The 72,089-nt window shown below is 44.2% G+C and overlaps 1 protein-coding gene across 1 annotated transcript; it reads right to left on the bottom strand.

Moving 5' to 3' along the window:
- Nucleotides 1-9,223: 9,223 nt before the first annotated feature.
- Nucleotides 9,224-57,593, bottom strand: LOC126152780 (uncharacterized). The gene is made up of 4 exons (XM_049916028.1): nt 56,692-57,593; nt 19,655-19,781; nt 9,482-10,099; nt 9,224-9,247 (listed from the first exon to the last, which is right to left on the bottom strand). Exons 1-4 carry the CDS (start codon nt 57,591-57,593, stop codon nt 9,224-9,226), a joined length of 1,671 nt encoding a protein of 556 aa, XP_049771985.1.
- Nucleotides 57,594-72,089: the final 14,496 nt, after the last annotated feature.

Below are 72,089 nucleotides of genomic sequence, written 5' to 3' on the forward strand. Positions count from 1 at the left end.
CTTAAACTAACAAGAAATGGAGATCTTGAGAAACTAGAGAAGGTCGAAAGAAGATTTTTAAGGAAAATACTAGGAGCTAAAAGAAACGATAATGCTGAATACAGGTTAAGACCAAACAGGCAGCTATACTTGAAAACTCAAAAACTAATTGATGTAATGAGGAAGAGGAGACTACAGTTTTCTGGACATATATTGAGAATGGATAACAACAGTCGAACGAAGCGGATATTCGCGTTACTCAATAGCTAAAAATCCAAACCCGCATGGTTCATGGAGACTGCAAAGGACATGGAAAACGCTTGAACTGCAGTAGCCACGATAGAAAACAGAACACATTTCAGAAAGGCAGTTCAAGAGGAATAATTTCAGTAGAGAAAGAAAACAACTAGACGAGAGTGGACTCAAGAACAAAGGGAACAACACTCTGTAAGGATGAAGGACATTTGGAAACTAAGAAAATCTAATGCAACGAAGAGTAGCCATAGTTGATTCATAGTACCCTCCAAATGGGTTACTTGAAAGCAGAAGAAGAATATTGTATCCTGTACCAAATCTGAGTATATTTAAAATACACTTCCTGACAAAAAAGTGAAGCACCAAGCAGGCATGGTCGGATTTCAATGTAACTTCATACATTTACACACCACTAACCGATATGAAAATGATTAGAGTTACAATTCTGTGTCACAGGTAGAGCGCCCACCAGAATGCGTTAGTGTTGCTAGTGTGTAGTGCTGTTATCTGGCTTGGTAGGTTGTGTTACAGGCGTGATCAGAATCTAACACTGAGTGATCACTGTGAGGGACAGGGAGGTGCTACGGACTTGTTTCACAGCGTTATCTGCATTTGAGGAAGTTTGAAATGGGGTTCCCACTTGGCTAGCTGGTCGAATCACGCAATATCGACATTTGTGGGGCATTTAATGTTCAAACCGGATCGATGCTGGAGTCCATGGAAAAGTGAGGGCAGGCATACTTGTCGTCAAGGTTCGAAGACCACGTCTGACCATCGCAAGGAATGATCGCCGTATTGTGCAGCAAGCATATCATAACTTCGCACCTGTGCGATCTATCCGAGAACAAGTGACGGACTCCAAAACTGGCTCTAAGCACTATGGGACATAACATCTGAGGTCATGAGTCCCCTAGACTTAGAACTACTTAAACATAACTAACCTAAGGACATCACACATCTATGCCCGAGGCAGGATTCGAACCGGCGATCGTAGCAGCAGCGCGGTTCCGGACTGAAGCTCCTAGCACCGCTCGGCCACATTGGCCGGCTAATGGACTCTCTGCAAGTTTCAGTGTCAACCCAAACTACTATACATAGACTTACGTCCCTGTTGCTGCTTCACATTTGATGTTGAAATCGTGTGTGCAGAGAAAGAAACCTTGGACAACATTCATAAAATTTGTGTGCAGTGTAAGGAAATGCTGAAGTTGATATGAGTACAGTTGGGCGATGGGTAAAGAAAGCTACAGCCTCAGGAAATGCAGAAACAGAGCTCCATGATCAGCCACTCTCGGGACGTCCTGACACAGCCACTTGCTCTAGACATGCTGAATCATGCGGATGACATTATTCGTGGCGACCGGAACAATTGCCTTTACAGTTTTCGGTCAGCACTGGAAGTACGTCTGCAATGATACTCACGGATATTCAAAGAGGTGCTCACGATTGGTTCCACGATTGCTCATAGATGAAAACAAGATTCAATGAATGGACGTTTCATCTAAATTCTTGGAGCGTTTTGAAACCGACGGAGAGGCCTTTCAGTCACGGATCGTTACGGGGGACGAAAGCTGGGTGCACCACTTTCCGCAAGAAACTGTAAAAAACGCCCATGGAGTGGCATCATCCTCATTCGCCACAAAAAAGACATTCAAAACAACACCTTCTGCCGGAAAAGTCATGATGGCAGTCTTCTGGGTTTGTGATGGCGTCGCTCTCGTGGACGTGATGCCAAGAGGGTCCACCATCAATTCGGAGGTGTACGTGAAGACTCTGAATAAACTCATAAACCGTTTCCGACGTGTTCGATCGGACAAGAATCCAGCAGAAATCTTGCTCCAACACGATAATGCACGCCCACGTAAAAGTCTGAGAACCCAAGAGCTTATCGACAAATTGGGTTGCACATCATTGCCTGATCCACCCTATAGTCAAGACCTGGTACCCTCGAACTTCCATCTCTTTGGGACGCTGAGAGATTATGCACAGGGAACACACTTTGAAGATGACGAGAGTGTCAGTCATGCAGTGAAAACATGGCAGCGCCTACAGGACAGGAGCTTTTAGCAGCGGGGAATACATGCTCCTCCATAACGTTGGCGTACGGCCATAAAAAGTGATGGAGACAACGTAGAAAAGTAGTACATGGACAATACCTGCAGATGTATATTGTCACCAAATTCTGACTCTTTACAATAATTATGTTCTGAGGAAAAAAATGTGCAGCATTACTTACCGAACGACCCTCGTATTAGTCGAAACCTTGCAGCCACCGTACTACGAAGATCACATGAGTAGGCCTCAGTGAACAATAAAAGATAATCGGCTGCGTTTGGGATGGTTTCCAGACCGACAAACGTGGTTTACTGGTAACACAGAGGAACAAAATTCCACTTGGTGTCTAGCTCCGAGATGAAAGTATGTGTTCTTTACTAAATGACATACGGTGATTGCAAAATTAAATGAGAAGTATCCATCACGTACCAATTCTTCTGGAAAAGATGCGCCACACACACCACAATACGGGACTAATCTGTTGTTGATTAATGTACAGATCATGTAACAATATCTATTGTTTGCATTACAGAATATAAAATAAGATGTAAATAGTCCGAGATAGCTGAATAAAACTTGAAATTTACGTACAAGTTAAAAAATTTTCCTGGAAACTTTCAGCTATTGGGTGGATGGTGAAACTTTTTATAGGAGTGTGCGACTGTAATCCGGCAAATGGTCTGGTGACCATCTTCCCTTATATTATATTGTCTGTCCATTACAGCGATATCTTGGTGAAATCGCTGACCATATTTTTCACCCACACGTCTAAGGTTAAGTGGGAAGAAATCCAAATTGGAGTGAAGGAAATTTAATTTCAAAGACGTGTCGCACCCCATAGCCTTGTAACAGTGTAGCATGAGTTCCGTGAGTTCCCGTTCGTCAGTTCCCTTAATTCTCAGACATCACGTTTCCCAAGAAATTGTAGCATCAATCTTTTAAAGAAACCCAAGCTGACTTCTGGGTATCTGTCAGAAAATGTTCAAAGGTACTATCTTCCATCAAGACGCAGATCTGACGCCCAGAGAAAATTCCTTCTTTAAGTTTTGCAGTATTAATCGCCTGAAATTTAGAGAGTAAAAACCGAAAACCCTGGCCATCTTTGTCCACTGCTCTCACAAAATTCTTCATAAAGCCCAATTTCATATGAAGTGGTGGTAACAGTCCACTGTCTTTGGCAACTAGGGGTTCAAGCGATATCTTTTTTTCACCAGAATTGAAAATTTCTCTAAGGCCGCTGTTCGACTACATAAGGTCTTTACATGCCCTACCCTCCCAGTGACAAGGAGCAGTCTGCATTCCCAGAAGAAGTCCCAGGACATTGGGTTCCCTACAGATTTCGAACAGCGGGTTACTTCATGACTACCCTCGTGTTCTCGTAGTTTTCTTTTAACTGAACGGAATGGGCCATTGGTATCGAAGTTTTCTCGTTCCAGTTATGTAACAGAATAGCTTTGAGACGATTCTTTGAGAAATCTATAATCAGGCGCCGTTCTTCTGGAATGCGGATCATCTCAAATTTTTAAGCAGGTCATTTATGTCATTGCAATATACCAAACCCTCTGTCATTGAGAAGAAAGTGGAAAGACCAAGTTGTCGTTTACGGAATACAACACTAGTGTTCATGTAGTAACAGTTCTTTTCGAAGACGAGATAAAAATATTTCTGCTTGCTTCAATGAAAGATTTAGATCTCTTACAAGCTCGTTCAGTTCCGTCTGTGAGAATGGCTGTGACTGAAGCCGTGCTGCAGATGGCGTGTACTCAATATCTTCATGGTCTTCGTGATCTGTTGGTTTGTTCTATCTCCCAGTGCCCAATCCGTTGGTGGTTTTGGAACTGGGAGAGAAACAGAATCTGAACCGGAAGAATCGCAGACTCCAAATCTGGATAAGAAACTTAGTGTTTTGATACTTGAGATTCCTTTTACATTCGTTACACAAAAGTAGCAGTCTGTAATGTGGTCTCTAGGTTCACTCCACAACTGTGGTACGGCAAATGGCATAGAAGGGTGGGTTCCACGCATCCCGCCTCTTAAATAGCAGGAACAACACGAGGAAAAGTTCTATAGTGGTACACTTACCCTCATTCGCCTTTGGTTTACAATACAACTTGTATGCTATTTTATCTTTGAGTCTTAGTCATAAAATCGCCACACACGTAACATAAAAGATCTGGAAAAATGTATGCACTACATAGACATCGCAGGGTATAGGAAACACGAACACGCACAAAAAACAGTCTTCATGTTAGCGGATGTACACACATCAAGAATTGATACCGTGTGATCTCATTATCAACAGTTGATAGTGTGTGATCTCATAATGAGATACTCGATAGCCCTGCATCTTTGCTTCATCTACCCCTTATCTCCCTTTTTCTACTACTAGTCAGTAATTTTCCTAAAATAACAGAATATGATAAGCGCCGCGACAACATAAATAACGCAGCTGGGCGCAGATAAAATTCCGTTTCCAGATAGCCGCCAATGGTTTTCACCATAGCCATCAGGCCACTGAACTACATAACAACCACACATTTTTGTTCTGGGCACAAATTTCGCTGTCGCACTGTGTAAATCGCATTGCACTGTATTGGCAGTGAATGGCTGTTCTGAGCTACCCAGCATTACTATCGTCGGCGAGTATAGCGTCGACCTGGAGACGTCCTATTCTTCTAATGCTTTAGAAACGCACAGCGATGTTACTCCTGACGTCATGATATGAGTAGCCATCAGGTATGACTTCTGCATATGGCTGACAGTGACTGAGAGAACTCTGACGGCACAATGGAACGTCACAGACATTCCGCGTCCTTATGTGGTACCCCCCATGTGTCAGCAACGTGGTGCCATTTTTCAAGAGGACAATGCTCGTCCAAACGTTACGCGTGTCTCCATGAGTTGGATGGGTTGTTTTGAGGTAATCCTATGGCCAGTTACATTCTCCGATTTGTTCCCGATTAAACATTGTGGTACTAGCCTGAAGGCCAACTGTAAGTAGGCTGTTTAGGTTTTTATGTTGGTAACGCCACGTAGCGCTCTATATGAAAATCACTGACTGTGCTATGTGAAGTCTGTGGCTGGTTTGCATTGTTGGAATATTTGCTATTGTAGTGTTGGGCAGTTGAAGGTGAGCCGCAAGCAGTGGTGCACGTGGAGGGAGAGATGTCAGAATTTTGAGAGCGGACATCTGGACGTGGGTCCATCAGAAAGAGTAAATTAGTAATATTGGATATCATGAACTTATATATATATATATATATATATATATATATATATATATATATATATATATATTTGATGACTTTTGAACATTATTAAGGTAAATACATTGTTTGTTCTCTATCAAAATCTTTCAGTTGCTATCTGTGCCTATCAGTAGTTAGTACCTTCAGTAGTTAGAATCTTTTATTCAGCTGGCAGTATTGGCGCACGCTGTATTCCATTAATTTGAATAACGAAGAGTTTTGTGAGGTAAGTGACTCATGAAAGGTATAGGTTATTGTTAGTCATGGCCATTCTTTTGTAGGGATTGTTGAAAGTCAGATTGCGTTGCGCTAAAAATATTGTGTGTCAGTTTAGTGTTGATCAGAATAAGCAAAGAGAGAAAAGTCTGAGTACGTTCAGTTCTGATCAGCTGTTTGAAAATCAAATGACGTTAGAGATTTATCAGCACTGTAATTCATTAATTTTTCTAAGAGGATGTTTCACAACTTCATGCCACTGGTAGTACCCAGGATATCCAGGATTGCGACCAATGAACCCGCAGGATAGTCTTGAGCAGTGTGCATTGAGGTCAGGCGTTTCTTTGTCTGCTACTTATCGGTATCATTCGCGGAGAACAAAGGTCGCATGGATATTATGGAGTAACGGGAAGCGGAGGCAGGTTGATGGTCTGTCATTACAAGGATGCCGTCTACCGAGTTCGGGTCTCGGATGGACGCTGTGGATGTTCAAGCGACGCGTGTGAGCTGTCGGCTTGCCATATTCTCGCTGCCGTGTGTGTCTTGAGTGCTGCGCCTCGAGAACATTAGCGTGGTCCTCGCTGAGGTTGACCATGTGTGAGAACTACGTTGCTCCGTCGCTCATTATGCTTCTTACAGCGCTATGCTTTTTTGGGATTTAGCTGTCCTGTTTGTCACGCTCCAATTGTTCATGGAGTTGCGTTGTGTTGCCTACCGCAATTCAGTTAGTGTCTTGTTAACTACATATGTCACTTCTTTGGTCTCTCGTATGAACCAGGAGACTGTTCAAGTTTCGTTCTCATTCCCCCTGTTTGTTAAAATTAGTTTTAAGTTTGGTTTCTAGTGTAGTCATATCTGTAACCATGTGCTTAAAAGCTGCAAAGAACTGTCGTGCTTTACTGAGGTGTAAAGATTTTAATGTGTCTCAAGTTAACTGTGTGCCTGTCATGCGTCTTCTTTTGTAGAGTTTTCCGTGAATCTGTAAGGTTTAGTGCACGAGCTGCTCTAAAGTATGCAAGAATTAACATGTGTTCTAAGTGAACTGAAGTACACTGGTGTCCAAAATTAAAGCAACAAACCGCAACTTCCCCGTCTTGTGTTTAATTCACGAAATAGTCATACAAACTGTCAACCAGATGTCGGTAGAATCGTGTTCTGCTCGGACGATGGCATTCCGGTCAACTGACAACAATGCCAACGATGACGTACGTGCAGGTAAGAAACGAGGTAGTGTTTACCGAGTAGCCCCACACCCACAATCGCTGTGTACACAGTCAGTGACGGTGCAGTATGTCGCAGAAGATGCCTGCCAGAGTCTCTGCGGTGGGAGCCACAGAAAGACAGGAAGCAGGCCAGTCGGAAATTGATGTGTGCCGATGGCTTATTCACCTGTTATTTCTCGGAAGTGGCCACAGTTTATAGAGACCGAAACGGTCTCCTACAGTCCAGGGCAGAGCCAACCATGTGTTACTTCAGAAAAGAGGACCTTTAATTGGCTGTAAGGGAGCGAGCGTTACCGCCTTAGTCCTGCACGGCAACTGGCATGTGAGCACGCAGCATCCACTGGACGTGATGTATCGAAGCAAACGGTGACCAGAAGGCTCCGGCAGAGTTACCATTACTGTCAGGGACCTGCTGTATGTCTACCTCTGACGCGTCTTCACAGAAGGGAACGTCTTGAGTGCCACCTGGACAGTCGAACACCGGGCCACTGTTGTTTCCACAGATGAGTCCTGATTTAGTCTGGAGAGTGTCTCTCGACGGATTCGCATCTGGATGGAACGTGGAACACATTTTCGGGACCCAAACATTTTGGAAAGACACCATCGAGGAAGGTCCCTAATGCTGTGGGCAGGGATTATGTTTACCACTCGAAACCTCTTAGTGAATTTGTATGGGTGAATCAGCAAGATATAACTGCTGTCATGCATCGTGACGAGATCATCCGCGTTTGTCCGAGGTGCTGTTGGCCCAGACTTTGTATTGATGGACGATAATGCTCGACCTCATAGAGCACGGGTGTTTGATGTTTTCTCGGAAACAGAAGATATTGCACGCATGGAATGACCTGGCCGCTCTCCTGATTTGAATCCCACGAGTCTGTCTAGGATGCGCAAGGGAGACGGTTTGCATCACGGCAGCATCTACCAACCTCTCTCCAAGATTTCGAACAGCTCTGCAGGAGGAATGGGCATTATTCCTTCAACATGAGACTGATGACACCATTCAAACCTTGCCCCATCATTGTCAGGCCTGTGTTGCTGTCAGAGGTGGTCACACGCCATGCTGAGCACATTAACCGGTTGTCGGAATTTGTGTGCAAAACCGTTAATTTGGGAAAACGAAGAACATTTTTGTCTTAAAAATGATTGAAAATTCACGATCGCTTCAATATCGTTTTCTAGATGACCGGTTTCAGCACTCTGAAGGTGCCATCATCGGATCTGAAACGTGGATTAACATTTATAAAACCATATGGACATGTTAATCTACGTTTCAGATCCGATGATGGCACCTTCAGAGTGCTGAAACTGATCATCTGGTAAACGATATTGAAGCGATAGTGGCTTTTCTATTGTTTTAAAAACATAGTGATCGCCCCACGACACGCCATGTGTTCACTGCACAACATTTTTGCCTACCGTTATTCATGGTGTAGTTGTTTACGTTCTGTATTCTTTACATTGTTTCTACGTTACTATCACCTGTTTATACTGTTTTGTGGTAAAATAAACTTAACCTTGCAAAATTTCCTATTGTTGCTTTAATTTGGGACACCAGTGAATGTTCCTATCTAAAGCTTTGCGCGGATATTTAATTTAAGGAATTTATTATCTTTTAAAATTTGAGTTTTCGTATTGGCTCTGAGCACTATGGGACTTAACATCTGGGGTCATCAGTCCCGTAGAACTTTCAACTACTTAAACCTAACTAACCTAAGGACGTCACACACATCCACGCCCGAGGCAGGATTCGAACCTGCGACCGTAGCAATCGCGCGGTTCCGGACTGAAGCGCCTAGAACCGGTTGGCCACCGCGGCCAGCTTTTCATATTGGCCATTATCACTCAGTTTATCACCTTTTGTGTATCACTGTGTTTTGTTAACACGTGTGTGCCTGAGTATGTTGTTAGTTTTAACATAATGCACATGAGGGATTAATTTCATAGATTCTATTATCGTTATAAGATTAAAGATATGTTTTCTTACTGCCAGATCAAATAAATATATATTTGTGTACGTAACTTTCGTGATCAGCCAGCGTGAACTTGCTCATACACTGATTTGTGAAGGTAATTTTTGATTTCCATTAATAAATGATTAAGTTGAATTTGTCCAGTAAAGCCACCAGCACCTTCGAATCCCCCACTGCCACGCTTCTAACGTTTTGTCTCTAATCACCCCACTAACGTCATATAAGCTCTCAATTCGTTACGTTTCACTTGGTTTCCTCTTCCGTTTTGTATGCTTCACTTTTTTGTAATGCAGTTTATCTGTGACACGTGAACAGACAGTAAAATACATAAAATGTCTTGTTAGATGCAAGAGGAGCCCTGATGTACCAACTTTCGCCAAGAATAATAAATAAATAAATACAGCACTGAGGTATATCAGGCTGAATCCTGACCGGCAATAAACGGAGCACTGTAAGACAGTCAGATATCTTTATGAAGCCGTGTCCCACTACCGTCATTCGCCTTACCGCGCTTCGTAAGGAACGCACTTACGACTTGTAAGAACTTTGGAATATTATTAAGGGATGATTTTCGTTCACTTTTCTCTGCCGGACACTCGAGAGGTGTTTCCGACTTGGACCCTCCTGTACAGGGCTCAGTGTTCCCAACAACAAACACAGCCTCGAGTTCCGGCGACAATTTGGCCCCCTGAGTGCCACTGTCGGCTGCTCGGCCACTGTGCTCACTCTTCGAACCTTCTCCGCCGTGACTGTCTTCCTGAATTGCCGTTTCATTGGCGGCGCCTCCACGGTCCCGAGCGTCCGGATTGGCTGGCAGCTCTACGCCGCTACTGGGGCCCGCCTCCTCGGCGGACACCCAGCCAGTCTTGCGCGTCCCAGACGTGCTGGAGTCGGAGTCCGCGCAGCGGGGACCCTGCCGGACAGAGGAGGGCGCGCGCGCCGCAGACAGCACGGCCTGGAAGACCCGCAGCAGCGCCCCGCAGAGGCCGGCGGCGGTGGCGGCGCGGCACGCGGGCCCCCGCACCGGCGTCTGCACGCCGGCCGCCCGCGACGCCGCCCCCAACAGGCCGGGCAGCCACAGCAGCAGCTCCAGCGTCGCAGCCGACAGCGGCCAGCGCCCGCACCCGCAGCGACCGGCCACCGACCACAGCTGACAACAAATGTCACCAAACATTGTAGTCTGTCTGTAAACTCAAGAGCGAGCCGCTGATTCACCCATATAACTTCACAATGAGGGTTCGAGTGGTGCCGGCTGCTGTGGCCGAGTGGTTCTACGGTCGCAGGTTCGAATCCTGCCTCAGGCACGAATGTGTGTGATGTCCTTGGGTTAGTTCGAAACCTTACTAAGTAGTTCTAAGTTCTAGAGGACTGATGACCTCAGATGTTAAGTCCCATAGTGCTCAGAGCCATTTGAACCTTTTTTTTTTTATTCGAGTGGTAAACATAATCCCTGCGCACACCATTAAGGGCCCTACTCGATAGTCTCTTTCCAAAATGTTTGAGTCCAGAAAATGTGTTCCACGTTCCATCCAGATGCGAATCCGTCGGGAATCACTCTCCAGACTAAATCAGGATTCATCTGTGAAAACAACAGTGGCCCGTTTTTGGTGGGGGAAGTGACCTTTCCCGGAAGAACGCTGCCACCGGCCTACAGGGGCATCCAAAATACCATTACCCGTCTAGCGGCGCAGATCGGCGTGCAGTGAAACACGTCGTTTCTGTTCGTGCGATTTTAGTTGCCAGTGTCAGTCGCTTAAAAATGGCTCTGAGCACTATGGGACTTAACATCTGAGGTCATCAGTCCCCCAGAACGTAGAACTACTTAAACCAACCTAAGGACATCACACACATCCGTGCCCGAGGCAGGATTCGAACCTGCGACCGTAGCTGTCGCGCGGTTCCGGACTGTATCGCCTAGAACCGCTCGACCACCGGGGCCGGCTCAATCAGTTAACTTTGTATACTTACTTCGATATCCGGAAGTTATGGAAAATCGTTTGGCACTGCAAGAAAATGTGCAGAATATGATGACGAGGAGGTATTTGCGGAGTAACGAGCATTCGATCGTCTCTAATGTTATTACAGAGTGTATTAAAGAGGCGACCCAAAAATAACTGTTGGCTAATATTACCAGTCCCGAAAACGTGCAGAATATGAAGACGAGGTGGTATTTGCGGAGTAACGAGCATTCGATCGTTTCTAATGTTATTACAGCGTGTATTAAAGAGGCGACCCAAAAAGAGCTGTTGGCTAATATTACCAGTCCCAATCAAAGGGCTGCAATGTATGCAAACGTCAGCCTCGCCTGATAGGATGCATAAGGAAGGAACGCGAAAATAAGCCGCATCGTTTACTGGAATCGCCACGAAGGAAAACTAATAATTTTGGGAGGGAACCCAACGTTACAGACAGTTTCAAAATCACGTAAAACCTTTGATGCTTATAGAACACTAAATCTCTTTCTCGATTGCTCTTCTCCTGATTCTAAGACATATTGCTTAAAACATGTGCGCAATAGCTATTCTAAACACTGCTGAAATTTCCTTAGAAACATGTACACCGATTCTGGGCTTCTAAGCAAAAATCTTCACATACGATGTGCATTCACACATTAATTTTTATTTTTGCCAAGAAGTTATTCTCATCAAAATATTCCCCATTACATACTATACACTTATGCCAGTGCTTTTTCCAATTCCCGTAACACGTTAGGAACTGTTTCTTCGGGTTAATTTATAGGTCTCTTAACTGTGCATTTTTAATCTCATCCATGCTTGTAAAACCGCTGTCCTTTAAGGCCTGCTTTGAAATGTTTATACCACTTGGTTTACTCATAACAGTCTCACCAAAAGCAATATTTAACATTTCAAAAAATTTCATACACTTTATTCCATTCTTATAACAAAATTTTATGCAGATTCTCAAAGCTATTTTTATACAAAACAAATAATCGTTGATGCTACCAAAACACATCTAACCTTTTTGACAGCTGACAACACAGTAAATACCCAATATACGTAACATTGTACACAATGTTGAGACATATTTACGAAGACAGTGACAAAAAAGTAGTGCAAATCGGACTGATACACCACACAAAATTATAAATTTCTGCTTACTTTTTAAACACTCTTTGTGTTGCAAGAATTGTTAGGTTTCAATGCAGTCCTTCGAAGAAATCTTTACCTTTTAGTAGAAACACATAAATAAGAACAAGCCTTAAATTCTACAGAGTGATTGGATTATATGGGGTTCGTTTTACGAATAGCAACAGAGGAACATACATTCACATGAACTGGCACTGGGTTCTATGTTTGTAGTAGAATCCTGACTTCCGTTCTTACGTTAATATTATTTACTCTATAATGTTGTGTTTCGGAAGAAGATATCAGTTTTTGTATTCCTTATGGTCTTAATGCATTTGTCTAAAGATAAACGCAGCCGAGACGTATCTGTACACGGCGTCGCCACAGATTTAAAGCGCGCGCCGCGACTGGGCCGATACTACGCTGTGAAACAGCCTGTAGAAACGCCTTGTGACGTAGCTGGGTTGGCAGATAGGGGACTCGCTCGCTCGCTCTTCAGTTTACCGACAGACTATACTACAACCTCGTATGTCTGCACCAGCTGGTGTACGTAGGGAAAGGCTGACCACAGTCCACAGCGTGCCAAACCGCAGGCGAACCTGATGTCCATGTGGAACAAAGCCCGTCCTTACTCGCCGTTGCTCGGTCCTCCTCGAAAGTATTCGGTAGAGCGCGACATTTCATTTAGTATAGCGGTGAGGCATTTTTCAGTCAGTATGGCTCTCTTCAGTTCGTCAGAACCGTGGCGTCAGCGCCGTTTACCATTCGCTATTTGTTTGGGGAATGAACAGCGGCTCACTGGACAAAGAGAGACTGTCTGACTGGCCAAAGAGAGACTGTCTAACTATCGATCGTTACCAGCCCTTAAAAAGAAATGGGAATGACACAATAGAGGGATCTGAATCTTCAGTGTTTATTATACAGTCGCATAATTAACAGGAACCGTAAAATTCTTATGAAATGACATCGCAACACTATGCAGAAAAAGCTTAAAAGTTTAGTTGACAGTTAAAAAACCAAAACGATCGACAGATGACGTTCATTGTTCGTACATCGACAAGCACGTTCTGCTACGTTTGCAAGCATGGACACATGAAGCAATCCGTGGTACAAGTAGTACAGTTTTTGAAGTCGCAGGCATTATTCCGCTGTCAGCTGCAACAGTTTTTGAGGGAGCTGAAAGAAGACTGATGGGTCTTTATATATTCTTGCAAAGTATTTTGGTTAAGTCAAGGGCTAATCCTGGAACGAATTTTCGCTATTAAATCCACTACTGCTGAATATCTTAAGGATGAAGGACTGCAGGGGCGAAGATTAGAACATCCAGAACGGCTTTTAAGTGGACGTGACTGCACACTGCCGACAGTAAGTCGTTGTGAGGCGAGAGAAACCGTTTGTTTCTGAATTTAAGGGGACGCATTTAAAAAGAAGATCGCACCGTAGATGGGAAAAATGGTAAAAAAACACAGTCCAGTTCCCAAAGCTTACTGGCGTTAATGAAAATTCGAGGTCTGAAGAGTGCCTATCAAAGAATTATAAGGTAGATTTCTAAGCATGTCTAAGACACTGTGTTACATTTGCTTCCGAGCTGTCTTCGAGACCGTTTCTCATTTGAGCTGAAAGCGCCACTGAGCATGTGCAGAAGGAACTGACTGACATGCAGTGTAATTCCTGTTGTAAAGATGAATCCCTTTAGGTTTAAAGCGCCCTGAATATCTGGATTGTTTTCCTCAGGTAGAGTTGCCACATCTCTAGAATGACGCTGCAAAATTCCTACAATATATCGATCAAAATACGCACGTCAAAGATATTTTCTCGATTATATAACTAAATACACTCCTGGAAATGGAAAAAAGAACACATTGACACCGGTGTGTCAGACCCACCATACTTGCTCCGGACACTGCGAGAGGGCTGTACAAGCAATGATCACACGCACGGCACAGCGGACACACCAGGAACCGCGGTGTTGGCCGTCGAATGCCGCTAGCTGCGCAGCATTTGTGCACCGCCGCAGTCAGTGTCAGCCAGTTTGCCGTGGCATACGGAGCTCCATCGCAGTCTTTAACACTGGTAGCATGCCGCGACAGCGTGGACGTGAACCGTATGTGCAGTTGACGGACTTTGAGCGAGGGCGTATAGTGGGCATGCGGGAGGCCGGGTGGACGTACCGCCGAATTGCTCAACACGTGGGGCGTGAGGTCTCCACAGTACATCGATGTTGTCGCCAGTGGTCGGCGGAAGGTGCACGTGCCCGTCGACCTGGGACCGGACCGCAGCGACGCACGGATGCACGCCAAGACCGTAGGATCCTACGCAGTGCCGTAGGGGACCGCACCGCCACTTCCCAGCAAATTAGGGACACTGTTGCTCCTGGGGTATCGGCGAGGACCATTCGCAACCGTCTCCATGAAGCTGGGCTACGGTCCCGCACACCGTTAGGCTGTCTTCCGCTCACGCCCCAACATCGTGCAGCCCGCCTCCAGTGGTGTAGCGACAGGCGTGAATGGAGGGACGAATGGAGACGTGTCGTCTTCAGCGATGAGAGTCGCTTCTGCCTTGGTGCCAATGATGGTCGTATGCGTGTCTGGCGCCGTGCAGGTGAGCGCCACAATCAGGACTGCATACGACCGAGGCACACAGGGCCAACACCCGGCATCATGGTGTGGGGAGCGATCTCCTACACTGGCCGTACACCACTGGTGATCGTCGAGGGTACACTGAATAGTGCACGGTACATCCAAACCGTCATCGAACCCTTCGTTCTACCATTCCTAGACCGGCAAGGGAACTTGCTGTTCCAACAGGACAATGCACGTCCGCATGTATCCCGTGCCACCCAACGTGCTCTAGAAGGTGTAAGTCAACTACCCTGGCCACCAAGATCTCCGGATCTGTCCCCCATTGAGCATGTTTGGGACTGGATGAAGCGTCGTCTCACGCGGTCTGCACGTCCAGCACGAACGCTGGTCCAACTGAGGCACCAGGTGGAAATGGCATGGCAAGTCGTTCCACAGGACCACATCCAGCATCTCTACGATCGTCTCCATGGGAGAATAGCAGCCTGCATTGCTGCGAAAGGTGGATATACACTGTACTAGTGCCGACATTGTGCATGCTCTGTTGCCTGTGTCTATGTGCCTGTGGTTCTGTCAGTGTGATCATGTGATGTATCTGACCCCAGGAATGTGTCAATAAAGTTTCCCCTTCCTGGGACAATGAATTCACGGTGTTCTTATTTCAATTTCCAGGAGTGTAAGTCACGATTACGTGGCAATCTGAGTGCAAAAATCTGTGAAGCTGCCTGCATCTGTTCGTAAGCTGACAGTTGTACCAAATGAACAATATTATTATGTCTTCAGTGCGCCAACATAATTAAATAATATTGGACATTTCTTTCTTTTGTGAACGGTTTTATTGAGAAATATGAAATAAGAATCGAAGTTATATGCAGGATGACTGCCTTGTCATCTAAGTATGGCTTCTTCACATATTCTCCCTCTTCGCCCTTCCCAAGCGTAGACAGTGAAGCTTGGTAGTGAGGGAAGTATGCAACTAGCCTGAGGGCTTCACCAAGCAAACCACGGCACTACTCACGAGAGGTACGTTTGGTTGTCTATGAACTAGGGTAACTTGACAGATTTCAACTTTGATATTACAGCATCTCACATAGTTTAGGCTCTATATTCGTTAATTGATATAACAAGACCAGATATTGTCTTGAATGCAGTTGTGTCTACTGCCTTTTTCATCCTCATGAAATTGATCATTGCCAAGCGTTTCGCCCATTAGGGGCATTTTCTTAACCCCAGGGCAAGAAGTTGCAATGGAACACTCTTTGCCCCGGCGCCCTCTTTGGTAGCGCCAACGGCACAGCAACGGTGATTCCGAATATCAGAGTCTTTCTCCGTCATTGCTGACGCTGCAGCGGCTGCTGTACCAACCTCTGAACATCTGAAAGATTTCCCACCTTAGTGCTCTCTCTCCAATTCAGTTCCTATTTCTTCTTCTTCTTCTTTTTCTTCTTCGTCTTCTTGTTCCTTCCCCTCCTACTTCGCCTTCCCTGCTTCCATTTTCCTTTGCCATTCCCAATTTCTTTCACCCGTCACTAAAACTCTCCCTCACGGGTACGGCGTCCAAGGAAAGCATACCGCCTGCCATATTCCAGTTACGACCGTGTATGAACCACATATATTTCACAAGACAATTCATTTTTTTACCATATGCTAACGAATAAAGATATGGAAAAATACCACCTAGTACCAAAGAACTCAGGAATGCGTTAAGAAAAGCTGAACAAGGGAGTGAGAGGAAGTGAATGTGGATAAACTATACATAGATATGGTGGGAGCACAGGCAGGCAACACTTGAACACTATGCTATATCTACACCAAGTATCCGTATTTAAATGCTGCTACGAGCACACTAGTTGTTGAAACAGCTAGCAATAGATGTACACAATCTATGTATAGGTGTTTACACGGATTAAACAGTTGCGGAACTCACGGAAACAGCCTGCGATTTAGGTTAAATGGGGAAATCTCTTGCTAAAGATGGTCATATGAACACAGTTTTATGTGCAGGAAACAGCTAAATGGCTCTGAGCACTATGGGAATAAAGATCTATGGTCATCAGTCCACTAGAACTTAGAACTACTTAAACCTAACTAACCTAAGGACATCACACAACACCCCGTCATCACGAGGCAGAGAAAATCCCTGACCCCGCCGGGAATCGAACCCGGGAACCCGGGCGTGGGAAGCGAGAACGCTACCGCACGACCACGAGCTGCGGACAGGAAACAGCTCGACAGCAGTTTCATAGTTGTGTGAGGATTACGTTACCCTTGACATGTACAGTATGATTTAAATTCTGTAAGTTCAGTCTGTCTGATATTGTTCATTATAATTTATACAAGCTGCGGAGATGGAGTTTAAACACTCTTCGAACGTGATCAGGAGTCATACGTCTGTACGCGACATTTCTACCCTCCTAAACATCCCTAGGTCTACTGTTTCCGATAGTGAAGTGGAAACAAAGGAACACGTACAGCACAAAAGCACACAGGTCGACCTCGTCTGTTGAATGACAGAGACCGCCGACAGTTGAAGAGGGTCGTAATGTGTAATAGGCAGACATCTGTCCAGACCATCAGACAGGAATTCCAAACTGCAACAGGATCCACTGCAAGTACTACGGTAATTAGGTGGGAGGTGAGAAAATTTGGAGTCCATGGTCGAGCGGCTACTCATAAGCCACACATCACGCCGTTAAATGCCAAACGACGCCTCGCTTGGTGTAAGGACCATAAACATTGGACGACTGAACAGTTGGAAAACGTTGTGTGGAGTGAAGAATCACGGTACACAACGTGGCTATCCGATGGCAGGGTGTGGGTATGGCGAATGCCCGCTGAACGTCATCTGCCAACGTCTGTAATGCCAACAGTAAAATGGTCTTAAAGTGTTGTGGTGTTTTTCATGGAGGGGGCTTGCACGCCTTTTGCGTGGCGCTATCACAGCAGAGACATACACTGTTGAAGAGCAATTCGGGGACGGCGACTGCATCTTTCAACACGGTCGAGCACCTGTTCATAATACACGGCCTGTGGCGGAATGATTACACGACAGTAACAACCCTATAATGGACTGGCATGCACAAAGTCCTGACCTGAGATGTTTTGGGACGCCGACTTCGTGCCAGGCCTCGCCGACCGATATCGATACCTCTCCTCAGTGCAGCGCTCTGCTGCTCACAGGTGTGAGCTGTTCTCTGTTCAGCTTTCACTGCCTGGCTACCGACACTTATTTGATGCAGTCTACTTCAATAATTATGAGTACAGTTTCACAAAATTAGGCGGACGTGTGTCCTTCAAAATGGTTCAAATGTCTCTGAGCACTATGGAACTTAACATCTGTGGTCATCAGTCCCCTAGAACTTAGAACTACTTAAACCTAACTAACCTAAGGACATCACACACATCCATGCCCGAGGCAGGATTCGAACCTGTGACCGTAGTGGTCACGCGGTTCCAGACTGAAGCGCCTAGAACCGCACGGCCAGGACGTGTGTCCCTAAACACACGCTACGCGTCAGAGAACGAGATGCGTGACGTAACTTTTACCTACTGGATTTTCTTCTCCTCTTCGATTATTTCACATTCTCTACTCCTAACCAGATTCTGTTGGGAGCAATTGGCGCACATGAATGGTTCAGTGTGTTTAATGCCTGGTCCGTCGTCAATTGAACCACATCTTTCGCACATAGCCTGACGTTCGCAAAACATAGTGGTGTGACCAAGGTTTTGACACTTAAATCAGTGCTTTGGATTAGGTACGTAGGGTTTAACTTCGACGTGGATAAAGCCTGCTACAATGCAATCAGGAAATTTCTGTTAACTGAACTTAAGAAAAAAGATGGATCCTTCCCGAGCTCATCATTTACTCTTATCACGAAAGTCCTAACCCTGATGATACCTTCGCTTTGCCATTCTTGTTGCAGATATTTTGCATCGATAACCATCATACTGTAACAAATTGCAAACCCCGTACAGCAGTTTAGTGCTTTGTACAGTTCACAATTTACCGCAGTGTGCAGTTCACTGTTGACTGCGTACAGTCAAAGAGACTGGTAACTGAAGACCTTGTTTACTTGGGACGATTTCTTATTCTTGACCAAGAGTGTACCGTTACATAGCTTTTTGATATATTTAACTAGTCCTTCACTTACCTCCTAATCTTTATTTCTGTAGAAAGAAGATAAGTTTTCCTTTGGACCTTCCACAAGTTTAATTACAATGAAAACATTATCTTTATTACTATTAGAGCTTCGTCTGGTAGTGATACACATCTCAGCTGGGTCAGGTACCCGAATTATCTTTGGCATTTTGGTGCTAATAGTGTCCATCAAACCACTTGAATCACTGGGAGTATTTGAATTAGATCTACGCTTCATGGAGACCCCACGAACTGCTAGGGAGAAAAAGATCCTCTTCCCACGATAAGCCTTATACAATTCAGGTGCGGCAGGTTCCCCAGAAGTTGCTCGCTAGCGATTCTTTCATCTTAACAACCATCTGCCCCACTGGTACAAAACACACTTAGAGGTTCAGTATCTCTTCATCGTATAAACGTTTGCACCACTCTTGCTATTCGAGCGGTTGAGCCATATCTTGCTTCCACTGACACACACCGCTTCACCACTGCACCCACATATGGACATTGAAGCATCCCTGTAACTTAAGGCTACAGAGGGCAGGCAACACTTACCACTTCTCGGCTCAGGAAACCCGAGTTTGCCATCAGTATGCCATCAAAGAAGTGCAATCTCTCTGAGATGACGGCTTTATCGAGAATACCACGGGTGCAGTGAGCTTCACGCCACTCCCATGTCCCCATCGACGTGTTAAATTGTAAATATGTAGAGAACTGAAGCCAACACCAAATTTCGTGGTCAGTGCTTGATATTTTCGTTGTAATAATAAAATCTTACGTTAATGATGGTTGCTCCGTCAGTTGCCATGTAGATCAGATATCGGACTCTTCTTTAATGGAATAAAACTGATAATGATGTACAGCAGATAATACCTGTTAGCAGCTAGGCAGGGCTACGCACTCACCAGAGGAGCTACGTGACCCAACAGCAGCAGCACAGCGGCAACCAGAGGGTCCGAAGGCGGCTCTTCGCAGTGGCAGGCGGTGTCGCCGGTGTTGTTCTCCGGTGTAACGCTCACCAGAGGTGGCCACCTGCAAATTAATAGTCACGGGAGCCGAGATGGAGAAATTTTGATACCTTCGATGAAAAAGAAACTACTTAAAACGTAAGTCTTAATTTAGGTAAAAAAGTTCTGAACAGGTACAAAATATTGCACAGAAGTGAACCGCGGACTGTGGAGAAAGCATAAAAGAAAAGAACAGAAGAGTCAGGTGTCGTATTACAGTGGTAGCCTGAAAATTAACTGGGCTCATAAGAGAACGTAAAACTGGGTATCTGTGTGAGTCTTTCAGCAGTAATTGTAACATAACGTTACAAACATTTGTACTGAGACACTTAATTTCGACATATATGGTATTTTATAATCTTTATCCTTTAATTTTGACAGCATTAAATTCTGATGTGCGGTGGGGTGTTAGGAATATTGATATTACACTGTGATCAAGCTCCCCCCCCCCCCAACCCCTCCACCCACGTCAGGGCCACATAATTATCTGTCACAAAGATGAACTGACATAGTGCTATAACTTTGTTCAAATTAGAGCTGTTTTATGAATTTTTTGTCTATACACGTAAAAAAATATGTCGCGAAGTTTGCCAATTTCGTGAGAGGTATTTTTAAAATTTTCTTGACATCCAAACATCTATTGATCCATCCTTCTTGAAATATGAGCCATGCACCGGCATATATAGATGATTTAAGAGACGTTGCTACTTCATCGCTTGGTGACGGATTTCTCTGCTTCGTGGTATGCGGCACGCAAAGAGGCGGCTCGGAAAATTTAGTGTCGGGCGCACCTGTGCGATCTCTGTCTTGTTCGGTAGTCTGTCTGATGGTGTTGTGGTCCCAGAGGTGAACGTGTGTGATACACGTCGAAAAGATAGCACCCAGTATCTATAACCTCATGTGGGATGGGGTTGGCGTACTGTGAAGAAGTATGGTTCTGCATGTGATGTGGTGTAATGGACAGACAGTTACCGCTAGGTGACTCCTGAGCTCTCGTCTCCACGTTACTGAGACAACACCCCTAACGAATCACTGGAACTTCGTCTGAGCGACCGGCCTATTTTGAATCCGGTGAGCTTTCAGTTGTTATAGCTGAGGTAATGGTTTTAATTCATTGGAGACACATTCTATTGTAATATCCCTGCCTCTTATTTGGTGAAATAAGTGTAGTAGGGGTAGAGGCTACCAACGTGTTTTATAAGGGCTTTTCATGTGGTGAGACAAACCAGTACTTGGATTGTTCGCTAGAAACATTTATCTCCAAGCCCATCTGCCATGTCATGTCTGTGGTGTTACCTGAACTTCTGGTGTACAGAAATACATATTATGATCTTCAGGCCCAGTACCGTGCCGAGTACTGCTTAGCCTGTAATTATTTTCGACACAGAAAAAAATGTTCAAATGTGTGTGAGTTTCTATGGGACCAAACTGCTGAGGTCATCGGTCCCTACACTTACACACTATTTAAACTAACTTATGCTAAGAACAACACACACATATGCCCGAGGGAGGACTCAAACCTCCGGCCGAAGGGTTCGACACACATCTCATTGATTGGGGGTATTGCTTTCATATAATCATACACACCGTGTGCTCAGAAACAGTCTGGTGAGCTTACTACGGTGTTGTAGGGTAGACTAAAATATTTGCTAAGAAAAAATGCGCTATGTTGCACCGTTTCCGAGTTATTTAACATTGAAGATAGAAAATCAGATCATCGGGTTCGGAAACTCGAGAAGCCTACCAGAGGTGGTGTCGCCAGACGTGTGCTTCGTTTTGTTTCCTCAAAACGAACAAACGTAACTTTTCCTCACGTACATTATATTTATCACTTCATAAATAGCAACATTTTAGCTGAAATTGAGGTTTTGAATAAATGGTAACTCACAGACCCACATAAATCTATGCAGTACTGCATTTTAGCGCTTGAATATGCGCGCACAACGACTTTATTGGCTAACTCCACTGCCAAATAGCTTGGAAAAGGTGTGGTGTACTGAATTTTTTTGTGAACATTTATTCATCAGCAAAATCTTCTCTGTAGCATCCTTACAAGCTCTTCAGTCTGTTCTTGCCCACCCTGCATACGGAATGTTTATAACTCTGCTTTCTTTACGATGCAGTAAAGTGGCCTACTAGCGCGAGTGACCGTAATTTGTAAATCAGATGCTCACCAATAGTAAGCTGACCTTGACCGACGTATTGAATCAGCCGGCCAGTGTGGCCGAGCGGTTCTAGGCGCTTCAGTCCGGAACCGCGCGACCGCTACGGTCGCAGCTTCGAATCCTGCTTCAGGCATGGATGCGGGTGATGTCCTTAGGTTAGTTAGGTTTAACTAGTTCTAAGTTCTAAGGGACTGATGACCTCAGAAGTTAAGTCCCAAAGTGCTCAGAGCCATTTGATGTATTGAATCATGAGAAATAAAAACATTCATAACTCATTTAACACAGTTTTCTCTAAGCCCGACAACTTCATTATACTCTTAGACACTTACTTACAAGCTCAACGGTATGACAGAAAATAAATTCATTAGATATAATGCAATATTACACGAATGGAATGTTACATTTAGGTACAAAATTATACTGTCAATTACAATGTTGTCGTTTTTATTAAACAACTCACAAATGTCCCAGATTTTGTTAGTGAAAGTTGACATGCTGTCGCTAAGTTACTCCTATAACCTATGGAAACACGTTCTTTTCGCTTTCCAAAGAATGAAGAAAATTTTACTAAAATTCAACTCTTATACAGAATGGTCCGCACATATCAATTATTAATGTCAATCTATCTTCAGCTGGTCAGGTCTTCAAAATTATCGACAGTAGAAGAAATTTTCCAACAATGCTACAAACACATTTTCCACCAACAGACAAATCGGCTTTAGGACCACCTCAAGTATAATGCACGAACTTCAAACATCCACTAGTAATGACAGCACTATGCAAGAACACACTGTAACAGAGCTGTCAGTTGAATGGTAACTCGGGTTACAGTATTTAAGATGAAAAAGTTAGAGCATGCCTTTGTCGGGCATAATAGCAAAAAAGGAACCCAAGTTTACGGTAATAAATCTGGAGGTCCTCCACGAAATTGGCGAGTGTAGAAATATCGGGAAAACACTGGCTGGAAGAAGATATAGGACAACATTACATGACTTAAGAGTATGAGGGAATATGTTCTACGGTGCCGAGAAGGACAGAGATTGGAATACATCCGACAAATGTTTGAGGATTCTGGGTGGTAGTGGCCACTGCGTGGCGACGTGTGCCATGGCAGCGCCACCTGGAAGAGCAATGACGGTGCACCTACGATCGGGGTGGCAGGGGACACACTATATGTACCACAGCTCGCATGGGGAGACAACTGCAGGTACGTCAAGAGGGTCCTCTGAGTTAAAAGCGTGAAAAACACTGTATTGTTTACTAATTTTTATGGATATACTCGTAATTGTCGACTTTACTGCCTGTGGACCGCGACAGCAATAGGAAACAGAAGGCATGAATACTGCTGTCCTCCTCAGACTTCCTGTCGTGTCAAGGTGTTATTTGGTACGTTCGTATGATAAAAGTATTTACCGTTTTGTTTAATTTGCAATGACAGCTAATGAAGGGAGTGACTTGGTCCTGTTAACTGTTTTTGACAAAACGTTCTGTTGCTTTTATTTGATCACTTCTTACTTGTTATTTCCAACTAGTATTTATTACAGGTTTATTACACTTTTGTATAGAATCACACTGTATTTCCTACTGTATGTTTTAAAAAAATAGTTCAAATGGCTCTGAGCACTAAGGGACTTAACGTCTGCGGTCATCAGTTCCCTAGCACTTAGAACTACTCAAACCTAACTAACCTAAGGACATCAAACACATCCATGCCCGAGGCAGAATTCGAACCTGCGACCGTAGCGATCACGCGGTTCCAGACTGAAGCGGCTAGAACCGCACGGCCACACCGGCCGGCTGTATGTTATAAGATCTGCGTTATTTTAAGTATTGTTTTTAGGTGATATCTCTTCTGTAGGATTTGTTTCATTGTTTTTCTTTGATAGGAAAGGTTTCAATGAGTTTAAGCAATCTTCCTGGGTGTATTTGAAATGTGTGACGAAGACGCTTTGTATTTTCTAAAACATTTTGAGAGAATTATTAACACTTACATCAATATGCTTATGCTGTTTTCTATAACCGAATCTGTTGTTTCGAAAGAAACTCTAGAGCTATCACAATGGCCTTAGTTCAATTTTTGTATCCTGTTAGTAAATTTATATTTCATTGTCAAATTAATGAACGTCATCGTAATACCTACACTCCACTAGCGTCCCAATAACAAACAATTACTTGAAAACGGCCATGGACCTGAAATTGCAATAGTTTTCCAAATGAATATTAAAAAGTGTTGTCTTTTTAATTTAGACAATTCAGCATGACCGTGTATCCCCGAGTTAGAAATATTCTATGGAGATGGATTGTAACTGAGATCAACACACGCGTAACTCGCTGGACAGAAGATCAGATGGGTTGTTCCAGAGAATTTCGAAAAGCCATTTTTTTTTTTTTGGATGGGAACACAGGACGAAGATAGAGGAAACAAAAGTGCCTGTCGACTCTTCTCTAAACTTTTCTATCGCACGGAACAGGTCACATACGGAGTGATGAAGTTAAACAGATCACATACGGAGTGATGAAGGTAAACAGACGAATGGACCTAATTGAACACTACTCTCCTTTATTTTCCCTCGGTTAGCGACAATGACAAACTCTTCCAGGGTCAAATGCAGTCCTACGTAAATATTACTCATCCGACGACATCTTCATCACCTACAAACAAGCTGGTATCGTGGTTCAGCAGCTTAGGCTGCTCTTGCGCACACCCTAAAATCTGCACCATGTGACATGAAACCGCGCGGGTGAATTGGTGGTGCAGTGGTACCTCTATCTCGTAGCTAGGAAATGTGTCACCAGCTGTAGGTGCTGCGTAGCACTGGAGCTGCGGGGCGATTTGCTGCACTGAGGCGACAGACAGCTGTTTCGGTTCTGCTATTCGTTGCCCATTAAGTTGACCATTCAGCGGCAGACCTTACCGAATAGAGGTATCAGTCATCAAAGCGCTGAAATCTACTTCCCCTAAATGTAAATCTGCAGCCAATGTAAGGTGTGTGGCAGAGAGTATTTTTTGTGCAAATGTTAAGTTCACCTTTTCCTTTTTCAGTCGCCAGTGTGGTGCGTGAAGGACGAGTGTTGCTAAGCCTCCAGTTGTTCACCTCTCTGATGGTATTTTCGCAAGATATATGTAGGAAGAAGCAATATGTTAGTGTTATGAAACACAGTGATGAATGTCATAGATTCACGGTTCAATAGCAGTAGAAGAAAGATTCTACAGAAGCGTAACCACGTACAAGATTCAAGCAAAGTCCAAGACATTCTTGCAAAAACGGAAAGAAGTAAAGGAAAGCATAAGAAAAATAATTCGAGAATAGTAGTATTATTTCCAGTACAAAGGCTTACTGCTGAATCATTAAAAATAAGAAAACAAAACAATTTTGTCCTTCGAGGAATCATTTAACGATATAAAGTCGCCTTTCCAAACACTCTTTGACCATCAAGGCTCCGAAACGGAAAAAACTAAAGCAAAGACCGGCATACTAAAATGTGTCCTTCGAAACTACTTCTTCGATGAAAAGCAGAACGTAGTTAATTCGTTCGATTGTTGCACGAATCCGGAAATTAAGGTAAGGAGATACGTGAATTTAGATTTGAAAAACACCTCGAATCCCTCTATACACGAAAGGCCACAGAACCTATGATTTAGTCTGACCCACGCCTGGTCACTCAGTCACTCTGGGTTTCTGTTTTTCTGGCTGGCACACACGTTTCGATGATAAGCTGACTATTCTATTCAGAAATAGCGTCTCCTCATTCGCCTTCCAACCTCCATCACTCGATTATGAAAAACAATAAAGGCAATAAGAATGTTCTTTAATTTATTAAAGTGGTTAACCTTCACATGCTGCAATTAGCTCCAGTGTTGTCGCTGCATATCCAGAATGTCGTGGGAGCTGTTGCACATATAGCCTAACCTCGTGGTCCGTAACAGCTTACTTAAATATTCAACCTCAATTTACTTGGCCCACGCGCCAAGCATATCATAAGTAAATTAGCATCTTAATTCACTGACCTGGTCCTGGCCCCTGCTGCTGTTTGTACTACATCATGCCCAGGCTACTGAATCGCGAGAGCTTAATTAATCGCAAGAGCAAGGTGGTAAATTAGTCTGTTATACAGAAGTATGTCGATTACCCGTCACTTTTGGGACCAGGGTTTGGTCGAAACGCTACAAAGGTTTGATAGTCAGAGGAGAATGAAAGAAGTCATTTACAGAGCTCAAAACGATGTAATAAATCCAAATTAATGAAAAATAGCGTTTGTCATAAACATAAAGGATAACAGAAGATTTTAGTACTGAAAATGTGTTCACAAAATTTTAAAATGTATTTTTTGTTACAGTTTCTTAAACGTTGACCTTGCGGTTGCATCACGCCACTTCTTTGCTCACTATATCCCTATAGCTGAACCGGTTGACGACTGTTCCAAATATCTGAGAACTGTTTCGAATGTATCCTCTGCTCCTGAGTGGCTGATAGTTTCGTCTTCTTCCTTTCATTCCTCATCTGACTCCTGTTGTTCAGCGCTGAACTGTTGCTAAATAGGATCGATGACCCGATCATCTTCAAGTTCTTCATTGGTAGCAGCTGCAACGCCACCTTCTGATAGGCATTCATCTACAGCAGCAAACAGGATATGGTTCTGAAGAGTCTGCAAATCAGTGATAAATCCATAGTGCCTGACACATTAGTTTCTGGATGTTATTGTTCTTGGTTTACTTTTGGAAAAACGTTCTCCTTGATTTTTGTGCAACGATTTTCTTAAGTTCTTACCGAACTGGAGCTACTATGTAAATAACATTTTTTATATAGAAACTTTTCATTGCTTCAAAACGAACACATTCCTCTTCATTTTACCGATAAAGCGCCTTTTTCAGCTCACAGGTTTTAGTGCAAATGGAATGCTTTTTCGTTTGTGATAGTGCCTGAAAGTGGGGTTCCCTTACGTCTTATCCGGCAATACCAAACCCACACAGCGTCATACAAGAGGTCACGGATCTGTTTGTTCAATGGTTTTGTAGTTTCATCATTTTCACCATCTACAGTTAATGAAACACCTTTCCTGATCATTTCCCAGTCTTTAACGGTTGTCACTCCAACATCTATTCCAGAGGCTAATTCTGTAACTGACTTTCCTTTATCAAGCCTTTGCAGAATTCCGCCGGCCGGTGTGGCCGTGCGGTTCTAGGCGCGTCAGTCTGGAACCGCGAGACCGCTACGGTCGCAGGTTCGAATCCTGCTTCGGACATGGATGTGGGTGATGTCGTTAGGTTAGTTAGGTTTAAGTAGTTCTAAGTTCTAGGGGCGAAGGGCGAGAGGTGCATCCGCCTCTCCGGAGTGCGGGGTGCAGTTGGCGGGGTGCGTCGCGTCAAATCGCCGATGACGGAGTCACCGAGGGGGAAGAGTGCGCTGGAAACGGTGCGCTGAACCCAGCGGCTCTGGAGTGCCCTTGAACTAGGGGCAAGGTTGGTGAGCGAGCTGCAGAAGTCCCCGCCCCCATGCCAGAGGAGCCGGTCCGGGGTAAGAGACGGGCTCCCACCCCATTTTTCACTCGTCAATCAATATGGCTACAACAGAGACGAGTGAATCGAGTGCGCTCAAGCGAGCATCTGCGATGCTTGATCCCTCTCCTCAGGACGAGACGGGACTGGCAGAAGACGTAACCGTCACGCAAAGACATGCACGTGTCACGCTGCTCTTGGAGCAGAATATTAAAAACGGGAAGATAAGTCAGGCGGCACTGTCTATTATTAAGAACGAGCTGGCTGCATGGGCCATCGCCCACGCCAAGCTCGAAGGCCGCGTAGAGGAGTTAGGAAAGGAGAATGAACGATTAAGAAGGCAACCAACAAAATCTTGGGCTGGGGTGGTCGCGCAAGCACCGCCAAAGCCACAAACCACGAAAGAAACGATCGCCAAGGTGACCAAGCGGTCAGACACGGCGGTCTTCCTCATAACTCTACCAGGCCAAGACACAAGCGTCAAAAAAATACAAGAATTGCTGACCAAAAGTATTGACCCTGCAAAAGATAAAATTAGAATAAATAAAGTTAAACCTAGTAGAAACTCAGTGATTGTGGAGGTGGCTACAGAAGAAGACAAAGAAAAATTGTTAAAGAATCCCAAGCATAACTCGGTGCTCAAGTGTGAACCGCCGAGAAAAAGGAACCCTCTGGTCATACTATTCGATGTACCAGCAACAATGACGAAGAACTGTACCAAAGCATAAAGGACCAGAATTTTGATCAAATAAATGAAAATGAGTTTAAGGATTCTTTTAAGCTGAGATTTAAAACGGTACCTCGGGATCGTGATGTCGTATATCACGTCGCCGAGGTCACAGCACAAATGTGGAAACAGATAATAATAATGGGTAGACTGTATGTTGGCTTTCATGCCATTAATATTAGGGATTACCTCGTGGTACCTCGTTGCCATAATTGTGGAGACCTGGAACACATTCTAAGGCACTGCACCAGGGGGTCGGCTTGCTCCAGGTGTGGCGAAGATGGTCACACACGAAAAGAATGTAAAGCCGCAAGTGTATGCATTCCCTGCAAGAGACGTGGGAAGAAAAGCTGCGAAGCCTCAGGACGAAATTGCCCTACGTACCGCATGCTGGAGCAGAGACTGATATCCAGAACGGACTATGGCTGAGTACGTCAAACAGAACAGGATGCCAAAGCGAAAATCCCCTAGCAAAAGGAGGAGGGATGCCATCAGGGCAAATAGATTCAAAGAATTCATAAAGTCTCTCTCCAGAGATCAGATACCTGAAACAGCTGACAAAAGTATCCAAACAGATCCGCCGAAAATCGATAAACGTATCCTGACGGAAACTATCCCTATGGCTACTGCCTCCTCTCTCAGCAGGGAAGTGAAGCCGATAAAACACCAGCAACGGCTAGGGCATCCTGTGCCTGAGGTCCCAATAGATGAAAGCAACCTGAAAGAACAAAAGCCTGTGCAAGAGAGCACAATAACAAGCTCTCTAGACATCCCAGTGGTAAGATTACCGTCAATAGATCCGGTTCGGATATGTCCAAATTTAGAATTTACCATGCAACTGGCGAGATTGGAGCAGCCGGCTACCCTGACCACTGCCTTACGACATGTGGTCCGCGTAGGACATGAATATGGAAGAAGAGTCACCTTCTCGGTAATGGAGGCTGTAGACAGAATACAGCTCAAGTCAGTGAATCACCCCACCGACTTCGGAGCCCTGCGAGACTTACTAAAGAAAGTGTTCGAAAGAAGAGGAGAAAAATTTGACCTAAACGACATTTACGAACAGTCAGTTCTGGCTAATGGACGTATTACGTATGACTGGAACAAGACATGGCCAGAAGACCATATACATACATACTTTCCGTAGATGACAAAAATTACCATTGGCCAACTCAACACACATAACAGTCGACTTGTAATGCAGGAGCTGCGAAAGGAAGTGGAGGAGAGGAGGCTGGATGTGCTCTGTCTACAAGAACCGTACTCCTTAGCTGGAAAAATTGCATTTGCAGCCGCGACGTGGCAGGTCATCAGCCAAGGAGATAATCCGAAAGCGGCAATAATAATCAAGAACAAAGCCCTAAAAGTAACTGCACTGTCACAGTTCACTAATAGTCACTGCAATGTCGTGGAGCTGCTATCTCCCGGTGGAACAATAACACTAATTAATATGTACTTTCAGTACGGGGATAACATTGAAACACATCTTGACCATCTAGCTACAGTAACAACGGCATTGCAAGGACGAAGGATGATAATCACTGCTGATATCAATGCAAAATCCCCCCTGTGGCACAGCGGCACAAGGGACACCAACGGAGAGAAAGTAGAGGATTTTATTATGGCATCACAACTAGTGATAGCTAACAGGCCTGGTAATCCTCCAACCTATGCCGGGGGAGGAGGACCAGGCACGAAGATTGATATAACTCTAGCTACCCCCAATACAATTAACACAATACAAGAGTGGAAAGTAGAAGAGAACGCCACCACAAGTGACCACAACCTACATTCATAGTAGGTAGAAGAGTGTCCCGCTGGGCCATGGGGTGGGAAACGCAGTTTAATTACAGAAGGGCTGATTAGGAACGACTAGCGAGGGAGTGCGTCATTCCTGCCTTGCCAGAAAGTGGCGCAGACTTTGACATAGATGTAAACGACCGAGCAGAGAGACTGACTTACGCAATAACTAACGCGGTGAAAGCTGCCGTACCGACTAGGAGGAAGGCCATAGCAGCCTCTCCATCACCATGGTCGCCCGAACTTGAGGATATGCGCCGGTCTGTCAGAAAGTTGAGAAGATATTACCAGCGCAGTGTCGTCTGGCCGGAACGTCAAAGATGGCTGATGCAATATCGGGAGGCTAAACTTCGTTTCCAGAAGGAACTCCAGGCTGTTAGAATACAAAGTTAGGAAAATTTCGTCCAGAGCCAATTGGCATTGGACCCCTGGGGTACACCGTATAAATTAGTACGAGAAAAGATCCGCTCTCCACTGGAATTATCAACAGTCAGGCACGGGGACAGGATGACGGAATCCTGGCAGGAAACTGCTGAGGTCCTCCTCCGGTCCCTGCTGCTGATAATAGCGCGGATGGGGAAACTGATCAGCAACAACAACTAAGACAAGACAACCTCAATGAATACACCAACAATATGGCAGTCTACCCTTTCTCGGAGGAGGAGGTGGCTGCCCTCATAAAATCACTTAAAAGGGGTAAAGCTCCCGGGCCAGACGGCATTGTAGCCGAGGTGGTGCAATTCCTAGCTCCCCAGCTAAATGCACCACTCACTCACTTATACAACGAATGTCTGATACAACAAGTCCGCGAATGTAGTCATTATTCGGAAAGGGTTAGATAAAGATCCAACAAATGTAAAATCCTACAGACCAATCTGCTTGATTAACATTCTAGGAAAAATATTAGAAAAGCTACTAGCCGACAGACTGGCTGCACATCGGGTGCTGCGTGGGGTGAGCGACAGGCAGTTCGGCTTCAGGCCTGGGCGATCGACATCTGATGCAATCGCCCTGGCTGCTGAGGTCTGTGGCTCTACCCCACATAAGTACGTGGTGGGCATCATGGTTGACATCAGTCGCACCTTCGACAACCTGTGGTGGCCTTCGCTCTTCTCCTGATTGCGGGAGAAGGAGTGCCCAGGGCCGCTATATGGTTGTCTGAGGAGCTATTGTGAGGAACGGGAGGTCTGGCTATCGTCTTCTGGCAAGAGAATTGGAAAATCAATAACAAAGGGTTGTCCTCAGGGTTCAGTGTTAGGGCCCCTGTTTTGGGACATCCACATGGAGCCTTTATTAGACACCCTACAACAAAGTGAAGAAGTGCTAAAGGTGATAGCCTCCTGTTGGTCGGCGGCCGTAGCCGCGAAGACATTGAACCTGAAATAGAGAGTGCCCTAAACAATTTACAACTATGGTGCCAAAACACCAAAATGACGGTGTCACCAAGTAAGTCCACCTACATACTACTGAAGGGACAATTAATTCGTAACCCGACTGTACGAATCGAGCGCTCGCCGGTTCTCCGGAGACGTGACGCCCGATACTTGGGCATCATCATTGATGAAAAGTGGAATTTTGGGAAACACATCGAAACCGTAACCCAGAAAGCCCTCCAAACACTGAACAACCTCATATCTATAGGACACAAAAGATTTCATCTTCCACCTCATCTCATAAGACTCTATCATTACAGTATAATAACATCGATAGTGGGTTACGGCTCGGGAGTCTGGGCACACAGGCTCACGAGGGTGGTGCCCGCCATGACAGTGAGAACGGTTCAGAGGAATATGATACTTAGATCGGTAGGGGCTTACAGAACATCACCAGGGGGAGCGCTACTAGTCATAATGGGGCTTTGCCCCTTGGACATCAATATCAGGGAGCAGGCTGCATGGTTCTGGATTAAGAAGGGAAATATAACAAAAATAGAGGAGATCTTAGGCATTGGGGCAGGGGACAAGGGTGAGATTCGGCAAAGAGGAGTACAACTATGGCAAGAACTGTGGGCCGCGGATGAAACAGGGTGCAGGACACATGAGTTGATACCAAGCATTAGGGAACGGCTAAAAATGAAGTACTTTGAACCCACCAGAGGACTAATCCATTTTCTCACTGGACATGGGCCTTACCCGGCATACTTATGTCGGTTCGGGAAAAGGGCCACACCCGCGTGTGAATGTGGTGAACCGGAGGGCACTCCCGATCATGTGATTTACGAGTGCCCCCTCTTCAATGATGTTGCTTCTACACTACGTGCCCAACTACCCGACCACGACACATACCACCTGATAAGACGAGAAGACACCTTCCAAACACTGAATAGACTTGCCAATGAGGTATCACAGAAAGTGCTGAGAGAATACATGAGGGAACAAAACTAAATAGCACAGATTACGACAAATACGTGCCCTACTCCCATACCACCTGTGCGTGGATAGGCCGACCCTTTAGTCTGGAATCCGCCACGTACGGGATTAGGGGGAGTGGGGAATAAAATAACCAGGACTTGACAATACACTGGAGATGACTTAGAACTAGTTAGTAGGAATTAGACCAGAAATCTAGATTTAGGAACCTGCAACGATTAACATCCTGCCCTGCCCAGTGTCAGGGGCACGCCCATCGGGATTAGCTCGATGGGCAAGGCAATAAAGTAGGTTTGTACATTGCTGACACATCTGTGACGCTGCAGGACGTAGAACGTAGGGTTAGTTAAAAATCTTAGGAATTAAAAACAAATAGCTGTATATAGCTGCCCATTGAAACTAGATTACAGCTGTAGCTCACAACTTAATATATTGTAATTAGCTGCTAATTGTAACTAATAGTAGCAAGTAAGACCCACTAATCAAATAAGGTAGTGGGTTGTGATGTATAAATATTATTGTTGACGGTAAATAAAGATTTTTTTTAACAAAAAAAAAGTTCTAGGGGACTGATGACCTTAGCTGTTAAGTCCCATAGTGCTCAGAGCCTTTTTTTGCAGAATACCTAGTTTCTGTTCGATTATATACACCACGCACTATGCACTGAAAATCCAAAGAAACTGGCATAGGCATGCGTATTCAAATAGAGAGATAGATAAACAGAATACTGCGCGGCGGTCGGTAATGCCTGTATAAGACATCAAGTGTCTCCCGCAGTTGTTAGGTCGGTTACTGCTGCTATAGTACAGTGTTACAAAGTTTTAATTTTGTTCGAACGTGGTGTTAAAGTCGGCGCAGGAGGATGGGACACAGCATCTTCGAAGTAGAAATGAAGTGGGGATTTCCCCGTACGACCATTTTACGAGTGTACCGTGAATATCAGGAATCCGGGTAAACATCAAATTTGCGACATCGCTGCAGCCGGAAAAACATCCTGCAAGAACGGGACCGACGACGACTGAGGGAAGTCGTTCAACGTGACAAAAGTGCAACCCTTCCGCAAATTGCTGCAGATTTCGATGCTGGCCCATCAACAAGTGGCAGCGTGGGAACCATTCGACGAAATGTCTTCGATATTGCCTTTCGGAGCAGAAAGCCCACTCATGTACCCTTGGTGACTGCACGACACAAAGCTTTACACCTCGCCTGGGTCCGTCACCACCGACTGTTGATGACTGGTAACATATTGCCTGGTCTGATGAATAGCGTTCCAAATTGTATCGAACGGATGGACATGTACGGATGTGGAGACAACCTCATGAATCCATGGACCCTCAATGTCAGCAAGGGACTGTTCAAGCTGTTGGAGGCTCTGTAATGGTGAGGGTCGTGTGCAGTTGCAGTGATATGGGACCCCTGATAGTTTAGATACGACTGTGACAAGTGACACGTACGTAAGCATCCTGTCGCATCACCTGCATCCATTTATATCCATTGTGCATTCCGACGAACTTATGCGATTCCAGCACGACAATGTGACACCCCCCCTCACACACACGTCCAGAATTGCTACAGAGTGGCTCCAGGAACACTCTTCTGAGTTTAAACACTTCCGCTGGTAACCAAACACCCCAGACATGAACATCATTGAGCATATCTCGAATGCCCTGCAACGTGCTATTCAGAAGGGATCTCCAGCCCCTCCCCCTGTACTCTTATTGATTTATGGACAGGCCTGCAGGATTCATGGTGTCAGTTCCCTCCAGCAATATTTCAGACATTAGACGAGTTCATGCCACTTCGCGTTGTGGCACTTCTGCGTACTCGCGGGGACCCTTCACGATATTAGGTAGGTGTACCAGTTTCTTTGGCTCATCAGTGTATAAGTCAGATGCATTCCAAAGAATAACACGAGGCGGCCATAGGATCTCTTGATTATTGTTAGTCCCCTGGCTTCTGCTAATACGCATAACATGCAGCTAGAATGGAATGAAATATTAAAGAGGTATTGAATGAAGATCACTTCCTGTTCAGAAAATACGTAAGTACATATGAACCAACGTCGACCTAGCAGCTGGTTTTTGAAATAAAGGAAGATCCAGTTCTTCATACTATTACGCTTACAGAACGCCGTAAGAAGTTGCAAGGAGTTAGATTTACAAAAGACGAGAAGGTTTGGAAGACACATGGCGCCAAAAGTAACGCACAATGTAGATAAAAATGATTTGAGATTAACAGCTGTCTCAAATCAACAGACGAAGACGCTTCTCTCGGAGACCTCGACAGACGAAATCAGCTACATCGAAACACACGTAGGGTATATAAGAAATAAACTACCACGGTTTGATTACTTGAATACTCGCGAATAAATGAAAAGAGTAGAAGAAAACTCGAAGTGAGCCCCTTGCCGCCGTTGGATAAGCAGCAGCCAGCAGCAAGTCATACTCTGAACTCAATTATGTGTTTCATAGTTTAATTCTTAACGTCTTTGCGTGTTTTTGGGTACTTGTATAGTTTAATTCATAAATTTCTGGCGTATTATAGTATTTGAGAGTTTTGGTACCCGTATAGTGTAAATTCGCGTAATCATCAGCTATCTGTTTGTTTTGAACGGCTTTTGAGATAAAAGAGAGAAAAGTATTGTTAGGGATGGATAGGGACTGCGCCTGTTGTGCAAGGATTCAGGGGGAACTGGCCACCACCTTAAACAGTTGGAAGCTGAGTAGCCCGTGGTCGACAGGCTCCAGGCTGTTGCCATGGGCCACGGTGATACTGGGACACCATAGGCGAGTGCTTTGGCGCCTCTGGAACCTGTAGCATCACCTGGGATCTCTGATGCCACTGCGCCCTCGGATTCGGACGTCCCTGCCGGTCGACACTTGCCTGACGGTGATTGGCGAACCGTGGCGGGGTCGCGAATCCCTGGACAAAGGTGAAAGTTGGTACTGGCCGCAAGGCTATACCCTCACACCTCCGTAACAGGTTTGAGGTGCTGCCCACTGCTGGAAGTACTTCTGAGCCAGCAAGGGTGGCCTCGCCTGTTGCGGCAGGGGCCGGTCTTCCTGAGAGGTCCGGACAAGCTCAGAGGGTGGGATTGCTTGTCATTGGGAGCTCCAACGTTAGGCGGGCGATGGAGCCCCTTAGGGATGCGGCAGCTAAGGACGGGAAGGAAGCCAATGTGCACTCCGTGTGCATACCTGGGGGAGCCATCCAAGATGTGGAAAGGGCCCTCCCGGATGCCATGGTACACGGTGCAGCCAGCTGCAGGTGGTGGCTCATGTCGACACTAATGATGTGTGTCGCTATGGATCGGAAGAGATTCTCTCGGGTTTCCGGCCGCTATCTGAGTTGGTGAAGACTGCCAGTCTTGCTAGCGAGATGAAGGCAGAGCTCACCATCTGCAGCATCGTCGACAAGACCGGTTGCGCACCTTTGGTACCGAGTGGAGGGTCTGAATCATTGGCTCAAACGCTTCTGCGGCCGTGTAGGCTGCAGATTCCTCGACTTGCACCGTAGGGTGGTGGGGTTTCCTGGTTCCGCTAAATAGGTCAGGTGTCCACTACACACAGGAGGCGGCTACACGGGTAACAAGAGCTGTGTGGCGTGGACTGGGCGGTTTTTTTGGTTAGACAGTCTTGGGAAAAATCAAAAAGGGCTCCAGTCTCAAAGGACACAGGGCAAAGAAAAATGAGAATCGACCGAGCAACAGTCGGTATTGTAGTTGTAAATTCTCGTAACTGTGCTGGAAAAACCGACCATCGTGGCCGAGCGGTTCTTGACGCTTCAGTCTGGAACCGCGCGACTGCTACGGTCGAAGGTTCGAATCCTGCCTCGGGCATGGATGTGTGTGATGTCCGTGGTTAGTTAGGTTTAAGTAGCTCTAAGTTCTATGGGACTGATGACCTCAGATGTTAAGTCCCGTAGTGCTCAGAGACATTTGAACCATTTTTGTGTTGGAAAAGTAGCAGAGCTTCAAGCGCTGATAAAAAGCACTGAAGCTGAAATCGGGACTGATCCCTCAAGCTACACAAAACCCGTCAGAACACTGTTGCAGAAGCGAAGAAAAAAGCATGCCAAATTCAGAAGAATGCAAAATCACCGAGACTGGCTAAATTTCAAGGAAGCTCGAAATTTAGTGCGGGCATCAATGCGAGATGCTTTTAATAGTTTCCAAAATGAAATATTGTCTAATATGGTAGAAAACCGTAAGAGATTCTGGTCGTATGTAAAGTACACCAGTGGCAAAAAACAGTCAATACCGTTACTGCGCGATAGCGATGGAAATGTAACCGATGATTGTGCCACTAAAGCAGAGTTACTAAATACAGTTTTCCGTAATTCCTTCACGAAATATGACGAAGTAAATATTCCAGAATTCGAAACCAGAACAGCTGTTAGCATGAGTGACATAAGAGTAGATATCTTAGGTGTTGCGAAACAACTCAAATCTCTTAAGAAAGGCAAGTCTTCCGGTCCTAATGTATACCAATCAGGTTCCTCTCTGAGTACGCAGACACAAAAGCGCCTTTCTTAGCAACCATATTCAACCGCTCAGTTGACGGAAGGTCTGTTCCTAAAGACTGGAAAGTAGCACAGGTCACACCAGTATTCAAGAAAGCAAATAGGAGTAACCCATTGAATTACAAACCCGTATCACTGACCTCAATTTGCAGTAGGATTTTGGAGCATGTACTGCACTCGAACATTATGAAGAAAATGACTTATTGATACATAATCAACACGGATTCAGAAAATATCGTTCTTGTGCAATACAGATTGCTCTTTATTCCCATGAAGTAATGAGTGCTGTTGACAAAGGATCTCAGATAGATTCCATATTCCTAGATTTCCAGAAGGCTTTTGATACAGTTCCTCACAAGCGAGTATTTATCAAATTGAGTGCATGTGAAGTATGGTCTGTTGTGTGACTGGATTCGTGATTTCCTCTCAGAGAGGTCACAGTTCGTAGTGATAGAAGGTAAATTATCGAGTAGAAAGAAGTGATATCTGGCGTTCCGCAAGGTAGTGTCATAGGCCCTCTGTTGTTCCTAAATGGTTTAAATGGCTCTGAGCACTATGGGACTAAACTTCTGAGATCATCAGTCCCCTAGAACTTAGAACTACTTAAACCTAACTACGCTAAGGACATCACATATATCCATGCCCGAGGCAGGATTCGAACCTGCGACCGTAGCGGTCGTGCGGTTCCATACTGTAGCGCCTAGAACCGCTCGGCCACTCCGGCCGGCAATGTTGTTCCTAATTTATGTAGATGATCTAGGTGATAATCTGAGCAGCCCCTTTAGATTGTTTGCAGATGACGCTGTAATTTACCGCCTAGTAAAATCATCAGACGATCAATTCCAGTTACAAAATGATCTAGAGAGAATTTCTGTATGGTGCGAAAAGTGGCAATTAGCACTAAACAAAGAAAACTGCTAGGTCATCCACAAGGGTACTAAAAGAAATCCGATAAATTTAGGGTATACGATAAATTGCACAAATCTAAGGGCTGTCAATTCGACTAAATACCTAGGAATTACAATTACGAACAAGTTAAATTGGAAAGACCACATAGATAATATTGTGGGGAAGGCGAAACAAAGACTGCGCTTTTTGTCAGAACACTTAGAAGATGCGACAAAACCACTCAAGAGACAGCCTACATTACACTTGTCCGTCCTCTGCTGGAATATTGCTTCGCGGAATGGGATCCTTACCAGGTAGCATTGCCGGAGGACATAGAAAGAGTGCAAAGAAGGGTAACTCGTTTCGTGTCATCGCGCAATAGGGGTGAGAGTGTCACTGATACGATACGCGAGTTGGGGTGGCAGTCATTGAAACAAAGGCGGTTTCCTTTGCGGCGAGATCTATTTACGAAATTTCAATCACCCACTTTCTCTCCCGAATGCGTAAATATTTTGCTGACACCCATCTATGTAGGGAGAAATGATTATCATAATAAAATAAGAGAAATCAGAGCTCTAACTGAAATATTTAGGTGTTCCTTTTTCCCACGTGCCATTCGAGAGTGGAATGGTAGAGAATTAGTATGAAAATGGTTCGATGAACCCTCTGCCAGGCACTTAAGTGTGAATTGCAGAGTAACCATGTAGATGTAGATGAAGAAATAAGAAATAGAAGAGCTACAGGAGCGGATATTGGTTGTAAGGTTTCATAACACGAAAATCAATTCAGCGATCAGTCACAAATCGAGACTGAACTTTTAATGCAGTTCTAGATTTCAGCTACTGATTAGCTGCCTTCAGTGCTTTTAAATCGAGTCATATAGACTCGTTATGCTTGTGACAACACATGTTACTTTAAGACGTACATGACAAGATTCTGACTGTTAGATAATGACGATGTAGTCTTAAAATCGCCACAAGCCTGAGGAATCTATATTCCTCTTTCTAGATCTGCAATAAGAATGCAGATTGGATTTCCGACTGATTGCTGAATTCATTTTTGTTTCTCTAAACCCACAACAGACGATGGACTCAAACTCGGTTGTACAGTTAGCAGGTGGTATAGCTTACCTGTGTATAGCTTACCTGGCTACAAGTAATGCAGGCAAAAAACGAGTGGCTGAATCAAACAGAAAATATGCTGCAAACATGATTCTGATTAAATTAAACAAAGGAAAAAAATGGAATCCGATAAAGAACAAGTGAATTAAATTTTCTATCTATGGAAGAGACATCATACACTATTAAAGAGGCATGATAAGCCTGGTGATAAAATACATTTTTAGGGCATATGAACCAAGTTACGTTGTAACAGATCCAACGCACGTTTTAAATGTGCCACCACTATTGTTTTCCTTACATGTCTAAGAGCCACCGAAAGATATAGCAGAAAAATCCAGATGTCAAGTAAAATTTCAGCACGAGCGGATAGTGACTGGGAAGTGTACAGGTGTCACAACTGGCCTACGTTCCAGTGATGGAGGCCAGAAAGTGTTGATTCAAATGGGAATTCTACTTCGTACGGAATTATTGTTAAAATTAAACAATTCGAAAGGTGAAGTAATTAAGGTGATCGGAAATGGAGTAATGACTGTGTAAATATCTAAAGTATATATTCCTAAGTACAACAAGTGAATTTAGTTTGTTGCCTTGGAAGAAACATCATTCCAATGCTACTGAAGCTGGATAAACGTTGCGAGAAGACGAGCTTAGTTGTAGCTTTTTCTCAATTACGGATATCTGCAGATGAAAAATAATGTTGGAGAGTCTGTACATGGAAATACAGGATCTTTCTACCAATTTGCGATGGTAGTTAGCACTGTAAGAGAAAGATATGCACTGGGAAGCTGAAACGCAATTACCTCTTGCTTAATATTGTGCTGGATCACCTTTGGAACGTAATTGAGGAGTGCTCATGTTTGGCATGGATTCGATAAGTTCTTGGTAGGTTTGTGGAAGTATGTGGTACAATGCGTTTGTAAAAATATCAAGCATTTCACGTAAATTGCGGCCCGACGATGTGTGGGAGCGTTGCTGGTACCCGATGGTCTCCAATGTATGCACCATCGGATAATGTTCAGGTGAATTTGGTGACCAAAACGTTATTGTGAGTTCATTGTCATGCTTCTCAAACCATATTAGCGCGATTCTACTCTTCTCGCACGGATTGTTATCGTAGTGGAAGATGCCGTCGTCATCGTGGAGGACATCAAGTATGAAGGGTTACACGTGGTGCGCAATAATGTTCACGTAGTTCCAGCAACGGGTTTCTGTGATCTCGGTGTAGTATATTCGGCTAGAATTGAAAGTTTTCAGAGTCTCTGCGTCGAACCTATCCACCATTTAAACTCTGAATAAAAATCATCAGCAATGGCGACTTAAGACTTCTGGATTAAGAAGTCACCTTTGTCCTGCCAAGCGCCGTGTTAAGGACAACGGAGGAGCGGAAAGAGGTTTGGGGCATCCGCTTACCACTACGATATGGAACTGCCTTTAAAGATCGTAAGAATAAACAACGAAAATTCCCTGCATTAAATATACGTAACGTGTGTCCATAAGACGTGTGGTCTATAACTGAGAAGATTCCGGATTAGTCCCACACGAAAATCTAATAATCATGGTTAACTGGAACGCTGTAGTAGGGGAAGAAAGTGAAGAGAGAGCTACGGGAAAGAATGTGCTTGGTATCAGAAATGAGAAAGAAGAAAAACAAATTTTCTGCTATAAATTTCAGCTAATAGTAGCAAATAGACCGTTCCAAAAATCACAAGGGAAGAGACATACTTCGTCAGACCGAGGTTCAAAAAACAGATAGTTGATTGGAAGGCATAGCCGTGAGCACGTATAGATTCAGATCACAATTTAGTAATGGTTAAGAGTAGTCCAGAAGAATCAATGTGGGAAGAAAAATGGTACTGAAGTATTCAGGAATGATAATGCACGTTAGAAGGTCTCTGGAGCTGTTAAAATACTGCGATAATGAATAACACTGTAAGCATTTCTGTTGAGGTGGTATGGACAAATCTAAATAGGGAAATCACAGCAACTGGGCAGACAAATAGAGTAAGAAAGAATATAACTACGAAAGAATCCTGGGGAACACTTGAGACACATTGACTCTTCGACGAAAAAAGGAATTTTAAAAATATTCAATTTCAGAAAGGAAGACAGCAATATAAGTCATTTGCGAATAAAATAAATAGGAAGTGAAGGGAAGCCAAGGCGAAATACCTCAAGAAAAAATACGAAGACATCGAAAAGTAAATGTTTGTCGCAAGGTTTGATTCAGCGTATATAGTGGGCTATCAAAAAGTCTCAGTTTGGAGGCGTTGCAGCAACCGATGTGCAACGCATGGCGACTCAGATATGTGTATATAAGCATCGACATATAGGCAATGGATTGGTGTGGCTTTCGTGTCATTCCGACGCGGGTACAGTAAATACGGGAACGTGAGCTACGACGATGTTATTAAAAATGCGTGAAAACAATAGCAACGTGGTGTTATTCTTTCCGTCGCTGCAAAAGCACAAACAGTGGTAGACATTCACCGGAGAATGATGAATGTGTATAGCGGCATGTTTGTCGAAAACTACTGTTGCAGAATGGTGCGCCAAGCTCAGTGCTGGTCGCAATTCGACATAAGACGGCGGTCTTTCTGGGAGGACAGCAGATGCTACGAAGCTACACCAACTGAAGTGCGAGCAACTTGAGCACCTGCCGTATAGCCTTGATCTCTCCCCATTTGATTATCACGCCTTCGCTCTCTTGAAAATGATCTTCAAGTGTCCACGATTCCTGTCGGATGGTGACGGACACCAGTCAGTTACAGACTTATTCATAGAGTTGGGCAGTGTTTTATAAAACGGGTATTTTCAACCTGGTGATGGGATGATTACCTCAGAGGTCATGGAGATTTTTCCTGAGTGTCATGTCGATTCTGAACTGTACGGTCTGCCAACCAACATTTTGCTCACCCCTTATAGAAAAGTCAAAACAACATTCGATGAAATTAAAAGCAAGGCGCCAGCATTAAGAGTGCAAGAGAAAGTCCACTGTTAGACACAGAGGAGAGAGTGTGTTCGTGGAAAAAAATACACTAAAAACGTCTATGAGGGCGAGAAACTGTGTGACATGACAGAATTCGTAATTGATACATTACACAGCCAGTACTACAGGCACAGACTAAAAGAGCTCTCAAGGACTTGCGATCGAATAATGCAAATGAAATTGATTACACTGCTTAGGTCTTTCTAGAATCATTGAGGGAAATGATAAACGATTATTCATCTTGGTTTCTCGTATTAATCAGTCTGGAGACTTTTGGAAAAAAATATCACGCACACAATCTCGAAGACAAGCAAGGGGAATTAATAACGTGACAACTACCCCCAAATCAGCTCACGGATATAAGAAGTATCTGGGAATACTAATGTAGAGAAGAATGAAAAATTGAGATGGCATTAGATTACGATAAATTTAGATTTAGGAAAGGTAAAGGCAGCAGAGAAACGGTTACGTATTAGGACTCGATAATGGAAGCATAGCAGTAATCGACATACAAAAAGCATTCGAAAATTCAAAATAATATTCAATCTATACATCGGAGAAGTAGTGATCGAAGTTCAGTTGATTGGTTGATTTGCGGGAGGAGACCAAACAGCGAGGTCATCGGTCTCATCAGATTAGGGAAGGATGGAAAAGAAAGTCGGCCGTGCCCTTTCAAAGGAACCATCCCGGCATTTGCCTGAAGCGATTTAGGGGAATCACAGAAAACCTAAATCAAGATTGCCGGACGCAGGTTTCAACCGTCGTCCTCCCGAATGCAAGTCAGGTACCATAACCTCTGGACCACCTCGCTCGGTAGTAAGCGCACTATTGGTGTTAAAATTCCGGGGAATGTATATCAATGACAAAATTTGCTGATTGGAAGTCAGGATGAACTGCTGGACCTACTTATCGAAGCGAACTGTCTAATGAGCACACATTATGATTGACAGTATACGAAGAAATATGAAAATAACGACAAGTAGGAGAAATGAAATCAGTAATTAACTCCAAATTAGCGACCACGAAGTAGGCGAAGTGATGAAAATCTCCTACTTTGGAAGGAAATTTACACGTGACAGACAAAGCAAACAGCTTAAAAGAAGCACTATCAAAGTCAAAGAAAGGAATACATTGGTGTCAAACATACTCGTATAATTTAATTCGAAGAAGAAATTTCTGAGAATGAACCCTTAGGGTACACAGCTATATATTAGTGACTCATGGACTGTGGCGAACCCGTAAAAGAAGAGAATCTACGTGATTGAGATGTGGTGCTGTGGTGGGCGTTGAATATAAAGAATGAAGACGTTCTCCAAATCAACGAAGAAATAAAAATGTGGAAATGACTTATAAGAAGAGGGGATAGGATGTTTAGCTGATTAAATTACCGGTGATCATTTTTATTGATTTGATTTGGAATAAGTCACTTTACAGATATATATATACTTGATTACTGTCGACATTAATGAACAAATGGAGGATCGTCTCGCAGGATAGGAAGGAATTACACCACGGCCACGTTGGCTCCATCCAATTGGAAACCTACTTGTTTCTTCCGTTATGTCGATGACACGTTCGTCATCTGTCCCCACGGTAGGGACCAGCTCCTGGATTTCCTTACACACCTAAACTCCATACATCCAAACATCAAATTCACAATGGAGACCGAAGCAGAAGGAAGATTACCATTCCTGGACGTTATGGTCAAGAGAAGAGCTGATGGTACCCTGAGCCACGGTGTGTACAGGAAGAAAACGCACACTGACGTGTACCTGCATGCAGACAGCTGCCACCACTCTTCTCAGAGGAATGGAGTACTAAAAACACTAGTACACAGGGCGCGCTGCATCTCAGACGCAGAGAATCTGCCCCAGGAATTGGAACACCTCAAAACCGTATTCAGAAAAAATGGGTATTCGGAATGGCAGATTAGACGCGCTCTCCGTCCCACCACCACAGCACAACCTGTGGAGACGGATGAAGTCACGGAAGAAGAGGTAGCCACTGCCTTTATTCCGTACAATGGCGCACTATCGGGGAAAATCGGCCATATGTTAAAGAAACACCGAGTTAAAACCATCTTTTGCCCGCCCAATAAAACACGGGCATTACTGGGAAGTGTGAAAAATGGCCTCGGTTTGAGGAAGGCCGGCACATACCAAATTCCCTGTGAGTGTGGGAAGACTTATACACGCACCATCGAAGATCGTTGTCGAGAACATCAAAGGCACACTCGACTGAAATATCCAAATAAGTCGGCGGTAGCAAAGCGCTGTTTGTCCGAGAAACACGAGATAGATTATGAGCGTACCAAGATCCTGGCTCAGACCTTTATATATTGGGACAGCGCTATAAGGGAGGCTATCGAAATTCGCACCAGGGATGATCTTATCAACCGAGATTGCAGCTACAATCTCAGCAAGGCTTGGGACCCGGCATTGAATGTAATTAAGAAGACTCTCAGCAAGAAGTACGAACTGGCGACCAGGGCGGACGTAGCAAGCACATCGACGCTACGACAGATTCCGACGCCCACGTCTTCGCGTCTGCCTGCGCGCGGGCGCGGACGGTGAAGAGAGCGGTCCGAGGGGGGAGGGGATTTAAATCGGCCGCCCGCCCTCAGGAGCTCAGTTCGTCAGCGCACCTGACGATGGCGACATGTCTGATCGCCGAAACATTGTGCTCGTTGGACACTATGAACCGGCAGTATACCCGTGGACTGTTCGAGCAGAAAGAAACCTTTTTCCCCAGACGTTGTATTTGGCAGAGGGCGGCCCGGACATTCTGGACAATATTTTCTGCGGGGTACAAGGGTTGTAGAGAGTGATGGGCACTCACGAAATAATGGGAACAGACAAGGAATTTAACACTCTAAACACATCTAATTTGCTCCACTGCTTGCAATGTCACGTATAGTTCCACATCGAATACAGTAAACTCGTCAGGCAATTGTAACTTGACGATTAGGGAAAACAAAAGAGTAAACAACGAAGTCCCCTTGTGTAGACCCATCCACATTCTCAACGTCAGAGTTTTGTGGCTCAATTAAAATGTCACAAAGTAAAAACATTCTTTTTTTTCAGCAGTCTTCTGTCTGGTTTGACGTGCCCCACCACAAATTGCTCTCCTCTGTCAACCTCTCCATCTCAGGGTAGACTTGCAACTTATGTCCTCACGTCCTCAATTATTTTCTGGCTTTGTTCTAATTGCTGTCTTCCTCTACAGTTTTTGCCCCCTATTCCGTGCTCTCTAGTAGCATGGAAGTCATTCCCTGACGTCTTAACAAATGTCCATCATTCTGTCCCTTCTCCTTGTCAGTGTTTTCCACCTATTCCTTTCCTCTCCGATTCTGCGCAGAAGCTCCTCATTACTTACCTTATCAATCCACCTAATTTTCAACATTGATATGTAGTACCACATCTGAAATGCTTAGATTCTCTTCGGTTCCGGCTTTCCCACAGTCCGTGTTTCGCTACCATACAATACTGCGCTCGAAACGTGCATTAACTGCAATTTCATTTTCCAAATTAGGGTCTATGTTTGATGCTAGTAGACTTGTCTTCACCAGGAATGCCTTTTTGCCAGTAGTAGTCTGCTTTTGATGTCCTCCTTACTCCTTGGTCTCCCGTACTACACTGAACCAAAAATTACTCTGTGCCTCTGCAGTAACCAGTGTGACGGGCTGTGAACCCTGCGCTTGGGGTTTAACATGCTCCACACCAAGTGACTCCCGTTCACAATTCAGGTGGATCCCAAAAGGCCTTGTTGCAAGGGTCGGTTGGTAAAGAGGCGTTCCATAGTTTGACGAGCAACGGAATATTATGCTGGGGAAGTGGAAGTACCGAGGAACGTACAGGCCTGACGTACCATGATAGTTACCGCCAGATGGTAATTCGCAGTTCACTAGCCTCAGTGTAGAAACTGGGTATGGGGTTGATCCTGTAAGCACCCATGACCAACATGATCTCCTCATGACGTATACTGTCAATGATCTTCAGGCAAGTAGACGTCACTCACCCATACTCTGTGCAGCCATAGTCCAATCACTATCACACAAACGAACTATAAAACTAAAGCATATGTCAAATGTCCTCTCAGTGCCCTCTGGGCCCTTGCCTTCAGGTCCTTTAGGTGTGGTAACTAACCTAGATACAGTACTGTCATTGAAGTGAAAAGTATAGAAGTGAAGGAATTCTGGTCAGACGAGACTAGGGTAATATCAACAGTAGCAGAAAATGGTATAACGAGAGTAAAATTCGTTATGAATAGGAAGGCAGGGCAGAGGGTCTGAGATCAGTACAGTGATAGTGTTGTTTTTATCATAATCGACACCAAGCCAACACCGGAACGATATTTGAGGTATACATCCCGACGTTGCAAGCTGAAGATGAATAGGTAGAGAAAGCATATGAGGATATTGAAAGGGTAAATCAGTACACGAACGGAGATGAAAATCTAATAGTCAGGGGGACTGGAATGCAGTTGTGGGAGAAAGTGGAGAAGAGAAGTTTACTGCGGTATTTCGGATTGGGACAAGGAGTGCGTGAGAAGAAAGACTAATTGAGATCCGTAATAAATTTAAACTAGGAATAGAGAATACCCTGTTTAAGAAACACAAGAGAAGGAGGTATAATTGGAGAAGGCCGGGTGATAAAGGCCGGCTGATGCGGGAAAATTTCAGTTAGGTTACATGATGGTCAGACAGAAATTCCGAAATGAGATATTGTGCTGCAAGGTGTACCCAGGAGCGAATATACACCTAGATAATAATTTAATAATCACTAAGAGTAGGCTGCAGTTTAAGAGAATCAGTGCGCAGAGAAGTTGGATACGAAAGTACTAAGAAGTGACGAGATACGCTTGAAGTTCTCTAAGGTTACGGATACAGCAATAAGGAATAGCTCAGAAGGAAGTTCCGTTGAAGAGAAATGGACGTCTCTAAAAAGGGAATCACAAAGATTGGAAAGAAAAACATAGATACAAAGAAGGTAATTGCGAAGAAACCATAAGTAACAAAAGAAATACTTCTGCTAATCGATAAAAGAAGGGAGTACAAAAATATTCAGTGACTTTCAGGAGTAATGAAATACAACTTGCTGAGGAATGAAATAAATAGAAAGCGCAGGGAAGCTAAGACGAAATGGCTGGACGAAAGGCGTGAAGAAACAGAAAAAGAAATGATTGTCAGAAGGACTGAGTCACCATATAGGAAAGTGAAAACAATCTCCGGCCAAATCAAAAGCAAGGGTGGTAAATTAAGAGTGCACAGAGCATTATTGTTAAAAGCGAAGGAGAGAGCGGATAGGTGGGAAGAGTACACTGAAAGCCCCTATGAGGAGGAAGATTTGTTTGATGTGACAAAAGGCTGGTCCCGGTGGAGGTTCGAGTCCTCCCTCAGGCATGGGTGTGTGTGTTTGTCCTTAGGATAATTTAGGTTAAGTAGTGTGTAAGCTTAGGGACTGATGACCTTAGCAGTTAAGTCCCATAAGATTTCACACACATTTCAACATTTTTTGATGTGACAAAAACAGAGACAGGAGTCAATTCAGAAGAGACAGGGGATAAAGTATTAGAATCAGAATTTAAGAGAGCTTTGGAGGAATTAAGATCAAATAAGGCAGTATGGATAGATAACATTCCATCATAATTTCTAAAATCATTGGGGGAAGTTTCAACAAAACGACTCAACGACTATTCACGTTGATGTGTAGAAAGTATGAGTCTGGTGACATAACATCTGAGTTTCGGAACAATATCATCCTCACAATCCCGAAGACTGTAAGATCTGACAAGTGCAAGAATTATCGCACAATCACCGTAACAACTCATGCATCCAAGTTGCTTACAAGAATAGTATACAGAAGATTGAAAAAGGAGAGTATGTGTTAGATGTTGATCATGTTGGCTACAGGTAAGATAAAGGCACCAGAGAGAAAATTTTGACGTTTCGGTTGATAATTGAAGCAAGTCTATTAAAAAAAGTCAAGACATGTTCAAAGGATTTGTCGACCTCGAAAAAGCGGTCGACAATGTAAAATGGTGTAAGACGTTCGAAATTCTGAGTAAAATAGGGGTCAGCTATGGGGGAGACGGGTAATATACAATACATAGAAGAGCCAAGAGGGAAAAATAGGAGAGGACGAGCAAGAACGAAGTGCTCGGATTAAAAAGAGTGTAAGGCAGAGATGTAGTCTTTCGCCCCTAGTGTTTAATCTGTTAATAGAAGAAGCAGTGATGGAAATAAAAGAAAGGTTCAGGAGCGAAATTAAAACTCAAGGTAAAAGGATATCAACGATACGATTCGCTGATGACATTGCTATCCTGAGTGTATGTGAAGAAAAATTACGTTATGTGCTGAATGGAATGAACAGTCTAATGAGTAAAGAATATGGATTGAGAGTATATCGAAGAAAGACGATGCCAGCCGCGGTGGCCGAGCGGTTCTAGGCGCTTCAGTCCGGCACCGTGTGACTGCTACGGTCGCAGTTTCGAATCTTGCCTCAGGCACGAATGTGTGTGATGCCCTTAGGTTAGTTAGTTTTAAGTAGTTCTAAGTTCTAGGGGACTGATGACCTCAGATGTTAAGTCCCATAGTGCTCAGAGCCATTTGAACCATTTGAATAAAGACGAAAGTAATGAGAAGCAGCATAAATGGAAACAGCGAGAAATCTGACATCATGATTGACGGCCACGAAGTAGATGAAGTTACGGGATACTACTACCTTCAGAAGAGATAGCAAAATGGCCTCGCACCACGAGATGGGAAAGTTGGCGGCCGGCCATATCAAATTAAAAAATTCGAGAAAGATTCCCTTTGACGCTGCTTGCAAATGTCGAAATATGTTGTACTGGATTTGGTCATGACTCGTGCAGTAATATGAGTCACAGTTGTAAGACTCAAAACTGTTGGATCTGAAGTCCAACTTGCCCCTCTTCAGAGTCGCACAGTTGCGGCGGAATGGCATATATTGGCTAGCATTGGCAGCAGTCGTTGGAAAATGCTCTGCCAACATATGTAAAATGTCTTAGGGCTTTGTTTAGAGACACTCCTTTCCAGCACTACTACTATTGGTAACCGACTGTGTTTACTGGAAATTCTTATGATGGCTTCGTATACATATATAGAGCGGGTGGAACGGTTTTAGAGTCGACGCTTGACATGAGTTAGTCTCTCACGACGATCCAACGCTCTCGGGATTCGAAAGTCTGCGAGCTTTTCCGCAGTTTGGAGACACTTAAACCGTCGTAGAGCTGCACTCCTGACCTGTATTACTGTACGGTACTCATTAGTCCATCAAGGGACAGGTTGCCCCCGAAGATGATACGAGGACTTCAGGATGGAGACATCAGCAGCATGATGGATCGACCCACTCCTGGACGCTGTTGTGGCGTTCAAAAATAGCCAGCTGGCTGAGCAGCGTCCAGTCAGCTCTACTGATCATCCATATTGGCTATTTGAGGAAGAGCTCTACCCAGTAGGTTAATCCAGAGTGGGAAGTGGTCACTGAAATGAAGGTCATCAATGACTTCCCACTGAACAGAGTGTGTGACGGCTGGACAGCAGAAGAAGAAGTCAGTGGCTGACGATGACTCAGCAGCAGCAGCAGCACAGAAATGAGAGGGAGTGGCTGTGTTGAGGATGCACAACTCCAGAGACCTCATGAGCCTCCCCAAATCTGACCTTGAGGGCACAAAGAGGTAGATCCCCACGCTATATGACGGGAATTGAATTCTCCCAGTAAGAGAGATCAGTTAGAGGTTCAGAGCCTATCACATTTTGGCCAGTAAATACAACGATCGAACAGTGATCCTCTTACAAACATGAATTTCTCTTGCAGCGACTATTCCTTTAGTCCTTTCCCCAGTCAGGTAATCCTTGAGATAGCGCTGGATCAGACGCTTTAAAATGCATCTCCTGCAAACGCAAGGAGCCACTTACCGAAGAGGTTGTATTATCACACTGCCTTTCCACCGGTGGAGGAAGCTTGTACTGGGTCCAGCCTCGGACTTGGCCTGAGATGAGTGCCCGAGTCGGATATCGAGGTTCATCAGCTGCGAAGACGAGTTGAGAGAGACGTCATAGAGACTGACATTGTCAGATCGGTTATTTACCATATCCGTCTGTTTTTTTTTTTTTTTTTTTTTTTTTTTGCTTGGGAGGCTTTGAAGACAGCTGTTGAGCCTGTGGTGAGCTCCACAACGTCAGCAAGCACCACCTTCTCTAATGTTCTTGGAGGAGGTATGTATGGGCTTCAAAGTAACTACAGCAGTACCCCAGCAGTACAAGTAAATTGAAAAATGTAGGTACTATTTGAGATACTAGCAGCATCCATTTGAGTCCAGCATCGTCATCTGAACTGACTGTTTAAGAACAGAAGCAAACACGGTACCGAAGGCGGGAGCAGCATGACCTTACGTATCCTTTTGGCATCACCATCGTGTAGATTTAAGCCCTGAAGTTACCCTCATTCTGCCACCGGCCTCTCCAAAGAGGGCGGAGAAGCAGACAGAGGTTCAGCGCACTCTATGGCCCTAGGGTAGGAAACTGGGAAATTGCCCTTAAAGCCAGAACAATCGGCAACGATTAACGGTATGAGTATGCAGAAGGCAATTGAACCCACTGCATTAAAGACACATAATGTGTATCCACAGGACATGTGACAAAGTGTCATGATGATCTGTCTATTTTCAAAGGATAGATGGCCTGAGAGAAATATTGAATAACCAACGAAAGGATAACGTTCTACATGTCGGGGTGTGAAATGTCAGAAGCTTCAACATGGTAGGGAAGCTAAAAAATCTGAAACGGCGGAATGCAAAGGCTCTTCCTAGATATAGTGGGGATCAGTGAAGTGAACAGGAAAAAAGACAGGGATTCCATATTAGAGTAAAGGGTAATGCAACAGCAGCAAAAATGGTATAACGGCAGCAGGATTCGCTATGAATAGAAGAGTTGGGCAGAGACTTTGTTACTGTGAACAGTTCAATGATAGGGCTGTTCTCATCCGAATCGACAGCGAACCAACGGTAGTTCAGGTATACATGTTGACATCAGAAGCTGAAGATGAAGAGATAGAGAAAGTAAGATAGAGAAAGTATATGAGGATATTGCATGGCTAATGCAGTACGTAAACGGGGATGAAAATGTGATAGTCGCGGTTGTAAGAGAAGGAGTAGAAGAAACATTTACGGGAGAATATGGGCTTTGCACTAAGCATGAGAGAGGAGAAAGACTAATTGAGTTTTGTATTAAATTTCAGATATTAATGGCGAATATTCTGTTCAAGAAACACAAGAAGAGGCGCTACGCTCGGAAAATGCCGGAAGATACGGGAGAATTTCGGTTGGATTACATCTGGTCAGACAGAGATTCCGAAATGAAGTACTGAATTGTAAGGTGTACCAAGGATCAGATATTAACTCCGATATAGACTCAGATAACACTTTAGTAATCGTTAAGTGTAACCTGAAGTTTAAGAGATTAGTCAGGAAGAGTAAATGCGCAAAGAAACTGGATACAGAAGACTAATCAAGAGAAATGATTGAATTTCTCCGAGGGTATAGATACAGTGGGAATAAACAGTTCAGAAGCAACTCACGTGAAGCGCAGTGGACAGCTCCAAAACGGGCGATCACATAAGTGGAAAGGAAAACATAGGTACAAAGAAGGTAATTGCGCAGAAACCATGAGTAACCAAAGAAATGATTCAGCTGATCGATAAAAGAAGGGTGTAGAAAAATGTTCAGGGAAATTCAGGAACACAGAAATACAACTTGCTGATGAATGAAATAAATAGCTGCATGAAAGATGTGATGAAATCGAAAAAGAAATGATTGTCGGAAGGACTGATTCAGTATACAGGAAAGTGAAAACAACTTTCGGTAAAATTAAAAGCAATGATACGAACATTGAGAGTGCAACGGGGATTCCACTGTCAATTGCAGAGGAAAGAGTGGTTAGGTGGAAAGAGTACACTGAAGGCCTCTGTGAGGGGAAGACTTGTGTGATGTGATAGAATAAGAAACAGGAGTCATTATAGAAGAGGTAGGGGATACAATATTAGAATGAGAATTTAAAAGACCTTTGGAAGAACTAAAATCAAATTAGGCAGAACATCACCCACACAATTCCGAAGAGCTGACAAGAGCGAGAATTATCGCGCAGTTAGCTTAACAGCTCATGAATCAAAGTTGGTGACGAGAAGAGTTTACAGAGTGGAATAGAGAGTTGAGGATGTGTTGGATGACTACCAGTTTGGATTTAGGAAAGGTAAAAGTTCTAGAGACGCACTTCTGATGTTGTGGTTGATAATGAAAGTAAGACTATAAAGAAATCAAGACACGTTAATAACTTTTGTCGACACGGAAAAAGAGTCGACAATGTCAAATGATGCAAGATGTTCGAAAATATGAGGATAATAGGGCTAAGCTGTAGGGAGATGCGGGTAATATACAACATGTGCAAGAGCCAAAAGATAATAATAAGAGTGGATGACCAAGAACGAAGTGCTCGGATTAAAAATTGTGTAACAGATGGATCTAGTCCTTCGCCCCTACTGTTCAATCTATACACTGAGGATGCAAAAATGGACACAAAAGAAAGGTTCAGGAGAAGAATAAAAATTTAGCGTGAAGAGATATCTTTGATACAACTCGCTAATGACATTACCATCCTCAGTGAAAGTGAAGAAGAATGACATGACCTACTGAATGGAATTAACAGGGTAATGACTACAGAAAATGGATTCAATGTAAATCAAAGAAAGACGAAAGATGTGAGAAGTAGCAGAAATGAGAATAGCGAAAAAGTTAACATCAGGATAGATGGTCGCGAAGTAGAAGGAATTCTACTACCTAGGCAGCAAAGTAGTCAGTGACGGACAGAGCAATGAGGACATCAAAAACAGACTAGCACTGGTAAAGCGGGCATTCCTGGCCAAGCGAAGTCTACTGGTATCGAAGACAGACCTTAATTAGAGGGATAAATTTCTGAGACTGTACATTTGGAGCACAGCGTTGTATGGCATTCAGACGTGGACTGTGGGTAAAGTGGAACAGAGGGGAATCGATCATTTGAGATATGTTGCTTCAGACGAATGTTGGAAATTAGTTCGATTGATAAGGCAAGGTATGAGAAGGTTCTGTGCAGAATCGGAGAGGAGAGGAATATGTGGAAAATACAAGAGGGGCGGGATAATATGGCATCTGTTAGGACATTTGGAATACATCCAGCAAATAACTGAAGACTTAGATTGCAAGTGGTCCTCTGAACGAAGTGACTGGCGCAGGAGAGGAATTCGTGTGGGCCGCATCAAACTAGTCAGAAGACTCATAACTCAAAAAACTTCTTCCGTTCTTCAAGATATACGCTGCAATCCACAGTCCGGACAGCGTGATCCCCAGAGTAATTCACACAGTTCAGATATGATGAACAAGTGACCCTTTTGTGGACGGTCTTACGACGTTTGCCACAAGTGGCTTGTTCCTAGCATCGTGGAATAGAATGTCCCAAGTACTGGCATTTGAAACAGCGCATTGGGTTCGGAACGTAAGGCTACACGCTTATTTAAAGGAAACCTGCGTTGACGCAGTGTGGGAGTTTTGTGCTGTTAAAGGTAAGTATAAATGAGTCTGGTTTAACCAGATCGCTCTCCATCCTTTAGTTATATTTTGGACATCACCAATATTTTCTTTGGCACATTCAGCTTTATGTTCATCATTGGGAATGTTCACCAGATTCCTGTAAATTCCATACCATTGATGTAATTGAAGGTGGAATGGAGTTTAGCCTCAGTGGAATATTCTCCTAGGCTTTCAGATTTCTGCAGGTTTGCCGAATGTCTGGAACTTGCGCTATCACTTGACCGATTTGAAGGTTCCAGAATATTCCTCTAAGACTTGTGAATATTAACTATTATAAAATACATGCTGATATCCAGCATGCGATTTGTTACTAAAGGCAAAAGTTTAGGAACTGATTCCAGAGTCAGTAGGTCTGACTCCACAAGCCCTCTTGTTAGATTGGGTGTTGGTACCTATTAGTGGCCGGGTAATTCTAGTGGGAGCAGAAGGATAAATTTTCTATGCTTCCATCTCGGTACCACGAGCAGCAGGGTAAGTACAAATCCCTCTAGACAGTGGTCCATGCTCCTAGGTAAGTATTATAGTGTGGCAGATTCCTCAGAGGTTGCCCAGAAGCTACACCTCAACAGCAACAACCTCATCGGCGCGGAGCATACCTCGAGATTGAGAAGTTTTATACAGATTTTACCATCCCCGTAACCAGGGCAATCAAGCCATTTCCCCGCTGTATCATGCAGTGGTCGCTGGAGTATGCCCAGAGATTACAGTCACAGGACGGGAGGCGCTTACCAGTTGCCAGCTCAGGAACCCTGGGGTCACCAAGCCCATACCCAAAGAAAGAAGGCTGAGTCCCTGAGGGCGCTGCCATTGATTCTCTGTCATTTCTCGACTACCCCATCCTCTACACGGGAATGCAGAGAGGACGTCTGCTGCGGAGCTCCATGTTGATCAGCGTACGCTGAACGGCGTGCTGCAGAACACTTGTGGCTGCATCAGTACTGTATTAAGTCGTGAGATCTGTCAAATATCACCCCATGTCCTTCCTTACAGAGACGGTAAGTTTTGGCCTGCACCTTCTGTGATGTAGCGTGAACGTGTACCACGTTGTTGCTTACTCGTAATTTCAGCATCCTTCAGCCACTTTCACGATTATAGCACGCGAACATCTTCGTCGTTTCCGAGATTCTCGTTCCCTGACACTGGCATATCACTACGTGCCCGTTTTGAGAGTCATTTATGTCAGTCGATTTCCACATTCGAAACCTGTATCGTCGGTGGAATGATTCGCAATATGTCTCTGTTCCAGTTACACACTTTCTTTACGGGGTCAGGTGCCCGCATCAGCTCCAAGCAGAATTCAGTCCCAACGTGGGCTGTTGTCGTAACGTTTTGGCTCAGGAGCATTAAGTTCTGCAAGTTGTACCGACATCTGCAGAGTATGTGATAGAGAAATTTAATAGTATTGTATTGAAGAAGTATTAAATTCGATAATGGCGAAAAACATGTCTTTGCACACTTAGGAAATAAAAGTCATGGGATAACGATATGCAGAGATACAGATGGTGGTAGCATTGGGTACATAAGGTATAAAAGGGCAGTGCACCGGCTGAACTGTCATTTGTACTCACGTGACTGATATGAAGAGGTTTCCGGTGTGATTATGGCCGCACGATCGAAATTAACAGCCTCTGAACTCGGAATGAAAGTTGGAGGAAGACACATGAGACATTCCATCTCTTAAATCGTTGGGTAATTCAATATACCGAAATCTACATTGTCAAGAGTGTGCCTAGCACGGACAACGCAGTGGCCGACGGTGTTGACTTAACTTCCGAGAGCAGAGGCGTTTGTGTAGAGTTGTCAGTGTTAACAGATAAGCAAGACTACTTTAATAAACAGCAGAAGTGTGGAACGTAACCGTTACGACAGCGCGGCGAAATCTGGCGTCAATGGGCTATGTCAGCAGACGACTGACGCGAGTTCAAGATGGTTCAAATGGCTCTGAGCACTATGGGACTTAACTGCTGTGGTCATCAGTCCCCTAGATTTTAGAACTACTTAAATCTAACTAACCTACGGACATCACACACATCCATGCCCGAGGCAGGATTCGAACCTGCGACCGTATCGGTCACGCGGTTCCAGACTGTAGCGCCTAGAACCGCACGGGCACTCCGGCCGGCCGACTGACGCGTGTGACTTTGCTGTAGTACGGCATCGTCTGCAGCGCCTCTCCTGGGCTCGTGATTAACGGTTGGGCCCTGTGCTGTAAAACCGTGGCCTGGTCAGAGGAACACCGATTTCGGTCTTTAAGAGTTGATGTAAGAGTCCGAGTGTTGCACAGACTGCACAAAGCCACGGACCCGTTGTCAACAAAGCATTGTGCAATTTGTCGGTGTGTCCATAATGGTGTGGCTTGTTTTTACATGTGATGAATTTGATCCTCTGGTCCAAATGAACCAGCATTGCCTGGCAATGGTTATGTCTGTTTACTTGTAGACCATTTACAGCCATTAGTGGACTTCATGTTCCCAGACAACGACGTCATGTCAACAAGTCACAATTGTTCGTGGCCGGTTTGAGGAACATTATGAACAATTCGAGTGAATGATTTGCCCACCCAAATCGCCCCACATGAATTCCATGGAACATTTATGGGACATGATCGAGAAGTCAGTTCGTGCACAAAATCCTGCACCGGCAACTCTTTCGCAAACATGGGCGCCTATAGAGGCAGCATGGCTAAACGTTTCTGCAAGAGGAGACTTGAGTCCACGACTCGTCGAGCTGCTGCACGACCAGGTCCGACTTGATATCACATGACTTTGATCACCTCAGTGTGGACTGTGGATATTGAAAGCATTTCACTGTATCAAAAAACATGGAGATGACAATTATTTCATCGTTCAAGGACTGTTCGATTTTTTATTTATTCTCCCTGTATCAGGCATGTCTTTCGTTCAGGTTTATATTTTGGAATATATTATATATAGCCTTTCGTCAAGGCAACACGTCTTCTTTCCTGATATCAAAATAAAACTCTTGGTGATGACGTCTTTAACAAGGTGCACAGAAACATTTAAACCGAGAAGTGAGTGTCTGTGAACTTCATATTTGACTGTGGACAGTGTGTGGCTGGAAGAGCTGTTGCTTTTCGGCGAGTAGTGTAGGGAGAAAGTCAGTAGCTGCTAAACTAGAATCTGAGGTTTAGTACGCCCCACATGCCCAGCAGGAAGAAGCTGCACGTTTGTGTACTGCAACACACGCTTAAAACTTACCACGTGACCTCATCCGTATGTGAGACTGTCGAAGTGATAACCTCTGCTAGCACTGTAGTACTTCCATCTTGCGGTGTAGGGGTTGTCTCGGAAGCTGATTCAAATTCTGCGGGTAGTTGTAACTGCATCTGTGAATGATCCGTCTCGAAGTTCGATGTGGAAACATGTTCTGTGTGGTCGGCAGGATCAGCATGAGGAGATTCCGTATTATTTTCGTCTTCGGGCTCATTCTCTATGTTTACAACGTGCATTTGTGACTGCACCAGTGAATGGTCTGTCTCCTGGTGCGAGGTTGTAACATGATCTATGGGGTCGGCAGCATCAGCATGAGGATATTCCGTACGTTTTTCGTCTTCAGGCTCATTTTCTGTCGCAACAATGTTCGGAGCTGTAACGACTTCCAACCCATCTGACAGAATGTTTTCCGAAGTATACGTGCTTTCCTGCACGTCTGAAGGAATCTCGTGCGTGGAAGTTTCTGGAAGTTTGTAGTTTGAATCTGAGTGGTTGAGATGACTCGACTGTACTTCATCGTCGAGCAGTGCCTCACTGTCCGTCGTTTGGTCACCAGCAGCTGCTAAGGTGTCGTCGGAATCTCTTGGAAATAACCGCTGCGCATGCGAATAGACTTGTCTCTGTAAGTTATTGCCGTTTCGTTGACGAACACCACGTTTTACTCTATTTCGAACTGTTCTACTATCGGTTTCACCACTATATTTCCAGCAACACTGCAATGCCTTATTGGAACCAAAGCGGTTGATTATTTTCAGAAGAGTGTATTTTTGTACTAGTCTCTGAGGAAGTTTATCCTCACTTGACAGTACTGAGGGAGAATAATGTACGTTGCCCGACTGGTAGTCCTTATCATTTTCGCGTGGGTTTTTCCATTTGATTTGGCACATGTGAGAATGTTTATACACAAGTTCTGATAGTATCAAAGTGTCTCTAGAATTGCGTCTTGTGTTGAAGTAAGTTGTAAATTTGTTGCAAATATAGTGTCTCTTATCACGAGTAAAGTGAGGAATTGGTTTAGCAGAAAACCTTCTGCCTCCATCTGAAAGTCGATGAACCAAATCATTCAGAAGGCTTTCGTGTGTATCACTCATGCTCCCTTTCAAACATATTTCAAATAAATTTCCGAAAATCATATCTTGCTGATTCCCATAAGCTGTTGAATCGTGCGCAGCATTGTTTGAAGACACCGCTTCTGTTTGCAAGTTATCGACGTCTGCGTTCTGTTTAGCTATAACGTCAAGGTAATAAATATCGCCAACAACAGCAGATCGACGAAGTGTTACAGTCGGTATCTGCGCTTTCCGGCTTTCGACGATTATTAACCGCATATAAGCACCGGGTGAGTTTTCTGCGAGTACTATTGCAGGAATGAGTCCGACTGCATTTAGAGCTGACAGATATGCGTGACAAGTTTCAGCTACCATAATCTCTTGTGGTGAGAGATGGTGATGCGCCCTCTCCGTCGATGGTAGTAGTGTAAATGTGCGCCACCATTTGTCATGCCACATACTGTCTTTACGTTTTAAATTGGATGTTGAGCAACATAATGCTCTCAGTGCTTCTAGTTTACTTGTATCACTTCTCCTATGAGCATTACCATGGGTGTTCGTCAGCCTGGTCGTTCCAGAGTTTCTTGAGAAATGTAGGGCACAAATAATTTCGTGTAGTGCGACATCGTCACGGATTGTGCAAAATCGACGTTCCACTGCAAGATTCTTCTTCTTTCCTTCTGTGTAGGGAATGTACCTGCCGACAGTCTTGACCAATTGTGCTGAAGATACTGTGTTGCGAATAACGGGTGCCGAGCGGCGACGTCTCTGACTTTTAAGATCAGTATCAGAAGTTTCAGGTCTATGTTGACCAGATGAGTTGTAGTTCTCGTCACTTTTGACACTCCGATTCGGATAGTTTGCGTCGATGACCGAACCTGCTCTTTGCTGGTGGGATCTCTTCTCCACATGATGGTCAGCGAAGTGTGAGAAAGATGAGGAATTGCTGCCGCCGGGGGAGATTTGTTGCAGCAGCGTCCTCACGATGTCCTTGACGCGCGCGACCGTGTCCTCCGCCGTCCGTAGCAGCGCTGAGTCCCTGTGAGGCAGGAGCGTCGGCGGCGGCAGAAGGCAGGCGTCCTGCGGGGTGAGGGCGGTGGCGAGGGCCAGCCACAGCCAGGAGGCGGCAGCAAGTGCTACGGCCGCCCTGCCGCCCCCGCGGGCCGCCACCGCCCGCGCCGCCGCCGCCCAGAAGGCGTGCCCGCTCGCCCCCGCGGTGCCCGACCCGGGCCAGCCGCCCCCGGCGCAGCCCGTCCCCGCCTCAGCCGCCGCCGCGCGCCCCACCAGCCAACCTCCCACCGTGGCGGCCGACAGCACGTCGCTGAAGCGTAGCAGACGGGGCACCCCCACCTCCGCCCGCCGGCAGCAGAGGGCCAGCAGCCACACAACAGCCGCCACGGAGACGGCGAGTAGCGCAGCGCCTACGTCACCCAGCAGCGCGTCCCAGGGCATCGTGTGGGACTCTGGACCTGCTGAAGGAACATACATAGAAGTACACTGCAGTTTCAGCGACTGAGCCCAGATGGCTGTCGTACGCATCGTCAACTTGTGCTGATGGAGCCTAAGCATAGGCCGAAACAGGTCATTTCAATGAAGCACCATCGCGATCTAGACTGTGTTTACACTAATTTTACAGCAAATCATAGTTTAAGTTTCATGAAAAATTTACCAGTGTGACAGACCTTGTTTTTTGGACAACATGGATGTGGAGATGAAGCAACGACTAGTATGATTAATCAATTATTCAAAAAACAGTCTTAATCGCATTTATTATTATAATACCGCCAACCGGTTTCAACCTGACGTAGGGGTCGTCTTCTGGGCGTTTACACCATTGGTCGACTGCTGGTGGTGTCACTCCTGTCTACATAACGACAGGAAACTAGTTTTTTAGTTAAGACTGTTGTTGAATAATTAATTAACAGACCTTGTGTTTAATAATAATGAAATGAATTTGCTACAAAAAGGGCTCATATATAGTCTGCCACAAAAACCAAAAGGTACCAGTCGTAAGCGACGTACGCAAGATCAGCACTGGACAACTGGACACAGAAAAACTGCCTATAGTAGCGCAAAACGATATAGACAGCAAAATTGGCAAAGTGGCACAGTTTTATACAGCAGAAGATATAAAAAGGAAAGACGATAAACAAGAACAGAAGCTACAGCGTATGTCAAAAATAATGATAAACTAAGAGCAAATAGTAACTCAGCAGTCTGGAATCGCACGACCGCTACGATCGCAGGTTCGAATCCTGCCTCAGGCATGGATGTGTGTGATGTCCTTAGGTTAGTTAGGTTTAAGTAGTTCTAAGCTCTAGGGGACTGGTGACCTCAGAAGTTAAGTCCCATAGTGCTCAGAGCCATTTGAACCATTTAGTAACTCAGCATTAAAAGCAGACTAAGGTAATGCGATCATCTTGATAAAGAAAAATGTTTATACCTGTATAAATAAAACATTTGAGTTCTTTAAGGCAAATAACATTACACGTACAGTCAAAGACCCTACGGATTCGAAGCATTAACAAAAACAGTGACCAAAAATCAGAATTCCTCCTTACTCAAAAAGATCTGAATAGGTATATCGTGATGAACCCACAATGCCTCAAGCTAAGAGCACAACCAAAGGACATAAACCAAATGTTCCAATTAGACCGAATGTAATCTTGTAAAGGGGCTGTTTAGGTTTTTATGTTGGTAACGCCACGTAGCTCTCTGTACGAAAATCACTGACTGTGCTGTGTGAAGTTGTGGTTGGTTTGCATTGTTGGAACATTTCCTGTTGTAGTGTTGGGCAATTGGCTGTTAACAGCTCGTAGCGTTGCGCAGTTGGAGGTGAGCCGCCAGGAGTGGCGGATGTGGGGAGAGAGATGGCAGAATCTTTAGAGCGGACGATCTGGACGTGGGTCCATCAGAAAGAGTAAATTTGTAATACTGGATATCATGATTCTTCTCCATCAAAATCTTTCATTTTCTAACTATGCCTATCAGTAGTTAGTGCCTTTAGTAGTTAGAATCTCTTATTCAGCTGGCACTATTGACGCATGCTGTATTGCAGTAGATTGAATAACGAAGATTTGTGTGAGGTAAGTGATTCATGAAAGGTATAGGTTATTGTTGTTAGTCAGGGCCATTCTTTTGTAGGGATTATTGAAAGTCAGATTGCGTTTCGCTAAAAATATTGTGTCATTTTAGTGTTGATCAGAATAAGTAAAGAGAGAAATGTCTGAGTATGTTCAGTTTTGCTCAGCTGTTTGAAAATCAAATAACGTAAGAGGTTTATCAGGACAGTAAGTCATTAATTTTTCTAAGGCGACGTTTCAATCTAAATAAATATTTTGCATGCTTAATTGAGGCCGCGTGTACTGGCCGTGCGGTTAGAGGCCCCATGTCACGGATTGCGCGGCCCCTCCCGCCGGAGGTTCGAGTCCTCCCTCGGGCATATGTGTGTGTGTTGTTCTTAGCATAAGTTAGTTTAAGTAGTGTGTAAGTCTAGGGACAGATGACCTCAGCAGTTTGATCCCTTAGGAATTCACACACATCTGAACATTTTAACTGAGATACAGCCTAACAAAATTATATGTGACAACAACATGTAGAATATACAACATATCATCAGAAAATCGACAGGCTTAATTTTAAAAGTAAAAGACTTGAAAATCCCAGACAACAACATTCTTTTCCTTAAATGTATCTAATAGGTACAGTACCAATGTACCCACTGATGAGACTACTGACATCACAGCAGCAATCCTCTTGTTACACAGAAAACTATCTCGACCAGAAGTACACAAATTGATAGAAAAAGTACCATAGTATCATCCCACAACTGTTTCAGTTTGAATGACCAAATATTTTCACAGGAAAATGGGCTTTTGATTAGTAGTTGCCTGTCTGGCCTGCTAGCAAATATATTTATAGATACTTAGAAGAAAATTATTTGACGAACGTGTCCACTGGAAAACAAAAGTAATACACCACATAAAATGTGTAGGTGACACCACCATTCTATTTAACAGATCAATAGAGGGAATTTGCGACTTCCAGCAACAGTTTAACAATATACACAGAAACATTATATTAACAGTCATACACAACCTTAGCAACAGGATTAAGTTCTTTAATTAAACTGTCATGAACATGGACTTTGTGCAGTCAATATCTCCTATAAATTATTGACTACAGGTATCGTCATTCATAACACATTCGCTTACAAAAAAATTTTGTTCTCTGTAATAGGTGGCTCGGAAATATGGGCAAAGCTCAGAACTAGTCTGCCTGTAAATAAATAGCAGCTTTGGTAATAAACATTTAAGAGGGTGTTTTCTTCAATGAACATACGTCTTAGACGCAAATGATATAAGAAAAAGACATGGTAACCCCAATGAATGAATAAAGATGACGTGCAGAAGCATTAAACCACAAAAAAAGATAGTAAACTCCTTTTTAGTTAAAATGATTGCAAATACACACCTATATACTATACTGAGAACCATTATGTGGAAATGAATACAGACATTAATATGTGCATAGTATTGGCCTCTACATCATTTAACCAAACTGTAAATTAGACGGTGCTTGTTACACTTACGACAGAACTGATAACCAAACTTATGTTTGTTTTATCAGAGACTGTAGTCGCGAGGTCACAAAAGTAAACATGTCGATATCATTGTGTTGCATACAGAAACAGAAGTTTTACAACGCAGATTTCAAACCAAAAACCCCTTACTTACGATCTGATGAGAAAATCAGCGCGCGTTGGCATGGAGATAACTTTACACAGATGTCTCGTGTGTTTAACTGTCGATACGTGCTTACAAATGTCTTGTTGACAACGCTGAATTGTAAGAGTTTATCCGCGCAGGTGATACCATATGAACGTTATTCACAAGTCAATGGCAGTCCTAGAGTAACAAGTAACGAACATAAGTACTTGTAGAGGAACCAGTGTCTGGCGAAATAAATTGAATAAGAGGAAAATAATGTCTGTCTTCCAGTCGACGTTGGCGTCATTGGAGATGGTGCGTAAGTTATAAATAAAAAAGAAATGGGATGGAAATTAGTTGTGACGTATTCAAAAATGCCCACCAGTAATGCACCTCAGATGACTAGGAATATGTAAGTACGAGTATTAACAGCGGACGGAGATTTCAACCATGATTCCGGCAAAAAAAATCCAGAATCCTAGTGATTGCACCTCTTAAATAACTGGTGTATGGAGAAACTATATAAAATTAATTATAAACATGGGCTGCATATGACTATAAGACCAGTCTTCAGCTCTGTAGTTTGAATTAAAAAAATGAAAGTAAAATGGGAAAACATATAGATGAAATCACCATCTCATTGACGATGAGGTCGCAAAGAACGAAACACAAGTTCGAATTATAGAAGGATGGGAGAACTTGGTCGTATCCTTTTCACAGAGAAATGTACCGGCATTTCCCTTAAGCGATTTAGGAAACTCACTGAAAATTTATTGCTTTTAGTAGGATGGGAAATTTGACCGCCGTCCACCCAAATCTGAATCCAGTGTTTTAACCACACTGAGCTGAAGTCAGCGTCTCTTCATTCCAGCGATACGCTTTCATTTAAAAAGTTACGTTCATCTGAAACGGAGTTTACAGTAGTTTAGACGGCACTTCAGAATCTCTAGAAATGAAATATTAATGAAGATACAGATTCAGAGTTTTACCTTTGAGTCACTGTGTGATGTGGCCAACTTCCAGAATGTCTCATAAATTTGGACGATCAAGCAATTGCAGTACGGCCGACTATTCGATTCTGTCACTGCCCAGCATTCGGCTAAACTTTTTTTTCATCTCGACGTTCTGTGACAAATTTCATGGGGAAATCTTTGGACGATAAGGCTTTAACTGTGCAGTGGAAAGGTTTGGACTTTGAAACAAAGGCAAAGTAATTGTCAGTTATTGATTTTTCAATTTCTGTCGAACAGGCTGTTTTTAAATTATATCAGTACGCTGCTCAGAAGGTTAGGGTAGAAGTATGTCGTTTTCTGACTGGGGCACGTTCGCTCGTTGTGGAGCCTGATACTGTTTCCTTACGCGCGGGCAAATGTAGTGCTTACGTTTGTATTGGAAAGTAAGGTTATGTTAAAAAAATGCAGTGTTCTACAGCGTATCGCCAACTCGCTGTTGACTCGATCAGGGTGATAGTGAATCTAATAACCTACTGTAGACACGTTCCTTGTCGCAAAAATCAAGTCTTAACTCGTACTGTACTGTGTCTCCTAGATTAAGTGGCCTTCTGAAGGTCCACAAAGAAAGATGTTGTTCTAACTGCTGTTTTCATTAATAGTGGTGCTCCGACGTGTCGTGTAGCAGAACACCTTGCTACCGAGTTGAGCGCACTTTTAGATCGTGGCCTACATCACATTAGGAGCTCGGAAGTTTCTTACATAAATTAGACGAACTGTATTTGAATGAATCTCGTGTCTCAATCTATTTTGCTATAGTCTCTGTCTTGCATTCCTCACATTTTTTATGGTTAACTGAGGCTGTGCTTGGTGTTTCGACACATCTTGACTTCCACACACTTTTTATTCAGTAGCAAGTTTTATGAACAGACACGTGGAGTTGGCGATGGGGAGCCCTTTGCCACGCGTTATCTGTCCATCGGAATGCGGAAAATTCCGAGGACCTCGCCCTGAATCCGGCGGATTTGAAAAATGCATTTTTTTGTTTACAATATATAACACATATGTATGCTGTATCGCTACATGGCAGTGAGAATTTGTCCACCTCGTTAGGACACCTGAATTCAATACTTCCTATACGGAGCTGGGTAAAATATGCCTGGGGGAGGGTTCATGGTACGTCCCCTTTATAAGAAGCCAACTAGAACTGAACTGGGCCTTGAGGGCCCACATAGTCTCAGCTCCTGAAAATATGACAGCTATTAGCCCACTTCGAAGTCGTCTTTTTCCAGAATGGGTATAGTGAAAGACAAACGGGACGCGCGTTGCGCCATCGACCAACAATGAATCGAGCAAGTGATGAAAAAGTCTACATCCTATTTGCCTTACGCAGGCAGCATTTCCCACAGGATTGATTTACTCTGCGCAAATCCGGTGTGAAGAGTGTTTTTCGAACACCATATGTAAGATTACGGCCCTTTTAGGATCGGTAAGGGATGATCAAGATTCACGTAAGGCCGGTGTATACAGTATCACACGCAGCTGTGGCCTACCATACGTTGGTCAGAATTAGAGCACGCTTACAACGTTCGAACAAATTTTTCAGTTGCAGATAATGTTCCACTCATTGCCACGCCTTTCCCCCTTACTCACGGTGGTACGCTAACTCATACGACTGGATAACGAGATATGGAGGGATAAGAGAAAATTTTTTCACGGTGGTCGAGCAGCGACTTCTCGGTCCATTCTTAGAACGCCGTACAGCGAGGTGAAATCGTCATGCTGAGTTATACTGAAAATGCAGTGGCTTGGCGGCAGCTGCTTTCAAAAAAGTAAACTTCATTCACAGCCGAAGCTTGTGGCATAGGTAAATTGACTCACTGCAAACTTAGTGCCCTCGGGAAACATATCCCTCTTCCAGAGACTTGCGGTCAAGACAAAACAAGGGACCAACACCTGGGCCCACTCGTTTCTTAACAAGATAATTTGAAGCTGTCCTACAGAGTTTGCAAGCCTTATAATATCATCAAAAATAGCCAAGAAATGAGCAGCAAAATAATAAAACATCTCTCAGCGATACATGACCGTCACGTCACAAGGCCACAATTTTCAATCACAACAAAATAACAGTCTTTTTCTAAAGATAATCAGACGCATCTGCTTCTTACTTCCACACTGCAGACCTCGATGAAGTGACTCGTGGTTGTGGTGAAGCGTATGTAAGTGAAACTGGAAGGGCAGTAAGTGGCTCTGAGCACTTTGGGACCTAACTTCTGAGGCCATCAGTCCCCTAGAACTTAGAACAACTTAAGCCTAACTAACCTAAGGACATCACACACATCCATGCTCGAGGCAGGATTTGAACCTGCGACCGTAGCGGTCGCGCGGTTCCAGACTGTAGCGCCTATAACCGCTCGGGCACCCCGGCCGGCGAAGGGCAGTAAAGGAAACATATTAACGAGCATGAACGCTACACACTGTTAAAACGAAGAGTGAAATCGATAGTATCGGAATATCAGTACTGCGGCCAAGACACAGATTTCAACAATTTATTGGTGTTAGCCAAGGAAAAGCAACATTTGTAGAAGGGGGAGTCCGAGATGCGGCAACGATTTCTAAGATGGAATGTAATTTCAATAGAGAAGACGGCTATTGGCCTATAGCTTCGTGGCTTCTCGTCGTCAAGGAAATAAATGCGCAGCAACGGTGAGAAATAAATATTAAACAACCACAATATTATTGCACCTGGGAGTGAGAGAGCTTCGGTCGGCTTATCGCGAGTTTTTATCGTGATGTTTCACCAGAGCATGCAGAACCACCTGAGAGAATATGCACAACTGTCCTGAAGGCAATCACAGTGTGATGTGTTTTCCTTAGTCACACTTATACTCGTTTACCGTAACGACAACGCGTAGTTCCGATAATGGTCACGGGAGGCAGAGTGCAATAATACTGTGATCGGGTAATACAAAGCACGACAGCAATATTTTGATAAACATTTCCCACTCTTGCTCAACCTGTTTCGCTATTTCTCTAACGGCGATGGACTACCACTAGCAGCTGGGAAAATTTCACACAATAACCCTTCCTTCTGAATAACCACGGAAAACTCCATTTTTTAAGTGAGCTCGACACTTCTCTTTCACACTGTTCAGATACACTGAAACACCAAAACATTCTGGAGAGGATCTCATTAGATTGGTTGGAACGTCGATTGTGTAAGAATTTACTAAAAAGGAACGTGATGCGGCCACAAACTATGAGACATAACATTCTATTTTCATATTCACTAACAACGTATTTTAACGATCTATCTTTCCAAATGTTTCGTTTCAGCATGAAAACCGTCATGAATATGTTTCGATTTACACCTCCTTCTGACCAAGAAATTACCCCTATATATTTACCATATTTACCATTGTCTGGCGTTATAATTATATGAATATGAGGTGTCTCACATTCATATAATTGATTCGTCTCTACGGGCGATGAATCCACAACAGAATATGCACATTTACGTCCGACCTCCTGCGGGAATCTAAAATTAGCGACCATGGAGAACATGGACAGGGGCTGTAGATATGTGGCGCTCGATGGGAAATTGAGCCGGCCAGGGAGAGTACCGAGATAGTCCTCGAATTTACGATAAACGCTGTGTCCGGATGGTGTAGTTTTCAACGCAGCTGCCTAGTAAATAGGAGATCCCAGTTTCGCATCCCAGTCCGGGTAATAATTTCACTCGTCGCTGCTAATTCCACATGAAGTCCTGAGGGAGCTGACATCAATAGTCCCTTCCGTTTCCTTTCCTATCTGACCCATCTTCAATTTACGTAATAGTTTATAACTATATGAATGCGTGGCGTCTGTTCTGTCAGATAAGTCAGGAAGAACAGACACCACGCGCTCATACAACAGATATGTCTAGCTGGGTAGTCGATACACCTTCTTCATTGCAGATGCACAAGTATGTCCGACCTCCTGTGGGAAGTCCAGAGTAGTGAACTGGAGTAAAACGGACAGGAACTGCGTATTTGTGGCGCTCAATGGGAGTGTGGATTGGCCGTGCGGCGTGCCGAAATGGTCCGGGCAAATGTGATAACGCTGTGTGCCGGAAGGCGCAGGAAATCTCGGGTTCGAATCCCAGTTTAGTACAAATTTTCAATCGTCGTCGCTGATTGCGCGTAACGTCCCACTGCAGCTGACAGCAGTAATCCCCCTTTCATTTAATATAATAGTTTATAATTACCAAACTACGAATTTGAGATGTATCGAACAGTAGAGTTACACATATCGAAACAATCTTATTTTATCCTGTCCAGGTTATGCTGTTCAGTCCCTCTCACACATTGGACTGAATACCGTACGTAAGTTTCATAGCAACAAATAGTGGTACTTCGGAGATAGTTACTGACTGTCTCTGATGGGCACACCTAATTAATACTGAATTGAGCCGGCCGGAGAGGCCGTGTAGTTCTAGGCGCTACAGTCTGGAACCGAACGACCGCGACGGTCGCAGGTTCGAATCCTGCCTCGGACATGGATGTGTGTGATGTCCTTAGGTTAGTTAGGTTTCATTAGTTCTAAGTTCTAGGCGACTGATGACCTCAGAAGTTAAGTCGCATAGTGCTCAGAGCCATTTGAACCAATACTGTATTGGTCCACATTCGGAACTTAATACAGCGTCAGTTCAGAGTAGTATGGATTCGAAAAGTCACTGACAGGTTTCCAGAGGCGTGTCGCAGCACATATATACACACATGTATTGTGGGCCGATGGTTAATTGGCGCTACATATGGTCAACTTGGAGACCAAGAAACCTGAGTTCGCTATCATTCTCCGCTGTAGAGAGTTTCTGTCTTGGGACGTAAATAGTTATTTCGCTTTACGATGCCGTCGCAATCGGGGGAGACATCTAGTGTGAAGGGCTGCAGGTGGTCAGCATTAATGTTCATGTAGTCCATAGCAGCGACTGCGCTTTCGATTAGTGCCATAAGTCGCACATGGAAATCCAGTTTTACAGCACAGAATGATGCTGACGCCTGGACTGCTCCCGTGGAGAGCCATGTTCCTGTGGGAACGCCTGTCCAGACATGACCATCGACATGGCGTAACAAGAAAAGTTATTCATCCGAACAGGCGATATGCTTCTGCTGAGACACGGTTCAAACTCTATAATTTTGTGCCCACTGCAGTCGTGACGAGTTCATTGGGTCAGCATGGAAAGACGTAGAGGTCGTCTGCCGACTTGTTTTCATCTATGTGCACTGAAGATGTGCTCCAAAACGCTTGTACTCTGTCGTCAGATCTGACTAAGGACACCTACTGCCATTCTCTATAGAGTAGGCAAGCCTCCGACCTCCACGTTCTGTGATCAAGGCATTGGGCACCTGCTCGTCGTTTCATTGTCATTCAGCCATCCGTTCTGCAACCACTTCACAGTCATGCTCACGGCAGTAGCACGTGAACAGCCGACAAGCATCGCTATTTCGGATAAGATCATTCCCAGACGCCAAGCCAAAACAATCAGCCCCTTGTCACAGTCGCTTTTATCTGTGAAATTCCCCATTTGCAATCTTCGCTGGAATCGATCATCTCTACTCTTTTTTTATACATTCTTACCGCATCGCGTGCTCAACAGGCGGCATTCAATCTCGCCATGTCGCAGTGGGCAGCGTCGAAGTTTTGGCTCGTGATTGGGTGTGTGTGTCTGTGTGTGTGACTACCTGTTAAAAGACTGAATAACCAACTTTTGCAAAGCGGAAGTGCAAGAAGTGAGTCAGAGAGGTTCAGGAATCTCTCGGCAGGGATGTGGAGCCATGCCGAATCCAATGCCACGCTCAGCGGTCAGCTGCACTAGTTTCTCGGTTGACAAATCATGGCGCAAAGAGCCCGATCGAGGGGGTACGACAGATGCTCGATTGGGTTTAAATCCGGGGAGTATAGGGGCCAGGAGAGCACGATAAACTCATCCTGGTGTTCTTCGAGCCACGCACGTATATTGCAAGCTGTGTGACACGTTTCATTGTGCTGCAGGTATAACTGGATCCCTTGCTTTCAGACGCTTCGCTTCGTATATGCTAAAGGTCATCTTTCCGATGGGACATGAAGCATGACTCATCTGAAAAAACTCCTCCTACAGCTCGTACCTGAACACAATATAATTAGTCACCTTCCAGGCGAAAGACATGAAGCAAAAACCCTTTATTCAACTGACATTATCTGCTTGAGAATTGCTCATTACTGAGGTTTTATTACAAATAATACTCACCAATAAAACGTCGAGAGAGAAGGCATGTCAAACAAATACAGAACTCCTCAACTAACGTTCATGAAACCTCTAGATACAGTTGGAGAGCATTTGTAGGTACGCTTTATTTACCTGGAATAATGAAATCTAATCACAAAAATATTGTTGGACATTATTCTAATTATGGGGCTGGTCGTGACGTGTTTCGAGCTACAGTGAGCGTTCGTAGATTTTTATTCATTTTGTCTTGTTTCCGTTTCGATTGCGCTACTGCAAGGGATTCTTGGACGGCTGATAACAGACTTGCAGAAATTACAAATCTATTACAGAAAAATGTGTAAACTGTTATACTTTAGAAGCGAACGTGAAAATTGATGAGATGTTAGTACATTGATTGACTGTTCCGTAGAATTGTTGGTAGAATATTTTATACATTTTGAATGAAAAACACAGAACACTGACGTAATATTCTAGAATATTTATTATTTCTTACACGAGTGTTGTGTGTGTTTCATTCACAAAATGTTAGTACCTTTTTGTGGTAGCTGGAGTATCGCATATGTGTGTCTAAGAACCCACCCAAATACGGTCTCAAAATTATTTGCTTTGTGATGTGTAAGCATTTTATTCACGCAATGTGTTTTTCTGCACTGCAGAAGGAACATACGAAAGCATGTTATCAGTTCGAAATCAGTTTGAAATCAGTAACGCCAATTAATCCGCCCGGTTGGCCGTGCTGTCTAACGCACAGCTTTCCGGGCGGGAAGGGGCGCCTGGTCCCTGGCACGAATCCCCCCGGCGGATTTGTGTCAAGGTCCGGTGAACCGGTCAGTCTGTGGATGGTTTTTAGGTGGCTTTCCATCTGCCTTGGCGAATGCGGGCTGGTTCCCTTTATTCCGCCTCTGTTACACTATGTCGGCGGTTGCTGCGCAAACAAGTTCTCCACTTACGCGTACACCACCATTACTCTACCACGCAAACATAGGGGTTACACTCGTCTGGTGTGAGACGTTCCCTGGGGGGTCCACCCGGGGCCGAACCGCACAGTAACCCTGGGCTCGGTGTGGGGCGGTGAAGGGGTGAAGTGGACTGCGATAGTCGTCGTGGGGTTGTGGACCACTGCGGCTGCGGCAGAGACGGAGCCTCTCCGTCGTTTCTAAGTCCTCTGTTAAGACACAACTGTTGTTGTTGTTGTTGTGGTCTTCAGTCCTGAGACTGGTTTGATGCAGCTCTCCACGCTACTCTATCCTGTGCAGGCTTCTTCATCTCCCCGTACCTACTGCAGCCTACATCCTTCTGAATCTGCTTAGTGTATTCATCTCTTGGTCTACGCTTTTTACCCTCCACGCTGCCCTCCATTACTAAATAGGTGATCCCTTGCTGCCTCAGAACATGTCCTACCAACCGATTCATTCTTCTAGTCAAGTTGTGTCGCAAACGTCTCTTCTCCCCAATCCTATTCAAGACCTCCTCATTAGTTATATGATCTACCCATCTAACCTTCAGCATTCTTCTGTAGCACCACATTTCGAAAGCTTCTATTCTCTTCTTGTCCAAACTATTTATCGTCCATGTTTCACATCCATACATGGCTACACTCCATACAAATACTTTCAGAAACGACTTCCTAACACTTAAATCAATACTCGATGTTAACAAATTTCTCTTGTTCAGAAACGCTTTCCTTGTCATTGCTAGTCTACATTTTATATCCTCTCTACTTCTACCATCATCACTTATTTTGCTCCCCAAATAGCAAAACTCCTTTACTACTTTAAGTGTTTCATTTCCTAATCTAATTCCCTCAGTATCACCCGACTTAATTCGACTACATTCCATTATCCTCGTGTTGCTTTTGTTGATGTTCATCTTATATCCTCCCTTCAAGACACTATGCATTCCGTTCAACTGCTCTTGCAAGTCCTTTGCTGTCTCTGACAGAATTACAATGTCATCGGCAAACCTCAAAGTTTTTATTTCTTCTCCATGGATTTTAATACCTACTCCGAATTTTTCTTTTGTTTCCTTTACTGCTTGCTCAATATACAGATTGAATAACATCGGCGAAAGGCTACAAACCTGTCTCACTCCCTTCCCAACCACTGCTTCCCTTACATGCCTCTCGACTCTTATAACTGCCATCTGGTTTCTGTATAAATTGTAAATAGCCTTTCGTTCCCTGTATTGTACCCCTGCCACCTTTAGAATTTGAAAGAGAGTATTCCAGTCAACATTGTCAAAAGCTTTCTCTAAGTCTACAAATGCTAGAAACGTAGGTTTGCCTTTTCGTAATCTTTCTTCTAAGATAAGTCGTAGGGTCAGTATTGCCTCACGTGTTCCAATATTTCTACGGAATCCAAACTGATCTTCCCCGTGGTCGGCTTCTACTAGTTTTTCCATTCGAATGTTAAGAATTCGCGTTAGTATT

This window comes from Schistocerca cancellata, chromosome 2, assembly GCF_023864275.1.
Source record: "Schistocerca cancellata isolate TAMUIC-IGC-003103 chromosome 2, iqSchCanc2.1, whole genome shotgun sequence".
Taxonomy (NCBI): domain Eukaryota; kingdom Metazoa; phylum Arthropoda; class Insecta; order Orthoptera; family Acrididae; genus Schistocerca; species Schistocerca cancellata.

What these genes read in the sequence shown, in the direction of transcription:
- LOC126152780 (XM_049916028.1), bottom strand. Translation starts at nt 57,593, where the DNA reads ATGTGCCAAATCAAATGGAAAAACCCACGCGAAAATGATAAGGACTAC. An exon ending in TGGGTCACGTAGCTCCTCTG is followed by an intron (nt 10,100 to 19,654) that starts GTGAGTGCGTAG and finishes ATTTGTTGTCAG; the next exon opens with CTGTGGTCGGTGGCCGGTCG. An exon ending in TTCCAAAGTTCTTACAAGTC is followed by an intron (nt 9,248 to 9,481) that starts GTAAGTGCGTTC and finishes CACGTGTCACAG; the next exon opens with ATAAACTGCATTACAAAAAA.